Below are 69,904 nucleotides of genomic sequence, written 5' to 3' on the forward strand. Positions count from 1 at the left end.
TCAGAGGCAGCAGGCTGGGCACACTTGGGGTAGGAGATGGCTGAATTTACAGGCAACACAAACAGGCTGTCAAGGTACTTAAATTGCGTACAGTTAGCTGCAGAGTAGGCACAAGTGAATTTTCTACAGCAAATGTTCAATCCCAGCCTGGCTCCCCCCTCCTCCTGTTCTCTCCCTGACCATGAGTCTTCTCTCTCCTTCAAGCCAGTGTATGTGTTCAAACTCCAGAGTATATCAGCTGAGTCAGTGGCATTCTCTGTCCCTCAGTAAAACAACCTAAAGCCAAAAAGGAGTGATTAACTGCTGTTTGGGGGGCTGGACCAGCTAACTGGAAAACAGGAAGGCAGTCTCCTCTGGCTTGGACCTGTGCTCCTTCAGTTCAGAATGGGCAAAGTCAAGGAGAGCAGGAATCATTGTGATCACTCCCTGAGAGCTTCCTGGAGGCAGTGACAATTTCTAGGAATTTTTGAACTGTGGGAAGAAGATAACAATAAAAGAAAATAGTCATCACCATACCCTCGATTGGTGCCATTTCCTTTTTAGAATGGGTGGGGGAGGTAGGTGGGAAGTGGCCTCAAAGCTCTGTAGCCTGGTGGAGCAGAAAATGGATTTTTCTCCTCGAGGTAATGGTTGTGGAGTGGGGAGTAGAAAGGCTGGCTGCACTGAGGGTATCCTGGGTCTGTGGTATCTGGCCTATGATGGGCATCATTCATCCATTTATTTAACAAATCTCCAACTAGCATCTGTTGGGTGCCAGGCACTAAATCGGATCACCTTATTCAGCCTTGAATCCACAGGAAAGGAAGGAGAAAAAGGGGGGAGGGGATGAAGAAGGAGCAATCAGTTGGAGGTGGGCTGGCGAATAAGATTCTTCAGCTGTTTTCGGACTTCCCAGGATGGACCGAAAGGGAACCGAGAAGGTGTCAACGGACGGCACCCCCCCCACCACCACCATGAAGGCCTGGCATTTCTCCCAACACCTCCCACTGCTGCCTGGGAGGAGGCACCGAGCAGGAAATGGGCCTGGGATGGGGTGGGTTTTATTATTTTTTAAAAAAAATTTTCTTTTAATTTACATGTTGAAAATGAAATATTTTTTGGTGTTAAATTCTTTGAGTTTTGGCAAACGCATAGAGTCGTGGAGCCACCATCACAGCCCAGATACTGAACAGTTCCGGGGAGTGGGGGAAGGAGGGTTAATAATCTCGCTTGTTAGCCGCAGCGGTTGCCCGCGATCCCAGGGGCCGCCCTAATACAGTCCTTGCGCACAAGCCGAGATAAATAACAGCGACAGGTGGAGCAGGTGAGATTAGCAGGACCCGGGTGGGGGGACGCGATCCGAGGCGCAGGGGAGGCAGCCCGCCTGGCTTTCCAGCCTACGCCCCCTCCCCGCTGGCCTTTGGGAGGAGCGCCCTCCCAACCCCGCTCCGGGAGCCGGGGTGAGGTAGCGGAGTTCCGGAGTGCCTGACCTCCCGCTGCTGGAACCGGCCGCGGGGCTTGGCTGCCGGAAGAGAGTGCGCCCCTGGGGCGCTTGGGGGCGCCTGAGGTCCTAAGGACAGGCAGGATGGGGGGGCAGAGAGAGGGGCGAGCCGGGGAGAATGTGGGTGGCCTAGGGGGGAGATCCGGCAGCGGGGTCCTGCGGACAAACCTGTTGGCAACCTGTGGGCCGAGGCAAGGGCAGTAGCTGTAAGCGTAAGCGCTGGCTCTCCGCCCCCGGCTCCGCCAGCTGTTGTGGCGGTGGCCCCCACGCCCGGCGCTGGGAGAGGCTGAAGCAGCCTGGAAAGGGGCGGGGGCTCGGCCGGCGGCGGAGGCACTCCGGGGCCGCGCATACAGCCCTGCAGACCGACAGCAGGCGGCCGGCTCACACGCCTGCAGGACCCCAGAAGACGCGGGCCCATGGCCTTTCCCTCCGACCCCCGCTTCAGTTCCGACCACCAAAAGTGCAAAACATTTACAAAGTGTGCAGTGCCCCGCAGGCTTCGGTCCCCGGGGCGAACGGCCGTGCTTGCCCCGCGAGCATACTGGAATCGGTGCACCCGGCTCAGCAGCCAATCTGGGTGTGCAAGGGCGGGCGAAGAGCGAGCGTGCGAGCGCGCGGCTGCAGAGCCCGCGCCGAAACCCACGTCCCTCCGCCACTGTCCTCGGGATAGATGGATCCATTTCTGCTTTCTGACATTTTCCTGCCGGGGGGTTGGTGGAGAGAGGGAGAGAAGGGGGAGGGGCAGAGAGAGAGAGAGAGAGAGAGAGAGAGAGAGAGAGAGAGAGAGAGAAGAAAGCAGGCAGTCTGCTTCCCCCAGCCCTGTTTTGTTTTCTCTAATTGGTCCTGGGGGAGGCGAGGAAATTGGACAGAGGCTGGGCCGGGCGAGCTGGGCTGCCTTTAATTGGCTCCCTTTTTTAACTGGAGGGGAATCAAACAGGAGAGCGAGCGACAAAGGGTGGGAGAGCGAGAGACCGAACGAGGAGACGCGAGGAGGAGGGAGGAGGGAGGGAGGAAGGGAGGGAGGGAGGCGGGGGGAGCGCGGAATGAAAAGCTCGGAGGGGGGAAAAAGCAGCACAGCGAAGCCCAAGTTGCCGAGCAAACGGAGCGCTCCCGCGGCCCCGAGCCCAGCGGCCGCGGCGCCCGGGAGCCCGGCCCGGCCCCGCCCGCTCGGGGCCCCCGCCGGCCGAGGCCACCGGGCGGGGGCGGGGACGACCAACTTGGGGCGCGGCGCAGCCCCGCTCTCGGGAGAGCATCGAGCCCGGGAGCGCCACGGCCGCGGCCAGACGGCGGGAGCTAAGCACGGCGAGCGGAGGCGGCGAGCGGCGCCCGCGCCGCAGCCCCGGCCTCGCGGAGAGCGCGAGTATTTTTCAAACGACTCAAACTTTCCTCCTTTCCCCGCTTTCTGGGGTCTCTCTTGGGTGGAATTTCTCTCCTGATTCCCGCGGGGCGCCGGGGCGCGATTCCTCCCCAGGCTTCCTCGGTGGCTCGGTTAACTTCCCGGACCTGGGGACCCGTGGTTCTCGCCCCTCGGCCGAACCCAGCCAGCGTTGCTCCCCCGCTCAGGAGGGCCGGGTCCGGGTCCGGAGCTCCTTCGCCTCCGGGAGGGCGCCCAACCTGGCCCCCCTGGGTCGGGCTTCTGAGACCCCAGCACCTGCCGCAGGACTGGAGACAGCGGATTAACCCCGAGCGAAGCCCCGGCCTTCCCGTCCCGGCTCAGCGGAGGGGCGTCCCCTGGGCGGGGAAACGACAAGTTTGTCAGTCGTCGGTGGCCTGTTGGATCGAAGAGTCCCCGCTGCCGCAGAGGGGTTCCTGGGGCCCAGCACACGGAGAAGACAGCCCTGGGGACCCGGGGCGGATCGGCCGCCGGGCTCCTCGGGCCGGGGCGCTGGCTGCTGAGCCGGGCGCGCCAAGGCACCCGGGGCCGGGCCAGCGCCCCCTGCGTCCCCACGCGGGCAGAGGCCCCGCGGGAGGAGAAACCCGGGTCGCCGCCGCCGCCACCGCCGCCTCCCCAGTCTCCTGGTCTCCGTCGCCGCCGCCGCCCCCTCCGTCGCCTCTCGGGGGAAGGGGGGACGCAGGGGGCATCGCGGGGCCCCGGCGGATGCGCCCCCCGCCACCTCTCGGGCTGCGCCGCCTCGCGGGGATGAAGCACCGGCCGTGAAGATGGAGGTGACCTGCCTTCTACTTCTGGCGCTGATCCCCTTCCACTGCCGGGGACAAGGAGTCTACGGTAAGAGCCCGCGTCCCTCTCTAAGCGGGCTTAGCACCGCGCGGAAACTTTGCAAGAGGCGCAAAGTGCGCGCTGCCGGGGTTTGGTGGGGACCCTGGCTGGGACTCTGGAGTGGATGCCGGGGTCCCCGCCCTTCTCTGGGCGTGAGATCGAGCTAGCTGTTTCGGAGCACGGAGACGGGTCGTTGGGTCTGGCGTGAAGCGGGGGATGCCAGGGGGAGGTGGCCACTTCCCCAAACCTTGCCAGGGGCAGGAGTGACTCGGAATCCTTGAGAGCACCCAGTCGGCTCGCGAGATCCCAACAGACCCCAGACCCGGGCCTGGAGCAGCGACTTGCACGGAAACCTAGTCCTACCCTGGCTCGGCCTCCGGAGTAGAAGCCAAGCGATGCACGATCCGGAGTTGTGCGCGGCTGGCGGGTGAGCTGGCTGCCGGCACCGCGGCCGGGCGGCGGGCTCGCCTTCCCCGCTCTCGCTGAGGCTTCGCTGCTTTTCACTCGCTTCTTGACGGCAGGAGCGGATGCTAGCATCCCCTGGATTGGGCGCCTAAAACCCCGGCATCCGTTTTCAAATCTAGCCTGAGCCAGTTCTTCCTGTCCCCGGTTCCCAGCTACAAAACCCCAGCCCCACCTTCCTTCTCCCCGAGCGCACACACGGACACATTCAGCCACCGTCCCCGGGAAACGCAAACACGGCACGCACCGATCCGGCTACGTGTTCAAACTCTGCCTCCTGCCATGCAGCTCTGCTCCTACGTCCCTACGCCCCCGTTGTCCGGCGCTTAGGGGACTCCGGCTGGGTGTCCCTTCTCCTGTCCCTCCAGAGAGTGTTCCCTGGGGAAAGGTCCCGAGAGCGGGCATCGTCTGTTCACGATGGCCCAGAGCTCTCCCCTCTCAGGAACCCCTCCCTCTGAGTTCTAGCAGCCTTCAGTACCTTGACCTTATACACAAAAAAAGTCCGCCTCGGGGCTCAGTGGCCCTTACTTTGCCTTCTCCTGACTGCAGGGTGTCCCTGTGGGTCACTTTGTAATCCTGTGTAGCTGGGGTGGGGAGAGGTCCTTGTTCCTCTTCCCCAGGGCCTGATTGTTCATCTTTAGATCAGGGAAGAGTTTGACCTGTTCTGTGGGCTTGGAGGCAGAGGCATTGTCCCCCCCAGCTGCCCCCCACCATGCCCCCCCCAGATGCCAGCCTCAGATGCCGATGCTAAATGCTCCCTTCTGGGGGTGCCTGGCCCTGCTGTGCCTCCCAGAGGCAGGGGTGTCCTGAGGGGTGTCTGGGAGTTGACGTGCTCCCTGCCCTGCACAGTTAGCTGGCTTGGGCTTAATTCCCTGGGGAGGCAGGTCCAGGCATCTGGCCAAATTCTGCTTCTTAATTAGTTTGTGTGTCTCTTACTGCCTGGTCCTTTACAGAGGCCAGAAGAGGGAAGGGGGAGGAAGAGCGGAGTGGGGACTGGGAGGGGGGATTGTAGGGAGGAGGCCACTGAGCTGGCACCAGAGGCCTCCCCAAGGCAAAGGAAGACACCTGGGACTTGGGGGGGGGGGCAGGGGTCCTCTATCTTCTTTCTCCCCAAGGGTTCCTCATAGCCTCATTGCCTCAAGAGCTGGCCTAAGGAGAGATGTCACTGAGGCCTTTGCCTCCTGCTCCCCGTACCCCAGGGGCTCTGAGAGTGACAGAGACCCCTATACCCTGCTTTCTATCCTCTACCCTGCTCCTACCTCCAAGTGCTCTTGGGTGATCAGGCCAACCTATCTCCTGGCCATCCCTCTCCTCCATCCCCTCCAGTGTCCAGCCTTCTCCAGGGCTGCACAGGGCCGGTGTTGAGGAAGCTCCTGTGAGCCTAGCCTGGAAACCCTAGCAATGAGGGTGGGGAGGCGGGAGGGATGGGAGGCATAGGGTTAGTGATGTCTGCGGGCCCTGATTTCAGAGGCCTTGGGGTGAGGATTTAGCCTTTGGTTTATCTGCCCCCTATTTTCTGTAGTTTCTCCTCCCTCATGTGCCTGAGTCTCCCTTTTCGTTGCTGTCCACTGGGAACAAATCAAGGTGAGCTGGGTGTACTGGGGCTAACCCTGGCCCTGGGGTGACAGCGCCTTTGGGGCGTTGGCTCCGGAGAAGCCTGGGGCCTCAGGGGAATTGCAGAGTGGAGCTCTGTCTTCGTTGAGGTCGATGGAGTGAGGTGAGGATCTAGTGTGAGAAGGAAGATGGCAAGAGGCTGCTGAGTTCTTTGTGATGCTAGAAGCTTTGGCCAGACTCAGCAGAAGCGGGAACTATTGTAGGCCTGTAGTTCTTCTGCCCCCCAATTTCCCTCTCTGGCCGAAGCAGATGAAGCAACTCGAGGAAGAGTAGAGTGTCGGGGTGAGGAGTGATCACTTGTGTCCATCATTGTATCCTGGCATCCAACATGGCACCGGGCACGCGGAGAAGCTGGGCAAACATTTGCTGCGGGAATGAGGGGCCGTGGTTGGGGGGAGGTTGAGGAAATGCTTTTTGAAATTCTTTCCCCGCAAGAAGTCAGTCTAGGATGTTTTCCAGCAGGGTAGGGGGACACATTCTGAGGGTCTCTGCTTAGGAACAGTCCCAGAGCCCTAGGCTGACAGCCTAGGGGGCCTCAGGGAGAAGAGAAAAGAAGCCGATAGCCCGGGAGCAAAAGAAAAGGCACAAAAGAACGCAGTGTGTCCTGGGGAGGGCCCATGTGGCTGAAGGAGGGCCAGATTAACAGGGAAGCTGAACAGCTAAACTGAGGAGCCAGAGGAAGAGCAGGAGGACGTGGAAGGCAAAGCCGGCAGGATCTAGCCTGGGCCATGGGTCTCTGTTGAGGCTGGCAGGATGCCAGTACCCAGAGCCCTATACTCCGCTTCCCGCTGAGGGTCCTCTTGCTGGCCCTGAGCTCTGCTGTTGGGCTGGAAAGTGTGCTCAGTCTGGCCAGGTGGCTTCCCTTCTTTGGGGCGCAGATGCTCTAGCAGCCGCATACTGGACCAGATGGTCCATTTGGAGCCGATCCCCTCTTCCCTCCCTGCCTCCCAATCTCCTGGCTCCGTGGTGGAGCCTGTAATTTGTTTTCTGGCTCGTGAGGGGGGTGGGCTGGCCCCAGAGGCCTACTTCTGGGGCAGAGTCAGTCACCAGGTGATGGAGGAGGAGTCCCCTGCATGTGGATAGCATCAGAAATCACCCTCTCCTCCATCCCGGCTTCCTTTCCTCACCTAGCTGCCGGACTTCCAGCCAGGGCAGGTCAGTGGGATTCCTCTCCCTTACAGAAACACAACAAACCCCTGGATTATTTAATATTCAGGAGTAGGAATTGACATTATCCTTAAGACAGGTTGTTTGCAACTTACTGGTGGAAGTCAAAATATTTCACCAAAGGTGTCATCAGAAACTACTATCCTATGCTAATTTTTGTGGGAACATGAAGACAGATGTTGAATAATTTGACAAGAGCAACATAGCTTACAGAATTATCACCAAGTCAGGTTTTTTCCCCCTCTTCTGAGGGGTGCACAGAAGGAATTTCAGGAAGTGGGTCTCCCAGTGCCATCTTCTGGGTGTTGATCTGCGTGTGGGCACTCGGGATTTTTTTTACTAGAGTTTCTGCCACATGCCTTGAGACTGGCTGTCCGTATCTAACTCTCCCCCTGGAGAAGGCATGGCATTGGAAGATTCTGTTAGGGTTAACAGAAGGCTTGGAGTTTTCTAAATGTCCTCAAGAAGGTTCAAACCTCCTTCCTCCTTCTTTCTTCCCAGTTATAGAAATTGCGTGAGGGAAAGACAGGGCCTTGTGACTGCAAAGGGGGCTGGTTTGTTTGCCTTGCTAGCACTGTCTCCCCGCCCCCCTCCACCTCCCCCCTCCCCCAATGAAGTCGTGGCTTCCTGCTGAGCCAGCCTGAGGGCTCCGCAGGAGCAGGCTAGAGGGCCCCACTTCAGGTCAAGATTGGCATGATGTCCCATTCCACCCTGCAGGCTGGAAATCTGTGTTTCCTGGTGTGGTGGGGGCTCTGGTGAGGGGGTGGTTAGAGAGGACGTTATTACCCAGGAAACCACCCCTGAGAGGGTATGCTGGGGCCATGCCAGGGGTCCACCTGTAATTGGCCAGGCTTGGCTGTGAGTTGCTGGGGCAGGGTGGCAAAGCCTCATTTAGAGCCTGGTATGAGCTCTGCTTTGCTAGAACAGGGAGGAACAGGCGGGGTGGGGTGAGGGGGTGCTCCGGAGGGAGAATGGAGGGAGCTAATCACAGCCGCCAAGGCCCAGCAAATGAATGATGCAGGAAATCAATATGTGGGGGAGGGAGTGGAAATCCGGGCAGTGGTAGCAGCCCTGGCTTCTCCAGCTGCCCCGGAGGCATGGGTGGGCCTGGGAGGAGTGGGACAGGCTGAAGTGTGGAGGACCCCTCTTGGCCATCTCCCTGCCCTCCCCCATGACTACTCTAGGTCCTACCCCACCCCCCACCCCAGCCCACCCACCACCTGCTTTCCATCTCCATGTTGGGTCAGTAGATGCCCCTGCAACACAGGGGGCCTGGGAGATAAGACCTCAGGTCTCTCAGTCCCAGCAGAGCCTTGCCCTGCCCCCTACGGTCCTGTGGACATCTGAGCCCGACTCTCCCCAGGTGCAGGGGAGTTTGTGCAGCAGCCTGGGAACGCTGCCCTCTGCGGCTGGCACTGCCACTCCAGATGTGACCAGTAGGGGGAGGGCTTGGCCACCACATTGCCGTTCTGGGGCTCCCTGGGCCTCAAGCCTCCCAGTGGGATGAGAGTCCTCAGCTTGGGGTCCATGGGGGGTCCCTAGGGCCTTCTGAAGATCTGGACCCCCTACACCTCCACCTCCACCCAGTGTCCCACGGCACTTAGCTGTGGCCAAAGCCACACTTTCTGCACCCTCTGCCACAGGAGAGCTCTGTGGAGGGGCTCAGCTCGGTGGGACCCTGCCCAGGTGGGGCTTTGTGCTGAGCAGGGACCGTTGTCCCTGCAGAGCTGCCTCTTTGTGAACCTGGGGTGTGGCCCCCGTTCTTCGTCTTCCTCCCCTTCTCAGAAGATTCTGCTTTGCAGACACACATCTGCCGGTGGCGGGAGCTGGGTATGAAGGGCCCGCCCGATGGCATTTCATTGCTGATATGGGAGGCGAGAGCAATGCTTAACACAGAGGAATCCTTTTTAAACAATGACATCTCTTTTCCCCAAGTCAAAGAGTAACATGTAACAATCAGAGAATATATACAATTATAAGGAAGTAAGTAAAATTCGAAGCCCCGCCATGCATCTGGTGATGGTTTTTCCAGGCAGCCTTTTGTGGTTTTAACAACAATCAGTCCTTTATAGGCGCGTAAATGCCATCTGCCTCCTCACTGTTTCCATGCCGCTGCCTCCTTTGATTCCCGTAAAGTTCTGAGAGGTCAGCACAGCAGGTCCTCTTGTCCCCATTTAAGAGCAGAGGAAATGGAGGCTCCAAGACTTTAAATGACCTGCTCAAGGTTAGCCAGCTGGTAAGAAGTGGCTCTGAGACTCCATCCCAGGGGACCCTCTGATTTGGTGATAGGAAGAAGGGAGGTTCTGCCCTCAAGGAGAAGGGGAGGGAGTTACATACAAGATTGTTCCTGATGATCTTGGCTAAGGGCAGATAAAGAACTGGGAGTTCAAAGGGGAAGGAAGTTGCTCACAAGGCCTCGTGAAGGGGACATTTGAACTGGCTTGGCAAACAGAAGTAAGGACTGAGAAGGGCATTGCAGGCGGAGGGCTCGTTGTGGCAAAGGCATATGGAGGATAAAGACCCTGGTGTGTGTGGGGAGTAGTGAGTCACTCCTTCGGGCTGGAGCAGAGACTGAAAAGGAATGGGCAGTTAGAGCTGGAACAGCGAAGGAATGATAATAACAACCGCTCATGTTTCCTGCCCAGGCTGAGATCACAAATGTGTATTGTCTTTAATCCTCACCACCGAGCCCCCCACCCCCTCCCGCCAGTGAGTGAGTCATCGTCAGCCCCTTTTACCAAAAAGTAAACTGAGGACTCAGGAAGATGAAGTTGCTGGTCTAAGTGACAGAACTGGGCTCAAACCCAGAGCTGAATCAGAACCTGTGCTTGGGTGGAGTAGGCTGGAATCCTGGGTGTGTGGGAGAAGCTACCAGGAAGGTCTTGAGCAGAGAAATGGGCTGACGTGTGCCATCCCTCAGGCCTTTGTGCAGCTAGCTGTGTGTGTTTTAAAGAGGATATGACCAGGAGAAGGGCAACTGGCCAGGAGGCCCTGCCATTGTCCAGGGAAGCCATAGGGAGAACTTGATCCCGGGTGGTGGCAGGGAGGATGGGCAGGAGGGAGTGGGTACAAGAACTGTGGTCATTCAACAATCATGTGATTGAAGGCTCTGGATGGAACATTTGAGATGTCTGGTGGGAGAAGCAAGCTCTTAGTCTCTGAGCGTTTGCATTCAAACCGAGGAGAGACAGGCAGTAAATAAGGAACAAGTCTATAATGCATCGTACGGTGATGGGCTGGGGGAAAAGGGTAAAGGAGTCAAGGGGACAAGGAGTGGTCACCTGCGGTTCAAGTTGAAATACAGTGGCTGGGAGGCCTCCTGAACAGACATCTGAAGAGGCTGAGGGAGGAGGAGGCCCAGTGGGTGTCTGCAGGACGTATATTCCAGGAGGGGAAGAGCCAGGGTGAAGACTGTGGAGTAGAAGCATGCCTGGCCTGTTTAGCAGCAAGGAGGCGTCCTGTATGGCTGGAGCCCAGTGAGCAATGGGGAGACCAGAAGGACAGAGTTAGGGGGTTAGTGGGGCCAGATTGTTGGCAGTCTTGTATTCTGTTGGCTTGTATTCTGATGAGGGGAGCCATGGGAGGGTTTTGAGCAGGAGAGGGACATGAACTGACACCTTTTAGAATCCCTCTGTCTGCCCTGGAGAGAATAGATGTAGGGGGTTGGGCGTGGGGGAAGGGATCCACTTAGAGATTGTTGAAAAAGGCAAGAAATGAAATGATACAATCATTAACTTCCAAAAGTGCTTCTGGAAGAGCATAGGCAAGATCTGGGGCTGAAGATGGCCCTCGCGCCATGGCGGTGAGGTACAGCAAAGGCCGTGGGAGTCAGGCGAGTCTGCGGCAATGGGGTGATGTAGTTAAGAGTTGGGACTTCTGGGTAAGAAACCAGGTGCGAACCCCAGCTCTGCCCTGCACTGGCCACGAGAGCCCGAGAAGTTACCTCAGCTAAGGCATGGCTTTTCTGCTTGTCGGATAGAGACAGCTGAATCCACTGCGTGGGTTTGTGACAAGCAGGCAGTGAGACAGCCTGGGAGGCCCCGAGAGCCACGCTCGGCTCTCAGCCCGGCCCCAGTGCATCGTTTTCTTTTAACGACGATGCCAGTGCAGTTTTGAACTCCATGGGATCCCGGTGTGGGATTTTGGAAGAGATGCTGGCGGGGTAAATAGACCTAAGTGTTCATGCTCAGGTGAGAGGGAGGTTTGCACGTCTGGTTTTCTGTGCACAGGACCATGTGGGCCGAAATCGTGAATGGACTGAAACTGCCAGGGCGGAGAGAGCAGAGTGAGGGGCACTGGGCTGAGACCAGCACCCTGGGGTGTGGGAGGCCTGAGAAGAAACAGAGTGGGTGGCATCAGGGAGGTAGGAGGAGACCCAAGAGGGGTCAGGGACAGGAAAGTGAGAGGGGATGGAGTCGGTGGGAGCCGAGGTGGAGGAGGAGAGAGAGCAAGGGCCGTCTGGGGACTGGGGCTTTGGCAGCTAGGCAGCTGCAGCCGTGAGTAGGGCTCCCTGAGATCCAGCAGGACTCCTCTGGGGACTTTATGAAAACACAGATGCTGGGCGCCTGGGTGGCTCAGTGGGTTAAGCCGCTGCCTTCGGCTCAGGTCATGATCTCAGGGTCCTGGGATCGAGTCCCGCGTCGGGCTCTCTGCTCAGCAGGGAGCCTGCTTCCCTCTCTCTCTCTCTCTCTGCCTGCCTCTCTGTCTACTTGTGATCTCTCTCTGTCAAATAAATAAATAAAATCTTTAAAAAAAAAAAAAAACACAGATGCTGACTCAGTGGATCCGGGACTAGGCGGAGAGTCTGCGTCTAACCAGCTCCCAAGTGCTGCCCATGCCACTGGTCCACGTTGCTCTTTGAATACCAAAGGCACCCAGGACTCAAATGGCTTGGGTTAGAAGGCCAAGTAGGTAACATGTTGCCTGGGTGGGACTCTGGCCCAGGAGCTTCGCCTCTGAGCCTCCAGTTTCCCTCTCTGGCAGGCTGGTTCGGGCCTGCCCGCCTCTTGGGATTACAGAGTAGCCCGACAGTAATAACCTTCTGTAAGCTCTCAGGCGAACTCTGGGGACTCTGTTTCCCGGGAGCAGAGGGGGTGGCAGGCAGATGGTAGGGGAGCCCCAGGAGTGGGTGGCGTGTGGAAACGGGAGGTGCAGGCTGCGCTTTTGAGAAAAGTGGCAGGCTGGGGAGGGCCTGCACAGCAGTGTCTGCTCCCCAGACCCGGCCTTCTGCCTTCGGGAAGCTGGGGCTGCAGGGGCGGGTGAGCCCCATCGGTGGGTAGTGACTTGGGCAAGCAGGAGGGTGCTGCTTGGCCAGCTTTGCAAATTCCACCCCAGGCTCTTGTTGGTTCCAGAAAGTCAGCTGAAATAGACGTTGATTATCTGGAGGGTTGGAAGTTGTGTAGAGAGGTGGTTCTCAACCCCAGGGGCATGTCAGAAACCACCTGGAGAGCTTTTCCAACGACAGATGCATGGCTCCACCCCCAGACCTCCAGAGTCAGAGACTCTGCAGGTGGCGTCAAGGCACCTGCCTTGAAAGAGCTCTCCGTTTAATTCTTGGGCACAGCTGGTGTAGACCAGGCATCCGAATGTGTCAGGCCCAAACAGATGTCTTCTTCCCTTGGGCTTTCTGAGGGCATTTCTGGGTTTTTCAGGTCACCGCCCAAGCTTTGTTTTAGCCAAGCTCATCTGGACCCTGGGGTCTTTAAAAACAACAACAAAAACAACCACCACCACCCATGCTTGTTATTTTGTAAATGATGAGCAGGAAGGCTTTCTAGTTTAACAGTTCTAACTGGCAAGTCCAGGTCGTGGGCTTGGGAGACCGGCCCCTCCCCCTGCTTAAAACCGGGGGATTTCCAGTCCTGAGCCTCGAGAGCCAGAAAGACACTGCCCCAGAAACTGTTTTCATTGATTTTCAGTAGGTAAATTCTGTTACCGTTTTGAAATGTTGCCCTGTTGTTTATCCTCTTCTCTTTTTGGTTTAGAGAAAATGAAAATTTCAAAGCTGGACCACATCACGGCCATTCAGTGTAAACCAAGTAAATATTTAATATTAGAGTATCTGCTAGGTGTCTGGACGGGTGGTGGGTGCTGAGGCTGCAGAGGTGAAGGTCACCTGCCTCCAAGGAGCTCACAGGGAGACGGGAGAATGTAGTCTTTTCCAAGCCCTCATTTTGTAGGTGCAGAAGCTTGAGTGACTTGTCCAAGGCTGTACAGTTAGTAGGTAGTGGAGTAAGGATTTGAACTCAAGCCTGCTTCGTGCCAACCCTAGTGTCAGCCAGCTTTCCCACGTGTGAGGTTCCTGAGGGCAGTATCTGGTCATTTTTTTGTTCCCTAACCTGTGTTGTGGAAGACGGGTTGGCTGATGGGAACAGCGTGAGGACCTTCGGTCCTATATCAGATAAACATCACATTCTGTTGCCAGGAACAAGACCCGACTACAGAGCCTCCAACAAAATAAAGCTGACCTTCTTAAGTCAAGAGGTAGGCTCTCCATGACTGCTATGGTGACTCCTTGGCCACTAGAGATCCAGACTCCTTCCATCTTATTCCTCTGCTCTCCTTCTTAAGAGTGGTACGTCTCAAACTCTGCCACATGTTAGAATTATCCAGTGAGTGTTTAAAAATCCCAATGCCTATGTCATACGTCATACCAATTAAATCAGAATGTCTGGGAATGAGAACCAGGCATCAGCATATAAATATATTTTTAAAGGACTCCAGCCATAGAGTGTTTTTGCCTCATTGTTGCCAAAGGGCTGCTGGGGCTTAGCCATCACGACACATTCCAGGCAGGAGGAAGGGAGAAATATTTAAAAGGGTGGACCTACCTGGTGAGTCAGCTTCTGTTAAATAACTTTTCCAGGAGCCCCCCTCCCAATGACTTCTGCATACATCTCATTGGTTAGTCTCAGCTGCAAGGGAGACTGAGAAATGTAGTCTTTTAGAAGGGCACATTCTCCCCCAAGAAAACATGAGGTTTGGTTAGAAGGGGAGAATGGATATTGGGTAGGTAATGAATAGTCTTTACCACAAATCCCCACCTCAGGGCCAGTTGGCATTTCTTGAAATGAGAAAGGATTTAGACGGATGTGAACGCTGCTCTCACCCCTCCCTGCCAGCCTGGCTCAGGTGGGGTGGGTGGCTCTGGCTGCTCTGAGGTTGCCCAGAAGGATCCTCAGAGAAGACCAAGAGGCACAGGAAAGAGACAGACATTCATGAGGGGTCCTGCTTCCCATCTGCATTTGTTCCCTCCCCCTCCCCCCACCACTCAGGCTTGCCCGAGGTTGTTCATTTCTGCTGCTTGGTACCCCTTTCCACTAGCAAGTGGCTTCTTTGAGTTGTAGCCACGGAAGAGCTCTGAGGATCTTTCTGATTTTTAGACCAGAAACTGGGGATCCATACTGGAAGCTGGGGGACTGTACTATAGAAATGACAATCTAGCTCATCTTCCTGTCAGACCCACACCTACCGCACTGCTGTTTGCTCAGTGTCTTTCTGGTCCTTGTTTCTGGAACTTCTCATTGTCTGACCTTGTTTCAACTTGCCATAACATAGTCTCTAACAGAAAGATTCAGGAGCTGAGGCCTCTGAGCTGACCTTGAACATCTGTTTGGCCCTGAGATTTTTCCCATATGTGATTCTTAAGACATCAGGAGGGTAGAGGTAGGGAGCTGGATTCCGGTGGCCTCATGTACCTGTGTCTGGTTCTAGGGCTTCAGTGAAATGTGGGAAGACCTTGGGGAAGTCAGTTTAACTCCCAGTAAAATACATAGGCTCACAAGGCACGCTGGAGGTGGCAAGGCCTGACTTCCCTGTCCTTTCTGGAATAAGGCCACAGGGTAGATAGTGGGAAGGCCATGAGATGGGGACACAGCAAGGTGTGAACTCCACTTCCAGCCAGTGGCCTTTAGTGACCCAGAAGCATATCTTTGAGATTCAGTGCAGGAAGAAACTGAGACCAGTGAGGGTAAGGGGCTTGTTGAGGTCACACAGCAATTAGGTGCCAAGGCTGAAGTTAAAAGCCATGCCAAGGGACTCTATGGCTAGATCTTTTTTTTTTTAATAAAAGATTTTATTTATTTATTTGACAGAGAGAGATCACGAGTAGGCAGAGAGGCAGGCAGAGAGAGAGAAGGAAGCAGGCTCCCCGCCGAGCAGAGAGCCCAATGTGGGGCTCGATCCCAGGACCCTGGGATCATGACCTGAGCTGAAGGCAGAGGCTTTAACCCACTGAGCCACTCAGGCTCCCCTCTACATGGCATTTATAAGCTCTTCTATAGCCACAGCTTTATAATTCACCCCCCACCCCGCCCCCAGCTCCCTGCACTCCTCTCTGAACACTATTTCTATTCCCAGGCCTTTTTGTATCTGAACTATAGGATCTGGGGCTTAGTCTGGGCTCAGGACTCCGGCTTAGATGTTGGAAGCCCTTAATGGAAATCTCAAGGAGGCCCCCCTTGTGGGTAGAAGAGGCAGCTGGCTTGGCAGTGTGAACTGGAAGTTGCTGCCAGGCCCCACCAGGTCCAACATCTCTGTCATCCTGTCTAAGGCCCACCTTAGAGTTATTAACAAGCAGAAACACGGACACTTTTACCAGAAGGTCACTCTGGGAATACCTGGCAGCACTCAGGCCTTTTGCCAGTGGCCTAGGTCAGTTGATGAGAAGAGTTGGATCTCGAAGTGTTGGTACTCAGGCAAGGAAGTTTCCAAGAAAATAACGGGTCGTGGCTGGGGGCCATGGTCAGTTATGTGATGTTTGTGGGTGTGATTGTTAAGCAACATGAGGGCTCTGGATCATGGCCATGTGAGAGATCTAATAGTGGACATCATGATGATCAGAATGGGCTTGGACTCACAGTCTTCGTTTGGGTTCCCCAGAAGCAGACCTCAGGATGAGAAGCCCAGTGAGGCCGTTTATTTGACAGGTGAGCCTGGAAAACTCTGGTGGGGAAATGGAGATGTAAGACAGGGAAGCAAAGGGAACCCTGAAAAGGTGCGTGGTCAAGCCAGTCACCACCATGTCCCATTGTGGACACCTGGGGCACCATAAACACCCTGGAGTTCTCCCACCATGGTGAGGGAGCTGGGGCATATACACACCAGCTCTTTTCGTCAGCTGAGGGCTATTCTGGGGGTATAAATTTCCTGGTACTTACAGCCCAGTCCACATGCAATATAAGCTCTAGTGGCCAGAGACAGCCTCAGGCAGAGAGAAGCAGCTTCTGGCCAGTGTGCAATCAAGTGGTTGGGGGTGGGGGGTGGCACGGGGGTGGCAGGCACCACAGACAGCCTGTGCTACATCCTGCCTAAGCCATCCACCTTGCTTTTCCAGACCCATCCTGTTTGGCTGAGCTCTTTGTTCTAAGGTCTTGTCTTCTGTATAAACCCTGACTCCAGGCTGCAAAGTCTCCCTGTGGCCATCAGATCTGTGAACTGCTCATTTACTTCCTTGGATTCTGTGACCGGAACCCCAGCACATCAACTTCCCCAAGACCTTCCCGATAGAACCCAGGCTCTCCCTGAAGGATGGAGGGGGCCTCAGCCTTGGGAAGGGCAGGGTTGGGGGATCACTGAGGACAGACTTGGAGTCTATGGGTCTTTCAGGCATTGCTATGAGAGACCTGATCTTTAGCTCCCCACCTGCTGAATTCAAAGCTAAGAAAGAGGTGGGGACAACCTCTGAGACTGGCTCTCTGCAGGCAGAATGCCACGTGGTTGTAATAGGGTTGATGGCATTCTGTTCACTTCCTTCTCCAGGAACCAAACCTCCTTCCATGGGCAATGACCGGACTAGCCTGCACCCTTGAATGTCCCTGGGCCGTATGGATCCACATCAAAGCACCTTAGTCTGTTGTGAATTTTTGTGTCGGTTCGTTACTCACCTGAGATGAATTAATCCATCAAATATTTATTGAGTGCCTCCTATGTGCCAGACACTGTTCTAGGTGCTGAAGATACAGCAGAGAGCAAGACAAAGAGATGATATAGAATTACCGACTCCTAGAGTCAGAGCCAGCAGGCGTCTTAGGGCAGATCTAATCATTTGTTGGGAGAGAAACCTGAGGCCGAGAAGGGGCAAGAGAAGTCCTCAGGCCACATGGCAAATAGGGAGCCCTGCTTAGAATCATGGAAGGTCAGAGATAATGAGCTAAGAAGTCAGCCGTCCCTAACTGGTCAGTTTTCAGAGGCAGAAACCAGTGGCCAGAGGCAGGGACACACCAAGCTACTAGCATTACTCTTGTTTGCCAGTGAATGCATCCTTCTTTACTACGTCTCTCCCAAGCGAGATCCGGGCTCTGATTTACTGAGGGGAGTGTTTGCACGTGTGTGTGTATGTGTGTGGCTTCATGTGGGCTAGGGCAGCCAGCCCGAAACATGAGTGGCTTTCTCGTGATCAAGCCATCCCACCTCCTTCTGGGGCATTCAGAGGCTGCAGTGGGCTCTCCCCTCCCCTCTTGCCTCCCCTAGTTCCCCCAGACGGACATGGCCCCCTGGCGCTGCCTGCTGTCACAGTGGCCTCAGGCAGTGCCAGGAGGGTTCTGTCCTGAGTGTACCCAAAGCCTCCACACTCCTGTCTGACTCACTTCCTTACTTTCTCAGGGGCTGAAGGAGCAGGGGCTGTGAGGCTGTCCAGGGCCTGGGTGGGCTGCCTCCCTCCCAGTCTCCTCCCCCTCCTTCTGGGGGAGCTGGGGCAGGTGTCAGGAGTGGCTCTAGAGAGCCAGACTGAGAGGCAAAAGGAGGTGATGGGGTGGGAGTTCTGGTGATCAGAGTGTGTGTGTGTGTGTAGGACCATTGACAACGTGATAAGCTGCTCCCACTGGGTACCTTGATAGGAGCTGGAACACACACCCCCATTCTCTCTATCCTGTGCATGTGTACTCCATTTGTATTTTTTTGCATACCCGTAAATATACGAGGGTTGTACCCATGCTGAAGGTGTGTGAATGCATGGTTATGTATCCAAGAACCTGTCCCCCTCTGCACAGGGGGCCAAGTGTGTTACCTGTGGGGAGACTGCAGACCTCTTTGTGGGACCTTCTCTGGGTCCAGCTTTATCCCCCTGCCGCTCCGGGCAGCCCTTGGTTCCCAGGAGGGGGACAGAAATGGGTATCCGGCACCCTGGGCTGTCAGCCCAGTGCTTATGTCCAGCCTGGGTTATGGCTGCGTCCCCCAACCCCCACTTCTAGGAGACCTAAAGTGGGGGGCCAGGGGCAGGCTGAGGCTGGCCTGGAGCTCCTGGCTAATTTTCCCTGGCCTCCATCGATCCAGCAGCTTCTCCTGAGTCTATTAGCAGTCGGCGAGTGAAAATATCCCCCATTGCGAGCCCTGACCTGAGACAGGGAGGAATCCATAGCAATTTGTTCAAACAGAGGAAAGCGTTTCCCTCTGATTTGTATTCCAATTTATTCTAGGCAGGAAGGGGGTCAGGGTGGGGGGGATGAACCCTCGCTCACCAGAGCTGGGCCCAGGCCCGTCTCCCTCGGCCCCCTATGTCAGCCAGGGTGGCAGCTGGCGCTCCCCACGGTTCCTGGGGTGGGGGCTGAGGAGGGGAGGGTGGGCCCCAGCAGGGGGACGGGAAGAGAGGCCCGCCAGCCTTCCCAGCAGGCCCGGCTTGGCTGGAGAGCTCAGTTGTGGATTTGGTTTTCACAAAATACAAAGCCGCCTGCTCGGAGCCTCTCTCCCGGGCACTGGGGCCTGTGCCAGGCGTGCGCTCACCCACTGCGCCCGTGCCAGGATGGGGGCTGGGCTGGGCCCACGGACAGTGGCCCCAGCTGGGCTGAGTGGCAGGAGGGTCTATTCTTCCCTGAAGCCCTCCCCAGCCGGCCTTGCAGAAGCAGAGCTGCTCAGGCTCAGAGGGGAGCTGACACTTTGGAAAAGCTGCTGTGCTGGGTTGGTGAGCCCCCCATCCCAGGAGCTCCAAGTGCATCTTCCTGGTACTGTGTTCGGTCTCCGTTCCTGGTCTGAGCAAACGGGGGGCTCACCGTTCTTTGATCCACCGTGCTCCGAACTCTCTGAGCACTTACAATAACGACAGCTCTGACTGACCTTCATTAAGGACTTACTATTTGCTGGGCACTGGGCTAGTGCTATAAAGTACCCAGTCCTTGCAGGGTCCAGGCTTCCTTGGGTGCCTTGGTTTCCCCACACTTCCAGATCCTTCTGCCACCTCCCTCACACCCCTCTGCTCTATCTTTCTCACTTCCTCCTGAGAATCACTTCTCCCTTCCACCTGAGGGTGGCCCTGGTGACAGAGGGTCTCAGGACTGACACCTCTGCATCTTTCCAGAGGGACCCCGTGAACAGGCTAGCTCCCTTTTTCCCAGGTAGCTCCCTTTGGTCCCACCTCACCCTCACCTCCAGGGTGCAGGCCTCTGAAGAGGTGACGCCATGGCAACGGGAGAGGAGGATTCTGGGAAGGGTCAGCCAATGGTCCTACAGCCACCCACCCCCCTCCTGTTTCCTTCTTTTTTGCACTGGTGCCCGCAGGGAGGGGAGTAACCAGAGACGCTCTTCACACCCAGGTGTCAGTGACTAGCAGCTCTGAGGTCAGCTGTTGCACATGATTTGCTGGGCTCCATGACACCACCAAGGTCTAATTTCAGAAACCAGCAACTAAATATATCAAAGTGGATGAATAATCATCTCTCCCAGGTGGGAGTATATGGCGTGAAGGAGCAGAGGCTTCTGACACAGGTCTGGGTTCAGGTTCTGCCTCAGCCACTCCCTGGCTGTGTGATCTCAGACAGGTTAGGCTCTGTGCCTCACACACTAGCTTCCCCCGGGCACAAGATGGAGGTCTCAGCGTCTTCCTGAGGGGGCTGTGGTGAAGAGGCAGTGGGAGTGCATGGAAAGCCATTCTTAGCACGGGGCCTGGCACACAGAGTCAGTGTTCAGAGGCTAAGTGAGTGATACCTGGGCCTGGGCCTGGCTGGGGGAGCTAGTGAGTCACAGAGGCTGCCGCCACCAAGGAAGCAGCATGTGGGGCTCTAGGTACCGGCATGTGACACATTATTAGGGGAAAGAGGGAACAAGACCAAGACCCTGGCCCAGGAGAAAGGATGGCAGAATTCCAGACCTCCTGCCATCTTCCTCTTGGGGAAATTTATAGCCAGAACATTCCCTGTGAGCCACTTTGCTGGTTGGGAGACAGGTGTGTTTTGCACCCAGGCCTTTGCTGCACCACTGCCTCTCCGAGACCTCATTTTCGTCCTAAGAGGCAGCCCCCCACCCACACCTCCTCAGCCCCCAGGAGCTTCCTAAGGGCAATGACTTTTCTGTCTCTGACTGTGATTGAACTCTGGTCCTATTGGCTTCCTCCCTCCCCAAGTCCTTCACCTTTCTCCCTGACCTACTGGGTTCCAAATCATTTACAAGTTGTTCGGGGGAGGCTCAGCTTATAATCAGGTCCTACAGTGCATGCTGCTTATGTGATTTCTAAAGTTTTAGCCAAAAAAGGAGTGAAACCCTTCGGTGATAGAGAAAAAAAAAATAATGAGGATACTTAACAGGAGGGCAGGTATTGCATTTCTTGATTTATAAATGTACCCAGTGCTAAAGAAAAGATGTTCCCTGACTTGATGCTTCCTGCACTGACTCTTGGAAAGAAAAGACTGACCATCTTTTTCAGGGATTTAACATGCTTTCCCTCCCGGAGGTATTTGCCTTTTGAAAGAGACACAGAAAAAGAATGAATAAGTGACTGTTTAATATGCAGGGTGTTGATGAGTGTTATGAAGAACCCACAAAGCAGGGAAAGGGATTGAAAGTGGTGGAAGTGGGGCAGGCGTGCTGTCTGAAATAGGGTGGTCCAGGAAGGCCTCCCTCAAAACACAGCTGAAGGAAGTGAGGGAGTGAGTTCTGGAAATCTGGGGCAGGATAATGTGGCAGCAGGGGCTGCAAGTGCAAAGGCCCTGAGGTAGGAGTGGGCTTGGTCTGCTTGAAGAACAACAGAGAGAGCAGTGTGACCACAGTGCTGGGGACAGTAGAACAGAACATAAGGTGGGGATGGGAGCAAATGACAGGGGGTGTGACAGCCTATTAAAAAAGTGTTGGCTTTGGTTCTACTTGAGATGGGAGACACCGAAGGGTTTTGAGCAGAGGAAGGACAGGGCCTGATTAAGTGTTGTAAAGGGATTTATCTGGTTTCTGGTGGAGAAAAGACTGTACTGGGCAAGGGAGGAAGCAGGGTGGTCCTCTCAGGAGGCTGCTGTAGAAATCCAGGCAGAAGATGGTGATGGCTAAAAGTGGGGTTGTATCACAGGGGTCGGATTGGGGATCAGTTTTGAAGGCAGCTGAGAGGGCTTGCTGGTGGCTTGGGTGTGGGGTGTGGGAGAAGGAGAGAAGCCAGGGAGGGCTGTTTCCGGCTGATGGCAGGGGATAGTGTGTCTTCACTAATGAAGGTGGGGGTGAGGAATGGCTCTTGGACCGTGGGGTGCTGCAGGGGTGGGTTGTGTGGTGACTGCTGTCCTCCTGAGGTCACTGGATGTGGAGAGCAGCAGAGAGCGAATCAGGCCCTTACACCTCAGCTCCCTGATTTTTTTAAACCTCAGAGCTAATCCACCTGCTGCCTCCTGAGCTGAGTGGGGGTGAAAGCCGGTCTGGGGGAACTGTGGGAAGGTAGCTTCGAGACGTTTCATGCAGTCAGGTTGTGGTACCTCTAATTCCACCCCACAGCTGGGTGGGATGAGGCCCCAAAACCCACACATGCCTTGGGGGTGGGGCCCTTGGGGGCTCTCTAGAAACTCTGTCCTCCCCTCCCCGCTCTTCAGTCCGGGGGTGTCTAACGCCCCACCTGCTCTCAAGCCACAGGATTGATTTTGCTTTCAGGGTTGTTATTATTACCCACTTAAACAACCTCATAAGAAAAAAAAAAAAAACAGGAACCCAATGAGCATCAAACATTAACTGTTCATTCTAAATTCGCTGCTCATACCTGTCAATACATTTTTACATAGCGGTAAACAGTCGTCAGTTCTGCGCTGTCAGCCGACTTTATCTCCTGCACACGTCTCGAGGTATTGACTGAGCCCTCAGCCCTGTCACTTTAATGGCTGCAGGGTACCCCCTGCGTCGACCCGCTGGGGTTTGGTCACCATTTCTCTGATGCGGACAGTCTGGGCAGACGCCAGTTTCTCCGGCTTCTAAATAGCTCGGCTGTGAATATCCTTATGTGGATTCCCTTTTCCTTTTAAATTATTTCCTTGGGGCCTATTCCCCAAAGTGAGATTGCCTAATAGGTCATAGGATAGGAACAGTTTTATGGTCTCATTTCGCCCTGCCGGGTCGTGTTACAAAAAGTTGGAGCTGGCTTTGCACACAGCCCAGCCACAGTGGATTTTATCCTCTGAATTTATTTCCCTGGGTTTAATAGGTGTGTTATGGCTTGTTTCTTAAATTCTAGTTTGCCTCCTGAAACCACGTTTGGGTCTCTCGGCACCTAATAAGCATCTGATCTGGGCAGAACTTTACAGTTTTACTTGGAGCTTTCTGATATGTCCTCTCAGTGAGGCACTATGAGCGTCATATTGTTGGCCTCTCTTTTATAGGGCAGAATGGGAGTTTGGTCACGTTAAGTGCTGGAGTGAGGCCTCCAACCAGTTCTTACAGGTTTGGTTAGAAAGGATTCCTGCCCACCTGCCACTGTCCCATTCTGTCTCTGGGCCCAGGGTCCCCACAGAGGGACCCACAAAGAGCCCCCAAAGCCCCACCTGAATCCCAGTTCAGTGTCCTTAGTCCTGTCGTCTCTCCTCAGCGCCCACAGCCAGCTGGGGCCAGGCCCCCGCCAGTGGCCTCTGCTTCCAGGTTGGGTCTCTTCTGTATGGGGCTTGGAGGAAGCCACTGGGTTTGGGGGTCAGGTGGGGCTTTGGGAGCTCTTTGCTTCAGCAAAGCCATGATGTTTTCCATTCCCCGGCCTAGGACTGGCCCAAGCTCTACGTTCTGGGTGGGGGGCCTAGACCTAGCTGGTTTTATTCTGCTCCCTTTGAACCATACTTCATGACTATCTCCTAGGCAGTGGGCACTTGTGCTTGGTGGATTCCGTTCATACTGTGTTTAACTTTCACAACAGGGAGCGCATTTATGCCCATTTTATAGTCAGGAAACTGAGGCTCTAGACCAGAGAGTTAAAAGACTTGCCCCAGGCCACAGAGCAATTGCTGCAACTTCCTGGATGAGAACCCCATGCCCAGGCTGTGTCTACACCAGACCTGTGCCTCCCATGGCTTTGGGTCCATAGTTACACTTTAGTGTGGGCAGGTTTGATCATATCAGTGTCTGGGGCTGCTGCCAGGGTGCAGGGCCAAGGGAATGGCAATGATGGGGTCCCCAGGACCGGCAGAGCTTGGTGGGGCTGGGTAGATGGGACCCAAGCAGGAAAATCTACATGAGCGACCCCATATCCGTGGGCCTCATATGCCTCATATCCCTTAGCCAGGCAGACTCAGGTCCTGCCTTCTAGAAGCCATTCTCTGCCATGATGGTGATAGCCTCTCTCTCCCACCATCATCCTGTATGTTCCCTTGGGAAGACCTTTCCTTCCTGCGATTATTCTTCTGTTCTGGTCTCTCAAGATTACAGCTCGTGGTGTTCCCCCCCAAAGTAGACCTCCGCATCCAGTGTTACCTTTTCTACTTGCAGGCTCTTTGAACAGGTTCCCACAGGGTCCCGGGCTATATTATCAAATGGAAAAGGGACTCGAATTTACGAAGTACCTACTGAGATACCAGTCCTTGTGTTATGTACCTGATGTGAGCTATCTCATTTAATTATCATAACCCAGAAGTTATTTCCACTACTGCCCGAGATGTCTTTTTTCTCCATTTGCCGATTGAGGAAACTGAGGCTTCAGGAGGCTGAATGACTAGCCCAACAGTAGGGAAATGAGCAGTAGAGTCCCATCCCCTGTGCCTCGTCCCACACCATCTGCGCTGCCCATCAGGCTTACACATACAGCTTCGGGTCAAGCAGTGCCAGATTTAGGGCGTGTGCCTCTCCTCGGTCTTCCCTGAGTGTCCCACCTGCACTGGTTAGAGCTGTCCTCACCGTTGAGAGTTTTGATCCTGGTCTTCTGTGACCGAGGGAGAAAGCCCCTTATAGCTTCTCCCAGGGTACCTCAGAGTCCCCATGTAGGGGACTTTCCTGGTGGTCTGTCCCAACATCCAGAGTTCCATTAGTGGGGTGCCCATTAGATTTCTACTAATCCATAGACAAGGAAGAGTCTGAGTATTACCTGGCACTCTCAAACACTGTGTGCCTTCTGATGAGGTCAGATGTGGGTGCAAGGGTGCTGGGCATTCCCTGGGCCTGGGCAATGGACCGGCCACCACTGCTGGCAAAGAAAGCAAAGAAAGTCAAGAGGGTCAGGCTCTGCCCAAAATGTTGGGCTCTGCAAACTGTACTAGGCTCTGCAAATAGTACTCGGCTCTGAAAACAGTATCTGCTCCTGCAAATAGGAGCAGGCTCTGCAGACAGTAGCAGGCCCTGCCTGTTTTTATGTTCAGTCGTGGTGATAGGGTGGCAGCCCAAGCACTCAACCCTTCTGCTGTGGCTGCTCTCATATTCAGGGATAGTACCTTGTACTTGGAGGTCAGAAATATCCGTGCTGAGGTTGGGGAGATTTCTGTGGCCAAAGAGGAGGTTGGCTGAATACAGGTTTGGTTGTGATGAGCAAGAAAAGGACTCCGGCGTAGAGAGCAAACACTAGTGGGATCTGCAGCAAAGTGAGGACAGAGGTTCTTCACTGAGGGTGGCTCTGCGTTATTTTGTCTTGCGTCCCAGTGCTGAGGGCAGAACAGGTCACACAATAGGTGCTTAGGAAATACTGCAGAACAAATCAAAGATTCAGTGGCAAATAAACAGGCAATTGTGTGTGTCCTTTGAAAGGCTGGAAGGCCAGGAGCGAGAGGGAAGATGGAGAGGTAATCAGTGTGCACTGAGGTCTAATGACCTAAGAGAATGTCCAGAGGTGTGTAGGGTAGAGTGTGATGGGGCTTCCCTTCAAGATGACTGGCATTTTTTTTTTTTAAAGATATATTTATTTGAGAGAGAATGAGAGAGAGCGAGAGCACAAGGGGCGGGGGAGAGAGATAGATAGAGAATCCCAAACAGATTCCCCGCTGAGCAGAGCCCCAGTGCAGGGCTCCATCCTGTGACCCTGAGATCATGACCTGAGCCAAAACCAAGAGTTGGATGCTTCAACTGACTAAGCCAGGCCAGGTGTCCCTCAAGATGACCAGCATTAAGGTGAGGTCAGAGGAGATGGCGTGGTTTGAGGGAGATTGTTTCAGACTGGTTTTCCCCAGTATTGAATTGGAGCCTCCCCTAGGTTTGGAGAAGTCCCATGGTCCATCCTGGGTGGTGAACAGAGGACAGGTGTTAGCCAGCGCCACAGACAGCCAGGTCCAAGGGGGAGGCAGAGCAAAGCCCTGCTGCGGAGAGCACAGAAGGGTTAATTTTCCCAAGAGGTCAATGTTTGACGGCCTGTGGTTTGTTGGAGAGGTATGCCCTAACATCATCCCCAGAAGAAAGGTGCCCAGGCGGAGCTGGCCAGGGGCCTGCCCCACAAGCTTCCTCCCAGACCCTGGCCGCCATTCTCTGAGCAGCTAATTAAAAGAGAAAAGCCTGTTAATATTTCAGCACTGTTAACTCTGCTAAATTATTAAGTGTCCATTTGCATTACGTGCATAAAAGGATTGATAAACATGTACGAACCAGGAGCTGGGAGGAGCACGGAAAGATGGCTTCTAAGGATGCTGCCTGGGATTGGCCCAACTAGCGGCTTGGAGACTACGTCCTGCATCCTGAGCCCCCAGCACTGTGCCAGGCCCTCGGGAGCTGGAAACGCACAGGGCTTAGCATAAAAGTCAGAGAGTCAGACTAAATCAGCAGGGTGTCCTTGGACAACGTACTTAACCTTGCTGAGCCTCAGCTTCCTGATCTGACAAATGGGAGCAAAAGGCTTGTTATGAGCAATGCATGAGATAATAGACATGAAATACTCGACACAAGGCTGCACATTACTCTGTGCACAGAGTAACGGGCTATTCGTGAACCGATGCCAGGTGGAAAAGTCTGCAGCTCCCTTCTCCTCTCTTCCCCCACCCCCCGCCTCCTCTGAAAGTTTCCGGAGCCTGCAGCCACACACCTTTCCAGAAAGAGTCAGGAGCAGGAAGCAGGACCACAGCCCCCATCTGATGATGATTAACCTTTTGAAGTGCTGCGGGGGAGGAGACCTGAAGCAAAGCCGCTGGAGCTTTAAATGAAGGGTTTCCATTCATTTCGCTGCCTGCCTGCCTTCTTTGGCTCTACATCTTACTGGCAGCTCCTTGCATGGTTAACAGCACCTCCCACACCTTGACTAGTGCCAGGGAGGAGATTCTCTCATGAGGGATGGGGGTCTTTGAGGAAAAGTCCCCCCCAGGTTCCAGTGAGAATTCTCTTCCGAAGCCCAGTGGGCAAGTTGAACTTGTCTTAACATGAATCCTTGAGAGTTTGAGGCTTCCTCACTGGGCTGCTAGGTGCTCGCTGTCCTGACCCCCACCTATAATTTGGGGTGTATGCTTTCTGGAGGAAAAAGGAGTGAGCCAATAGGCCAGAAGCCTTCTACTAGGGACCCACTATTTCTGCCTCAGCTGTCCTCCTTATTATGCTGCCCTGTGCGTGACATCTCTCATGCTGTTTGGTCGTGCTCAGCCACAGGGCTGGGGGGGAGGGCCATCGTACTTGACTTGACAGACATTCGTTTTATATTGAGCTTGGGATCAGCATTTCTCCACTTGTTTTCCACAGCACTTCTCTCTCTCAAGATGCTAGGAGATCCTCTGTGAAGAAGGATCAAATACATTTGGAAAGCACTGGCTTAAACTAAGTTACATAGGTATGTTTACTAAGGGACTTTTCAGAGCCTTTAAAAATCTACACTTGGGTGCAGAGGCACTCTGGGAAGGAGAGAGAAGGTGCAGCATCAGCATCCTGGTTTGGCAGAGAACTATTCATTGATGGTCTTTATGGCATGCAGGTTAGGAGATCCCATTTTCCTTTTCCGTGGGGCTTCGTTGAGAGATCTCAGGAGAGTGAAATCGGAAAAGTCTCATAGACCAGAGGCAGGGAAACATACGTGGTTCTAAACTCCTGTCCTATCTTCTATCCACCAATGTGGTGTCAAACAGAGATGATCAAATCCAGCCTCCAAAATTCCCAAGGAGCTTGTTACAAATACAAACTCTGACAGCCTTGGAGTCGGCATGGCAGCAGGCTCCCCAGTGACACAGGAGGGGTAGGGGGGGTCTGTGGAGGACTGGGACAGTGAACGGAGTTCCAAGCTAGCAGGTGAAAGACCTGGGTTCAAGTCCCCACTCTTCTCCTGTCCTGTGTCCGTGAGTGATGAGGAGAGGGCATTTCCTTTTCTGGACCTCTGCTGTCTTCTCTGCCAAAAGAGGCTAAATAAAACTTAATATTTCTCCCCCTCAGAATGAGGCAGGGGAGCTTGGAAATATATACAGTGGACCCCAGGAAGGTATCACTTGTCACTATCTGTAACATTAAGGCTGGTCCTTTCATGGAAAGGGCTTGCAGTGCCCCCCCACCCCCGCCCCGGGAGGTGGATTCTTGAGAGGATTGTGGGATCATTTCTAGAATAATGATGCTAGGTACTATGTCTAGATGGCTTACTGTACCAAGCCCTGTTTTCGGCCCTTGATGTGAGTTTACTTATGTATCCCTCATAACAAGCCCGTTTTACAAGTGAGAAAATGAAGGCTTAAGTAACTTGCTAAAGTCACAAAGTAACTTGTTAAGAGCTGAGTGTGCTGGGAAGCTGAGAGGGGTGCTCAGAAGGGGCCTCATCCCTCCGCCGTTCCCAGCTCCTCCGAGGCCTTGCACCACCCTCAACATGAATTTTAACATATCAGGGAAACATCCCCACTGGCTTCATGACTGCTTTGAGCGTCTCTACTCTGGGATTTTGAGGGTTTGCCCTCCTGCCTCCAGAGGGCGCTCTCCTGCCCCAATCTCTTGCTCCTCCTACATCATCTCAGGATCCGTCATTTATTGAGAGAGCACATACTGTTTGGCCAGATGTTTTACAGACGTTGTCTTAAACCCTCACGCCAGCCCCGGGAGAAGGTATTATTATTCCCATTTTACGAAGGGAGAGGCTTAGGCTCAGAGAGGTTAAGTAACTTACCTAACGTCACCCAGTGGGGGGGGAGGGGTAGCAGAGGCAGGCATTAGTCCCAGATTGTCTTCTTTTCCCATTTCTCTAAAGGATATCTCTCCTCTGCTTGCTGTTCCTTGACGCATCCTCTGCTTGAGAGTAGTCCTAGCACTTACAGAACTCTGAAGCCATCCTGTTCATTTCTGTTCCCTTGTTTGCTATCCATCTCCCCAACACTGCTCTGTCATTGTTTGCTTTTCCTGATAGTCTCTCCCACACCCATGCAGCAGCTGCCCGCTTGAAGCATTTGTTGTTTGACAGACTGAATGAAGGGATTATGATGTCATGGTGCCTCTTGACACCGGTCCTGGCCTGGTTGCCTTTGGAGTAGAAGCTGTTGCCACTAGCATTGCCTTCCTAGGGCGTGTGGAGCAGGAGGCTGAGGTTAAGTGGGGCAGAGCCTTTGGGGGCCTGGGACTTGGTGGGGACTCTGTTGGTTCGGGGTCCAAAACACAGTTCTAGCCATTCCAGGGGTAAGCAGAGTGGGGGAGACTGTTAACAAGAGGCTCGTTAACAAGAGGCCACGGGCAAATTGAAATGCCAAGGCCAAGGGGTTCCAGGCACCCCTTGCTCCAGAGGGAAAATCTACACCTCGAACAAGTCAACCATGGGAAGCAGCTCATCAAATAGGAATCAGAGTAAAGGGAGTGAGTAGTTGTAATGGTTTGTGTCAACAAGGAAACTAGATAACCTCAACTGGCAATTTTTAAAAATTGAAGTGTACTTAGGAACAGCCAAATCTTAAGCAAATAACCTGATGCATTTTTACATAAATGTCTGCTCGTATAACCACCACTCAAAATCAGATGTAGACAACTCCATCAGACCCGATGGGATCCCACCTTCTCCCCAGAAACTTCTGGTGTGCCCTTCCCAGCAAATAACCCCCATCCCCACCTAAGGGCAACCACTGTTACTTTAAAATCGGTTTTTCCAGTTTTGGATTTCAGACACATGAAGTCATATACTATTTACTCCTTTGTGTCTGAGTTCTTCCACCCAGATTGTCCAGGTGAGATCAACAGTGCTGTTGTGTCTATCAGGCGTTATTTTATTTTGTTTTATTTTTTTTTTAATTTTATTTTTGTGTAATATTCCAGTGTATGATTGTACCAGAACATATTTACCCATGCTAGTCTTGATGGACCTATGGGTGGTTTCTCATTTTTAGCTCTAATGAATACAGCTGCTGTGGATATTCTTGGACCTATTGTTTGGTTGTTGTAAACATTCATTTGCACTGGGCACTACCCAGGAGTGGAGTTGCTGTGTCATGGGATACCCTTGTCTAGCTTGAGGAGGTACTGCCAAAATCTCTTCCACAATGGTTCTATCATTTTAGAGTTTGATCCTCTTAAGAGTTAATGTCATCAAAGGGAGTTAGGTCATCTTAGTGGTGTTACCATCCATGATGCCCCTTCTCCAGTGAGGAAATGTGGCCGGTGGCCAGAGGCCTTGTGTCTGCGGGCCGGACCTTGTGCTGGCCAGACCCTGAGAAAGTCCAGCTCTCCAGCTCCTTTTCAGTATTCCTTATCAGTCACTGAACCTTCTGTTGTTACAACACTGCTTGGCTACGGGCAAGCCACAGTGTCCAAGATTACAACTTATCTTCCACTGGAACCTGTTAAATCAATGTCTTCCTTGTTCAGAGGCACCCCAGGCCTCTTGTAGACATCCCCGCAACCTTCTGGTCTTATCAGCAACTGGCATGCTCATCATGCGGGGTGGGGGGGTTGTTTCCTGATGAGATTTCCTGGGGACCTTGGCACAGATGGCCCTCTCTTCCATGGAATGGTGATGTTCATGCATTTTCGTCACACAGGGTGACAGTTTCAGACCCATTCCCTGGATTCCAGGGTGCATCTTATATAGGGACTCTGCACCGATTACAAAATTTATAGAAAGTATGAGTTGAGAAGGATCTCAGAGGTCATCTAATCTGCTCCTCTGCCATAGGAGAGGAAACTGAGGCCCATGAGGTCTGACTGGCCCAAGGTTGCAGAGCTTGTCTCCTGACAGCTAGCCTCGATTCCTTCCTCTGTGGCAGCCAGGCAGCAGGATGGTGGTGTGGATGCTCAGACTCTTGGCTGCCGGCAGCTGCTACTGTTTGCAGAACCTGTTACTGTTTGCAGAGCCTCTAATGGTTCAATATGGCCTGTGTTGTCCCCAGTTGCTACCCCACAAGCTTTTTGACCTACAGCTGGGCTGCTCTGTGCACCCACCTCTGTAACAGTTCATGACTGTCCCATCCGTGTTGGTTGGAGAGACTCTGGTAAGGCGCTACTTGGGGTAACTACAGGACACATCAGAGTTTACTAAGCACGTCTCATCCAGTCTGTTACTGTCACACCCACCCTCATGAGTTGTCAGGGCTGGCAGCATTCTCTCTATTTTAGAGATGAGAAAATAAAGGTTTGGAGATCACTCATGGTTTACTCCAGGTAATATATATATTATATAGGACTCTGCCCTGTCATCCAGCACAAAGATTCCCTGAGACCTGGTGAGAAAGTTGCTTCCTCCTAGAGCCTTTTGGGATTCTACCTCTAACAGAGCGCGCTCTCTCTCTCCTCTGACCTCTGAGGGCCTTCTGTACCTCTTTTATGATGCTTAGCAACATCACCATGGGGTATTCTTGTAAATTCACCCATTCAGTGTTCATTGAGTGCCCACTATATTCAAGGCCTTGTGCTGTGAATAATAAGGTAGAACTCATGGTTTGGTAGACGGAAAAGCTAGAACCCTGGATCTGGCAGACAGGCAGATCGATGCTCTTTTGTCACACTGGGAGAGTGATGGGTACAGAAGGAGGGTGGGCACCGGTCAGTCAGGGGAGGCTTCCTGGAGGAAGTTACACATTTTATGTACAGGCTTTACCTCACCCTTGTGCCCCTCTTTAGGGCAAGGACTCTGTTTTCACCCCCTTGTGCCCCTGGTGCCCACCTCCACTTCCTTCATCCCACAGCTGTGAGCAGACAGGTATGAACTCGGGGGCCTTGCCCTCCTTTTCAGAGCCCAAACATTGCTGGGCTGGGGGCTAGATACTTAGGGAGGGGCTGCGTACTTCTCCCAGTCAGTCATCTTCCCTTTGGGTGTTGTAACTGTGGTCCCCTGGCCCTGGTCCCTGTGAGAAAGGCCAGGGAGGAGCCACTCTTTTGAGAGCTTCCAGGCCCCCAGAGAGAGCTTCCGTCCCTTGAGGAGGTTGACCCAGGCTCAGGGAGCAATGAGGGAAGAGTAACAGGCCTTTGGGTAAGGGGAATGGGCAGTCTGTGGGACCGGGAGATATGTTGATCAAGCTCTCTAAAAGTAAAGCCTGGGATGGTTGAGGGGGTGCAGGTCAGGCATATGGTTTACTGAGAAAGTGCTCTCAGCAGACACTGGAAGGGGGAGCAGCCAGGCAAGAATGTGGTTCAGTTGCTTTAGCCTCAACCTATTCCCAGGGGACTGTGGAGTGTAAGTGGCACATAGTCATCCCACCAGCAGATAGCAGATGGTGAGGAAGCTATCAGTCCTTGGACGCTGTGTGTGTGTATTTGGGAAAGGGGTGATCTCCTGGGCATTTCTGGTGAAGGACAATTCCCAGGGGAAGGTGAGCTCTGTGCACCTAGCAGCTAATACTTCCAGAAGCTGGGGCATGGATGCCCCCACCAGGTGTAGAAGAAGCCAGCATCTTCTATGACAGGGGCTGCTAAGACGTCGATGCTCATCGAGTGACAACCAATTTTATACAGATACTGAGCCCCTCATACTCATCAGCTCACTGACAGCCCAGATCTCTTGCAAGGAGAGAGAGCTGAGGAGGAACTGGCCTCTTCCTGAGTCCTTGACCTTTCTGGTTCTGGCCTGGGGCCCTGGGAGTGTCCTTTCTACAGCTCAACAAGTCAGGCCTCTAAGGAATGGCCTGGGGAAGTCTGGACTGCCGCCTCCCGCTAACATACTCAGAGGATGGAGCCTTAGACCCCCCCTCTGGCCTTGGCGCCTCTTGCCTAAACCTGTCCCCTCTCCCCACCTCCAGCTCCTGCCCAGGCTCAAATTGTCCACGCAGGCCAGGCGTGTGTGGTGAAGGAGGACAACATCAGTGAGCGTGTCTACACCATCCGGGAGGGGGACACCCTCGTGCTGCAGTGCCTCGTCACCGGGCACCCTCGGCCCCAGGTAAGCGCCCCCCTGGCCTCGCCTCCTCAGTCCCCGGTCCACCCTGGGATCAGAGCCACGGAAGAGGTGATGGGAGCTGGGGACAAGAGGCAGACGAAGTTGGCAAGCCAACACAAGACAAAAGACTGGGTCTGGGAAAGAGCTAGAAAATGAACCCTGTGGGGAAGGGCTGGAGGCCATGAGCTTATTCACCTGAAAACATTGAAGACTGAGGGGAAAAATTAAATGGCAATTGTTCAATTCCACTTCATTCCTGTTGTATCTGTGGGGCAGACACTTCCTCAGAGGCATATTCCGCCTCCATGGGAGGGCAGCCCTCACGTGCTGACACTGTGTTAGGTGCTTCCCCAACGTCTTCTCTTCGGGACCTCACGACCAGGCTGTGGGGGAGACATGAGGGCTTCCGTTACACAGCTGAGGAAATCAAAGCCTGGGGAGGCTGAGTGAACTCCCAAGATCACACGGCTCCTGGAAGGGTGGAAGCAGAACCCTGAATCCAGTACCCGTGTTCTCTGTAGCTTAGCACACTTCCCCATAGTGTGTCTGTCTTTGGGTTGGGGGCTCTGGATGTTACCAACCACATAGGATGCACTCTCCTCTTTGGGAAGCTTCAGGTAGGCAAGCCCCACACTCTTGAGGTTAAAAGACTGAAAGCAATAGAAAGCAATGGAAGAGGAGTATCTGGTAATGCCAGGTATATTTTGTCACAGACCAACTATGTGGTTTAGTCAGAACAGTTGGCCAGTTATCACTAAAGCTGATGGGAAGAGGCAGGAGGTGGGCTGGAGGGATGGTTGGAATTTGCGGGTGAACAGCTGTGGTATTTAAGAGCAGCAGAAGATTCTTCATTGGGTCCTGGAGAGGACAGTGAAATGCAGAAGCATTTTTTGGGTAATTTGGGGGCACAGGGATGACTTTGATAGGTTTGGCCTGGAGACTAATAAAAGGACAAGGAAACTGCGAAGGACTCAACCTGAAACCATCAACACCTCTTGCTTCTTCTCTAAGTTTTGTTTTGAAGTGATAGCGATGCTGCCATTCTTCAGTTGCTGTTTGCGTCAGGCGCGATATCAGTATGGTCCCCCAGAACGCCAGGGAGGCCACTGGGCCATCTCTCCCTAAAACTGCACTGGCCACCTGCGTGTGTTCCCTTGTGCATTGCCTTTATGAGTGGTTTGTGGCTGGGGCTCACTGTGTGTGCCCACACATTCTTTTTTCTACTTCCATCCATGATGTCATTCTTCTTCCTGCTACCTAGGCTCAAACGCTTAGGCTACAATATGGTTGTGTGCCATCTCATTCCCCACATCTAGCCAGCCTCTGAGGCCTCTGTTTTTATATCTCTTGCATGGACCTTCTGTTTCTATTCCTCATTACCTCTAAAGCTCAGACCTGCAATCCTAGCCCTTGGACCATTGCAGTAGGCTAACTGCCCCCCACCCCCGCCATGTTCCCACATCTCCCCCTCCAATTCACTTCTGTACCCTGCTCCCAGAATTGTCATCCTCAAAGCTGCTGTAATATGATGGAATATTACTCCCCTGCTCAGAGACCTTCCATGGTTTACCTATTACCTACCAGACCCAGTTCAGGCTGCTAGGGATGGAAATGAAGAAACCCCGCCACACACACACAGTTTGGCCCCACTGCCATCCTCCTCATACTCATACTGTGCTCCAGTCACACTTGCCCAAGGAAACCCTGTTTGTTCCTGCATTAGCCACTGCTGTTCACCTCTCCTGAAATGCTATCTACCTCCTTGTTTGCTCATTTCATTAAACACGTATTTACTGAGCATCTGCTATGTGCCCAGTGCTGTGATAGGCCCTGAAGATGCAGTTACAGTTCCCGTTGTCATGGAGCATCCAGTATATTAGGGGAACAGGGAAGGAGTATCTCATAGCCCGCTCTGAGGTCAGGCTGGGGGAAGGAGTGGATATGGAATTCCCCACTCCAAACAAATAACAAGAGAGTAGGAATTTCAAGGGCCAAAATGAAGAAAGAATCTGTAGCAATGGCAGTGAGCAGAATGTGAAGAACATATCCTTGGAGGGGCTTACTATGCACCCACCTCATGGATAGTAGCATGAATAGATGCACAGGGAGTATGAGTTGAGGCCACAGGTTCATCTGTGGTTGGAAGCTACACATAGACTCTCTGCCTAAAGCAGGAAGCTTGACAAGGGCACCCCCTGTGAATGGGGCCCAGAAGTTCTCTGTCCCATAGTCCAGAGTCACAGCAGAGAGCAGAGTCTGCTTCTGGGCGTGTGTACAAAATGTCATCTGTATAGGAGCACACCCCTTGGGCTGTCTGTGTCCACTGTCCAAGTGGTGAGGACACCAAAGCTAAGAAACTAATATAAAAACTAGCTGGAACCTGTGAACCCATGGTTTTGGGCATAGGCAACCATAGAGCAACACCACACACAGGCCTGTGAAGGCCCACATGGAACTTCTGTGGAAGAAAACTCCCATGGAATACAAGCCCGTGGAGTAATATTTTAAAACAATATTTAGAAATACAGCGCCAGGAGGGCCAGTCCAGAAACTAAAAAAATTGAACAATTCACATCTGAGGAAACAGACAAAACAGAGCCATCTGAAAGGATCTTGAAAATAAACATGTTTGAAGTGTTTAAAGAGATAATGAAAGATTATACAACCTGATTAGTTAGATATGAGGGGAAGAACCAAGTAGAAATCCTAGAAATAAAAACAATATGGTCTTTTGAAAAATTCGGCCTCAACACCGTAGAGATAGCTAAAGAGAAAATTAGTGAATTGGATGAATAGATCTGAGGAAATCAACTACAGTGCAGTCTGGAGAAGACAAAGAGATGGAAAATATGAAAAGGAAGTTGGGAGACACGGAGGCTAGAATGACAAGGTACAACATAAACTTAGGACAGACTAGAGAAAACTGTGAGAAGGCAACATCTAAAGAGATAAAGGCTGAGAATTTTGTAGAATTGAAGAAAAGTACAAACCCTGCAGTGGCCATATCCTGCATGAGAAAGTTGCCCTTCACCTGCTTCTCCCCAGCCTTATTGTTTTTATGGCCTAAGGCCTGCCCTCTTCACTGAGATCAGGGGCTTTGCCCTGTCTCAGTAATAAGCAATCCTCCCCAACTTTAAGTTGGAAGCTTCCTTACACTACTCTCCAATTCTTAAGATTTAATGACCTGGAATTGATCAATTTTTCTTAAACCCTGCTACTCTGAGTAGTTGCTCCAGTGTCTTGTGTGATCCTTGCTAGTTCCCCACAATCTACAGCAATGTTGATAAAAGGGAAATTCATTAAGTGACAAATATATACCAGGGGCTACACTTAGGTGCTTTACACTTGTTTCTAAACCTCTGCAAAGTGTAAATTATGCTATGTAATAGTTACAGTTATCTATTGCTGTGTAACAAATGCTCTCAAACTCAGGGGCTCAGAACAACAAATGCTTGTTGCCTCACCATTCCTATGGGACCAGAATCCAGGAGCGGCTTAGCTGGCTGGTTCTGGCTCATGGTCTCTGAGGAAGTTGCAGCCATTTGAGAACTGACTGGGGTGAGAGGACCCTCTTGTAGTCTACGTCCTGTGGTTGTTGACCTGATGTTTCCCTTCTTCCCCGGTGGACCCCTCCCTCCAGAGGGCTGCTCATGACAAGCCAGATGGCTGCTCATGACAAGCCAGATGGCTTTCCTCAAGATGGAAATCACAGTCCTTCATAACCTGATCTTGGCAGTGACATACCATCAGGCCAACTGTGTTATATGGGTCACACAGCCCATCCCTGGTACAAAGTGGGAGATCACCCCAGAAAAAAGAACTAGAGACTGGGATCACTGGCCACCATCTTGGAGGCTGTCTACCCCATAGGCCTCTCCTGCAGATGAAAAATCTGAAGTTGAGAGAGGAGTAACCTACCCAGGGCCACTAAAAATTTTAGAAAATTCTTAGTCTTACAGACACTAAGGCACATTTAATCCTTTCAGGAACCCTAGGTGGGGGTATTATTCTCCATTTTCCCAATGAGGAAAGGAGGGCAGGGAAGGTGGGGGGGGTAATTTGGCTGATCCAACTTGCCTCTTAACCACTGAGGTATACTTCCTTCTTTAAAGCTCCCTCCCTCTGACCCTAGATTCCCCAGATTCCTTCCCAAGGCATCCTACCCCATCCGTGTATTCCCCTGGAGGGGATTAGTTTTGGGGGCTGGGGGTGCTCCATGGGTACTCAGGAAAAACAATGGGGTAGGAGGGGAGATGCTCCATTCTCCCTGCCCAGCCCCTCACTGCCGTGGCTACTCTGCCCTTCCCCGTGGACCCAGGTGCGATGGACCAAGACGGCTGGCAGTGCCTCGGACAAGTTCCAGGAGACATCGGTGTTCAACGAGACGCTGCGCATTGAGCGCATTGCGCGCACGCAGGGCGGCCGCTACTACTGCAAGGCCGAGAATGGCGTGGGCGTGCCTGCCATCAAATCTATCCGCGTGGATGTGCAGTGTGAGTTGGGGCTGGCGGCGCCCCCAGGATGCTCAGGCTGGGCTGGAGGAGGCGGGTGGAAAGGAGGCTGGCGAAGCGACCCCTCGTGGAAGAGCACAGTAGAGACTTCGTCTCTCTCGGCCTAAAGGGGCATTACCTGCTGTTCCTGTGGTGTGTCTCACCCTATACCCTTAACAGGCGTCCCCCCATAATCCATACAAACCCTGCAGCAGCCCTCTCAAGTGTTCAGGGAGGATGGGACAGGTTAGATTAGACGATTTTCACAGGTTATAAGGTTATGGCGGGGGGCGGGGGGTTGTGACTTGTTTACCCGCAAAGGTTCTCTTGACTGCTCTGGTGCCCTTCCCACAGTACCTCATGTTTCTGCTTTGGCCCCAGGGGCAGCTCTGAAACTTCCCTACCCCCACCACTTACAGGACCAAGCACCCCTTAGTCCTGACTGCTGGTTGAAAGGGAAGCCCCTAGTCCCTACCTGCCTGGCATAGAGATACCTCCTTAACCCCAAGAGGCTATTTCACTGCTTGTCACCTGCCTCTGTGCTGGCCTAGGCTGACGCTAGTTACCCAGAAGCCCCAGGGGCAAGCCAAGGGACCTGTCTTGTGCCATCTTAATGTCTACAGTGAACCTACCCATTAGATATGCCCTGTGCCCCTCCCCTCCAAAGTGAGATCCCCAAGTGGTGAGCAATGGAATCTTGGACCCTTCTGTCCCCCATCAGTCACCCAAATTCCTGCCAAACCCTGGGGGGAAGGGTCATTTCTTGATTTATTGGTGCTGGAAGGAGCTGGCAGGCATGGCCTGGATGTCATCAGTGCCCTACCTCCACCCCTGGCCTTTGTTATGACTTCTGTCCAAGTGGGCTGTGTGAGGACAGAATGACGGGACACTTGTCATAGGATGTTAGGCTGTGTAATGTGGGTACCTTTGGTTCACAATGCTGGCTGTCCATTAGGATGTCTGGGGGTCTTTATAAGAAACTACTGATGCCTTGGTTCCACTTCCAGAGATTCTGATGTAATTGGGTGTGGGGCCCAGACATTGGGACCTTTTCTTAAATTCTTTTTTTTTTTTTTAAATTGAGGATTAACCTACATCCAATAGAGTACACTAACCTTAAATGTACAGTTCAATGAGTTTTTATGTCTATGCATGTGTAAACACCATCTAGTTTAAGAGCATTTCCAGGACCCCAGAAAATTCCCTCATGCTCCCTCCCAGTCAATAATTTCCTTAGAGGCAATCATTCTTCTGACTTCTGACACCATCAATGAGCTATGCCAGGCAGTGGTATTGAAAAGAAAAGTATCCATGTGATTCTGTCATGCAAACAAAGGTGAGAACCACCAACCTAGTCCAATTTACCAGTGAGGAAACAAGCCCAGAGAGAGAAGGGACGTAGGCAGGTCACACTGCAAATTAGCAGCTAACCCGGGATCTGAACCAGTGTCCTGATTTCCAGTCTGCAGCTGCTTCCTCCATCCCATGACAGGAAGGTGAAGAAAGACACCCCCATGCAGGGCCGGGGGCAGGGACAGCTGGGAAGCTGTTAAGTCTATTCCCCTGCCTCTAATGGGTTGGTCTATCTTGCGGGTTGGGAGACCATCTGGCTCTCTGGAAGCTTCCCTTGAGAGTAGCTTAGCTTTCCTGTGGGGCTGCCAGAAAACCCAGCCCCCTACCTTCGGGTCAGCCAGCTCTGACTCCCCCCGGCATGGTATCCTTGCAGACCTGGATGAGCCCGTGCTGACGGTGCACCAGACAGTGAGCGATGTTCGAGGCAACTTCTACCAGGAGAAGACGGTGTTCCTGCGCTGTACTGTCAACTCCAACCCACCTGCCCGCTTCATCTGGAAGCGGGGCTCTGACACCCTGTCTCACAGCCAGGACAATGGGGTCGACATCTATGAGCCCCTCTACACCCAGGTCAGGATGGACAGCAGCCGGCCTGGTCTCCTCATGGCTCGCCCCACACTCTTCCTTCTGCACCCCACAGGGGAGGGGGATGTGAAGACTGAGGTCTCATGATCCCGAGTTCCTGGGACTGCCCTCACTCCAGTTATTCTGTTGTGATGTCAGAGGCATGCATTCTGATTGGGCTTGAGACATCCTGAGCCAAATGAAATCAGGGCAGAAAGGTCAGGGAGGACAGGAGAATCCCCCAGGCAACATGTCCTCCAGGGTCATGGCTAGTTAGGAAAGGCACCCCCCCCCCCAGGAGCAGGCACGTGATGCCTCCGTCTTCTGGCTGGCAGAGTATTGGGAACTCGGGCAGGTGTAGTGGTAGCTGGGGGCAGAGAGATGACTGCACTTCCCACAGGACCCCTGCAGTCCCGGGAGGTGGTGAGGAAGCTGTCCTACCAGGGGAGGCTTTCCGAGGTAGCTATCCCAGGTGGCAAGGCTCCATGTGTGGACATGGCCTGGGGGCCAGCCCCATGTTTGCATAGGTTGTAAGACAGAACAGGAGTCCTTCTTTACCCCCCATTTCCCAGAGGGGGAGAACTGAGGCCTTGGTCCTGGCCAGCGTGTCCCAGGACGGCATCAGATGCAGAAAAGCTCAAGGTACGGAGAGGGCAGCATCCACCCCAGGCTGCGCTCCCCAAGGATAAACTGTGGAGGTTGGAAAGACGGGAATTAAAGGAGGAATTTGCTTCTGCCTGTGGTGCTGGGTGAATGTGTGTGGGATCCATGGGACCCAAGCAGACCCCTCACCCCAGTGCACTGCTGCTACCTAGGGGGAGACCAAGGTCCTGAAGCTGAAGAACCTGCGGCCCCAGGACTACGCCAGCTACACCTGCCAGGTGTCTGTACGCAACGTGTGTGGCATCCCGGACAAGGCCATCACCTTCCGGCTCACCAACATCACGGGTACAGGACTTCCCTGCCCGACCCCTTCACCCACCTGGGCTGACTCCCCAGCTAGGAGATGGTGCTCCGCCCCACACAGGACTCTAGGCACTGCACCATGAGCACCTCCCTTCCTCCCCTCTGCCTGCTCCCTGCCTCCTCCCCAGTCTTCCTTCAGGCCTTCCCCAAGCCCATGGCTTCTCCTCCCCCTCAGCTCCCTCAGCGCTGCCTCACAGTCCCCTAAGACCCCACCTCCTTGTCCTCATAGCACCACCAGCCCTGAAGCTGTCTGTGAATGAAACTCTGGTGGTAAACCCGGGGGAGAATGTGACCGTACAGTGTCTGCTGACAGGCGGTGATCCCTTACCCCAGCTGCAGTGGTCCCATGGGCCGGGCCCGCTGCCCCTGGGCGCTCTGGCCCAGAGTGGCACCCTCAGCATCCCTTCAGTGCAGGCCCGGGACTCCGGCTACTACAACTGCACAGCCACCAACAATGTGGGCAACCCTGCCAAGAAGACGGTCAACCTGCTGGTGCGATGTACGTGGGTCTGGAGGGGCGGGAGGGGACTTGGGAGGCAGATGGGGGTGGGGGGGCTGCCCTCCAGAAACCACTGGGGAACTGGGAAAGGGCTTGTCTGCTTCCTTTTGGTAGATGAGATTTGCTGAGGGGCCATGTTCCAGGCACTTTGATTTCCCTTCAATTCTGATGTCTGTCTGCTGGCAGCAGGACTACAATTTGTATAAAGTTTTATTTGTGATGTACATTTCCAAATGTCATCTCAACAATGGAAGAAGTGGGAAGGGCTGGCATTGATTATTTACTTTTTTTAAAAAAGACTTTTTATTTATTCATGAGAGGGAGAGAGGCAGAGGAAGAAGAAGCAGTCTCCCCACGCAGCAGGGAGTCCAGTGCAGGACTTGATCCCAGGACCCTGGGATCATGACCTGAGCCAAAGGCAGATGCTTAACTGACTGAGCCACCCAGGCATCCTGATTGCCTACATTTTTCTTAGATTGGGAAATGGAGGCTGCCAAAAGCTAAATGTGGACATTCCAGTCTTTAAATTTCCCGACTCTTCCCATACAATGGTTTCTACATTTTTCACAGAATTAAAATGAAAATAACATAATTTGCACATACCCCATATGCAAATCTTTATTGGCAAAGCGTGTCAGTGAGTCTGAAGGTAATTACTAAATGTAAAAATGATGCAAAACTTGGGGCACAATTAAAGAAGTATAAACACCCTCCTTATTAAACCTCAGCCTCATTTGCTTCTCAGTATGATCTTGATTTTGCTACTGGGCTTGAAGGAGAAAGCTTTTTTTTTTTTTTTTTTAAGTTTTATTTATTTAAGTAATTTTTGCACCCAACTTGGGGCTCGAACTCACGACCCTGAGACCAAGAGTCACATACTCTACTGACTGAGCCAGCCAGGCGCCCCTAAAGAGAAAACTTTAAATTTTTCGGACTTAGAAGTAACTTTAGGTTGTTGTTTGTTTGTTGCTTATTTATTTGAAAAATTTAAAGATCCAGGCTTGTTTGCAGCTCTTTAACCCTTGAAAAATAAAGTATAGCTTCTGTCAAATCCAGTGGAGAGTCTTCTGCTGAAATGGTCTCTCCTTTTTGTTCTTCCCCCTCCCGCTATTCTCTTTTCTGACTCTTCTCACAGGAAGAAGCTAGCTCTGGGTGGCTTTTTACTTAATCAGAGCAAGAAAGACAGTAGCCAGATTGTTGCTGATAGCTATTTTTTTCTTTGATCGTTTTTTTCCTGTCAGATATTCTTTACCACCTAATTCCATTTGGCCTTTAAAACCTGGAGATTGAAGTTTATATCACATACTTATGGTCCCCTCTTAGGGTGACACACAGCCTTCTTTGCCCAGCCCAGTCCTAGTTCATGGCTATTGTACCAGGGACCTGTCGAATTAGCACCCACTACTGAGAATTCTGTCTAGGGCCGCCTGGGGAGACTCAGTCAATTCAGTGCCCAACTCTTGATCTCAGCTCAGGTCTTGATCTCAGGGTCAGGAGTTCAAGCCCTGCTTTGGACTCCACGTTGGATGTGGAGCCTACTTAAAAAGAAGGAGAAGAATTCTAACTCTTGGCTACGTCTGACAGTATTCAGATTTTTCAAAGAGGCTAGACCCTTTTCCCCTAAACTCTGTGTTTTATGTAATTTCATGTAAAGTGATTGTATTAGGCTTTTATTATAAAAATTGCACACACTTGTGGCTGCAGAAGCAAACAGTACAAAAGGATAAAATGTGCAAATTAAAATTTCCCCTCAGCCCCACTCTCTAGATAGAAATGCTATTACATTCTGGTACCTCTTTTCAAAATTTGTACTTTGCATATTCACGGTTTAAAACAAGAATAAAAATAAAGCAGTGCAGGTTTTAAGAGTGCAGGCCGAGTCTGAATTCAAGGTTGGCTATTTCTTTGGGCAAGTGACTTAAACCGTCTGAGTCTCAGTTCTCTCCTTTGTAAAATGGGGACAGCAAAGTGCCTCACCGCAAGACTGTGGGATGGGTGAGATGAGTAAACCCACGTCAAGGGCTTGGAACGGTGTCTCTCATGTTCAGTCAAGAGCACCTATGACAATTAATAAACCCACTTTTCTACAGCCAGCTGTTTTGAATTTTTAAAAAATGCATCTGAGCAAGCAGGACCATTTCCAAGCAAAGCGGTGATTTCTCTTGGGGGTGGTGGTGGTTGTGTGGGGTTGGAGCCTCCAAACTCTGGCAGTTTAAGGAGAGAAGCCGGGTCTGAATGGGGGTGGGACATAGACCCTTGGCTCTGGGCCAGCCCCAGCCACCTGTCCTTCCCCTTCTGCTCATAGCCATGAAGAACGCTACATTCCAGATTACCCCAGATGTGATCAAAGAGAGTGAGAACATACAGCTGGGCCAGGACCTGAAGCTGTCATGCCACGTGGATGCGGTACCCCAGGAGAAGGTGACCTACCAGTGGTTCAAGAACGGCAAGCCGGCACGCATGTCCAAGAGGCTGCTGGTGACCCGAAATGACCCTGAGTTGCCTGCGGTCACGAGCAGCCTAGAGCTCATTGACCTGCACTTCAGCGACTATGGCACCTACCTGTGCGTGGCTTCCTTCCCAGGGGCACCCGTGCCTGACCTTAGCGTCGAGGTCAACATCTCCTCTGAGACAGGTGGGCAGCTGAGATGGCATGGGTGTGTGTGGGGGTGGGGGAGGGAGCTGGAGAGGCCCACAGAGGGAAGGTGGGCACAGTAGTTTGGAGAAAGGAGATCAGAGTGAGGGGAACATGATTGTGTTGACTCTGTGTTCTGCACACATTTATTAAGTACCTGTTGTGTGCCAGGCATTGTCCTAGACTCTGGGGTAGAATGGTGGGCAAAATGAGTTCTGCTGGCATTGAATGAAGCAGGAAGGCAAACATTTTTCCGATAGTCTCACAAATAAATATATCACTGCAAACTGTGATACACAAGTCAGGAAAGAGTTTCCTAAGATAGAATGTTTGATCTGAGATCTGAGGGAGGGGTAGGACTTTGCTAGGCAAAAGAGAACAAGGGAGGGTGAAAGAAAAAGGGAGGCCACAGAAGCAGCATGTGCAAAGGCCCTGAGGGAGGTAAGTGTGGGGACCAAAGTGCAGCTGGGAGAATGGCATGAGATGGAAGAGAGTGGACGGGTCAGCAGGTACCACATAATGCAGAGATTTGGGTCTTTATTCCAAAAATAATAAATAACAACAATGAAATAATGACTAACATTTATTGAGTGTTTACTCTGTGTTCTGATGATTTCATATTTATCTCATTCACCTCTTCATGGTTTACCTTATGGGGATAGTTCATCATCAGTTTTTAGAGATGAAGAAACAGGTTCAGGGAGTTTAAGAAACTCACCTAAGTTAACAGACACTAAGTAGTGTAGCTGGGATTTGAACCCAGACAGTTTGACTTTAGAGCCACCCCTGAAGGGTTTACAGAATGACAGGAGTTTGGAGCGGATGATTTTGGAGAGAGTCTCTAGAATCTCATTTCCAGTCCCTAGCCCTTTACACCAAGATGCTGGCTGACTTTGGCTAAGCCTCTTTAACTCTCTGAGCCTCAGTTTCCCCTCTGTGAGATAGTGAACCTGATGGCCTCGGAGGCCCCTTCCATCCTGACTCTTGCACAGGGAAAAGACCTCACATCCAGGGAACGTGTCCCTTACAAGTGGATCCCATAGCTGGGATACAGGATGGGAGAGGGAAGATGAGGCTGGGGAGCGGCAGAGGCTGGAGCACGAGGGTCTTGTTTACAGAGCCAAGGATCTGGAGTTTTAAGGTGAGGGCAGTGCAGCCTCAAAGGAAGGAGACAGCCCTTTAGCCTGTGGGGGCACAGAAGGGTTGGGAGCTGGGACATTTTAGAAAAAGGGAAATCCACGGGCGCAGGGCCATTTCCTCCATTTGGCTCATTAGCCTGATGCCTGGGGCATGGAAGCTATTTAAGGGCCTGTGGAAATAATTTAGACCTGGAAAAACAAATTAATTGGCTCCAAAATATAAAGAGAAAACTGTACAGTTAAAGCCAATACACATATAAATGTTTACAAGAGTATGAATGATCCTAACTAGAGAGCCGGACCTCAGCTTGCCTTGTAGAGTTATTTACAACTTATATTTGGTGTAGGACATTTTAATTTGTTTGACGGGATGTAGGATGGGACCCATGGAAGTCTTTAAAAGACCCTCCAGTTGGACAATGTGTTGGGTTGGATTGGGTTTGGCTGTGTGTAGCAGAAAATCCTGAAATTCTACTAGCGGCTTAAATGAGCTAGATATGTATTTCGTTTTCTCATAAAAGTGAGCAGTCCAGGCTGGAATAATGGCTCGGCTGCTCTGAGTCCTCAGGACCCCGAGCTCCATCTTGTCTCGCTATTCCATTATCCCTAGTGTGGGCCCCCTTGTCCACAATGGCAGGTCCAGCTGCAGCCATCAATCTGCATTCCAGCCCATAGGTAGGAGGAGAAGAGGTGCACAGTCTGTCCTTTTGAGGACCCTCATTTTCTGTCACATCCCATTGGCCAGAATTTAGTCATGTGGCCACAGCTAGACCTAAGACAGGCTAGGAGACTTAATGGTTATTCTGGCTGAGCGCTCTGCCAAACTCCAGATATTCTCTGACTTTGGAAGAAAGGGTAAGCATATTGGGGGACAGACTAGGCATCTGTGATAACACGCCAGAAGACAAATGGAAGCTCTAACTAGATTGGGGCCAGTGGGCAGGAGAGAGGGGGTTGAAGGAAGAGGTCAGTGGGTAGAACTGTTTAAAAGGTGGAACCCCCTTTTGCTGGGCTAAAGAGAAAGAAGGAATAGGTTTCAGAATCTCTTTCCGAGTTGGGAGACCCTGAGGTGGAGAGAACTGGGGGAGGTGAGTTGTGTTTTGGAGATACTGAGGGATCTTTGGGACATCTGGGATGGGGAAGAGAGGCTCAGACCTAGGGGGAGGAAAGCAGAAGCCCCAAAGCAGAGGCTAGCGGGAGCTCTAACCCAGCTCCTGCCGGCCTCCCCACCGCAGTGCCTCCCACCATCAGCGTGCCCAAGGGAAGGGCCGTGGTCACAGTGCGGGAGGGCTCGCCCGCTGAGCTGCAGTGCGAGGTTCGAGGCAAGCCGCGGCCGCCGGTGCTCTGGTCCCGCGTGGACAAGGAGGCTGCGCTGCTGCCCTCGGGGCTGCCACTGGAGGAAACCCCGGACGGGAAGCTGCGGCTGGAGCACGTGAGCCGCGACATGAGTGGGACCTACCGCTGCCAGACGGCTCGGTATAATGGTTTCAACGTGCGCCCCCGCGAGGCCCAGGTGCAGCTGAACGTGCAGTGTGAGTCTCATCGCCCCACCTGGACTACCTTCTGAGCTGTCCCTCCCGGTTCACGGCCTGACCTGCCCCTTCTTCACCCCTTTATACCCTCCAGTCCAACCAATCCCCTCCACGTACTGCTGATATGCCTAAAACCCTGCCACCCCCCCCCACCCCGTGTTCTAATATGGGAGGTCTGTGGCCCTTGTCACTTTTCCACTTTCAAATGCCCCGCCCCCATCTTCGTTCCTAGGGACCCAGTGAACAAAGAAATAACTGATTTTGACAGGTAGAAATGGGAGTTTAAAAGACCTTCAAGGGAGCACATTGTGTCTGATAGTGTAAGGATGAGAGTTAACGAACCTCATTCAGCTCTTGCCAAGCACTGTTCTAAGAGCATTTTAAGAGCATTCTAAGAGCATGAACTCATTTAACCCTTCACAGCCCTATAAATAGACTCTATTATTCCCTTATTTTTACAAATAGAGAAATCGAGTCACAGGATAAGTAACTTGCCTAAGGCCCTAGCGGCTAGTTTGAAGCTGGGCTGGGATTTGAACCTAAGGCAACTATCTAGCTCTGGGGATCTTGCTCTAAACCCCGATGTTATGCAGCTTTTCACTACGTGGGGGAGGGGCGGGGAGAGGAGTGTGAGGGAAGGATTCGAGGCCCAGTCTGGGAAGCATGGCTGGAGGAACTGGCCGGGAGGGGGTGGGTATGGGCAGGTCAGGGAGGCAGGAGCACGGCTACTGTCTATGTTACGAATGTGTATCGCTCTGAGATCCCTCCAGGCTGGGGGTGCGGGAGCAGGGTCGAGTGCGTTGCCTCCGATCGGGCCGCTCCTCAAGCCCCACCCGGCCCCGCTGACCGCCGCCCCCGCCCCCAGTCCCGCCGGAGGTGGAGCCCAGCTCCCAGGATGTGCGCCAAGCGCTGGGCCGGCCGGTGCTGCTGCGCTGCTCGCTGCTGCGGGGCAGCCCCCAGCGTATCGCCTCGGCCGTGTGGCGCTTCAAAGGGCAGCTGCTGCCTCCGCCGCCTGCTGTCCCCGTCGCCGCCGAGGCCCCCGACCACTCTGAACTGCGCCTCGACGCCGTCACCCGCGACAGCAGCGGCAGCTACGAATGCAGCATCTCGAACGACGTGGGCTCTGCTACCTGCCTCTTTCAGGTCTCGGGTGAGCGTCCCGTGCGTCCCGCCCCACCCAAACGCGTCCATCTGGGCCTAGGCTCCGCCCCAACTCCAGCCCCGCCCACGCCCGGCCTGGGCCCCGCCCCTTTCCAGCCTCTGCCTTTCCAAGACCCGCCCACGCCAGGTCTAAACCCCGCCCATGCCGCCCGCACCAAACTGTGACGTCTTTTAGGTCCCCTCTAGACAGGCTGTAGCAATTCACTCACAGCCCCTCCAGGTGTAGGACCTTTTCTTCTCAAGGGCCGCTTATACGTGCCCTAAACCCCGCCTGTTTTAGCTCAGCCTCCTTCCCCTTGGCCTCGGACGGCTCTGCCTCTTTCAAGCCCCTACTTCCCCGGGGTTAGGCTTCGCTTCTCTAGACCCGCGAGCACCAGCTATGGGCCCTTCCCTTTAAAGACCCATCCACGCCGCGCCTGGGTCCCAGCTGCGAGGCATAGGCTCCCTTCGAGCCTCGTCCAATCCCAGCTTTCCGTTTCCTTCTTTCTTGGGGGCAGGTGCGGTCCAGCCCCGCCCACGCGAGGGTTAAATCTGCCCACTCAAGCCCGGGGCAACGCCCCATCCCAGACCTCACATTTCAAGCCCCTCCTACTTAGTCCTTGGCCGCAGGGGCTGCGGATGGAGGACCCCATCTTTTCCTAACTGCAGGCCCAATGTGAGGGGCCTGAGCTGTAGCTAAGAGGAGAGAAGACGACTCAACAGCTTCTCTGGAACGTCGCGGGTGGTTCTGGGCCAGCCAGCACACATTTCCTGAGCTGTCACCCTCGAGGTTCAGGCCCCTTGGTGCCCAGAAATCCCTGTCAGCCCATATCTCAAGTCATTCCTGGGTGGGCTGTTTGGGGCTGCAGGCAGGCATAGGTGAGTCAGAAAGGGTCGGAGGTCATGGTGAGGGCTGAGGGGAATGCATAGAGGCCAAAGGAGTTTCTGACCCCCTTTCTCTTCATTGAGGGAGAACTGGTTCCTTCTCAGAGCTGGTGGCAGCGCCCCTGGAGGAGAACCCCAGGTGTGCCTGTCCCCTTCTGCATCCCCAGCTCTCCCAGCAGCCCCCAACTAACTGGGTGCCCCTTTAGGTCTTGTTTGGATCTCTTCAGTCAAAAACAGGGGGCCAGGACCACAGGTCATTCCCCAGCCCCCCCCCCCACCCCCTAGCCCTGCCAGCCAGAGGCCCCTATGACATTTCCCACCTCCTTCCCCTCTCCCCTGTTCTCCCACACTTCCCCTGTCTCCCCATCTTTTTTCTCTCTCTGTCCTTCTCCTCTCTTCCTTCCACCTCAATATCCTTGACCCTTCTTTGCGTCTTTTCCCCCATCCTCTTTCCCTCCCTAATATCCCTCCTCTGTGTCTTCCCAAATTTCTCTTTTCTCTGGTTTTTCCTTGGCCTTTCCCTCTCTGTTCTCACCAATACCACATCTTGGAATTCCCAATCCCCCTTTTCTCCACTTCACACTTTCCCTCCTACTCCACCCTCACTCCCCCAATATCCTCCTCTCCCACCATCTCCTCTCTTCACTATGTTCCCTTTCTCTTTGTCTCCATATACCCTTGTCCCTGTTTCTTGCCATCTTTCTCTGTCTCCCTCTCCCGCACCTCCTCTCTCTGTGTCTCTCCCCATCCCCCACCCTTCACGGCCCCATGCCCCCTCCCCGCCCTCTCAGCCAAAGCCTACAGCCCGGAGTTTTACTTCGACACCCCCAACCCCACCCGCAGCCACAAGCTGTCCAAGAACTACTCCTATGTGCTGCAGTGGACCCAGAGGGAGCCCGATGCTGTGGACCCCCTGCTCAACTACAGACTCAGTGTCCGCCAGGTGGGCCAAGGGGGACAGGGCCAGGGCGGGGTGGGGGGGCATGAGGAGGGGCAGGCTGACCCTGGGAATGTCCATCAAACCATGAGAAGTGGTTGGAGGCAGGGCTTGGACACATCTGACCCCCTTGCAGACCACACTTCAGAGCCAGAGAGAAAGTTTTCTGGACACAGCAGCAGAAGCTGGAAGGTTTTAGGGACCCTCTCTGGCCCCATGCTCTGGGCCCTGCCCTGAAAACTGAGCTGGGTCTGCTGGGTTTGTACAGGAGAAAGGGGGCAGAGCTAGCTCTGCTTACAAAACACAGAATCTACTCGTGAGTCAGGAGCTTAGGGTGGGGGAGGGAGGCAGTTTTCTCCACAGGGTCTCTAGAATGCAAGGCTGGGGCTATGCTATTCTTGTGTCAGGTTTAATTCCATGTGGTTCTTCTGCCCAAGGGGCAGTAGGTGTGGAGGGTGAAAGTGTGGCTCTGGGGCAGACTGCCTAGGCTAGAATCCAGCTCTGTGTGAGCTAGGGCAAACCACATATGTTTGGCCTCAGTTTCTTTATCTGTAAAATGGGAGTCATTATAACATTCTGGCTCAGAAGACTAGATTTTGAGGATTAAGTGGGTTACTAATGGCAAATCACCTTGAACAGCACCCAGCACACATTTTTTGTTCAATACGAGTTGCTATCCCATGTTATTCAGATGGGCTGAGGAGGGAGGCATGGTATGAGTGATTGCCCTCTCTCACAGACGGGGAAACTGAGGGTCTGGTTTCCTTGTCCTTTATTCTTTCTGCTCCCTGCCCCTGCCCCCCACCCCACCCCCCAAGTCACACCAGGGCCTGGGCCGGTGCTCTGGTGGAGGGTGTGGCCGTCTGGGCATCTGGGAACACCCTGTATCTGCAGCTGAATCAGCACAATGCCATGGTGAAGGCCATCCCAGTGAGGCGCGTGGAGAAGGGGCAGCTGCTGGAGTACATCCTGACTGACCTCCGTGTGCCCCACAGCTACGAGGTCCGCCTCACGCCCTATACCACCTTCGGGGCTGGGGACATGGCCTCCCGCATCATTCACTACACAGAGCGTAGGTGGTAGTGGTGGTGGTGGGGTGGGAATGGTGGGCTCCTCTCCTCCCCAGGGGAACCGCTTCCAGCCTCCCCACATGGTTCCAGAGCTTGGAGCTCCCCGCTGTGCAGTGTCCTACTTTGTAACTGCAGGGTAGGCCCCTCTGGCCTCCAGTCCTGGTTTCGGGAACACTGTCCCCTGGTCCCAAGCCTGGGCACCCTCTATACAGTCCCATACCTCAGTTCTGACTTGGTTTTCCTGCTTGCTTTCCCAGCCATCAACTCTCCCAACCTGTCAGGTGAGAAACCTCCCTCCCACTTCCCCTTCCCTTTGGGGATACAAACCCCTCCCTTTGGAGGACCCTGGCAAATACCCAGAGAGAAAATGGGAGTGGAGGCCAGCAGCTGGAAGGAGAAGCCAAAGGGAACAGGGCTGGGCTTGGAGACAAGTGCATCCAGGATTCATTCTGGGGCTTAAAAGTGGGGGGCAGAGGTGGGGGACATCTATAACTCAAGGCCTCTCCTCCTCAATCAGCATCCTGATCCTATCCCTAGAATCACTGCCCCTAGAAGGAAAACAGAGAGACCAGACTAATCCATATCCCTCGTTCTCTGCAGCAGGGGTCCTCAATCTGAGATCCATGAAGCCCCCCACCCCACCCACAGGATCTGTGTATAGAATTCAGGGCGTCCATGAACCTGGAATGAGGAAGGGCGTACAGTCACTTCTTTATCTTCCCTTAAATTCTGGCAGAAGTTTAACATCTTTAGTGATGAATGCGGACAACAAACCAGGATAGTGTGATCACTACCTGTGACCCTGTCATCAGGACAAAGCCGAGGTTTACACGGCACCTTAAAGTTGTTACGGCTGTTTCTGAATATCATATCCATCAGGACTTTGAAACCACCGCAGTTATTAGAGCTAACACTAGATCTTGTTATTTAATTAGATAAAAAAGAAGCCCACTTATTATCATATCACAAACGTGTTTTTTTAAAATATTTTGACAGCTGTATCTCAATAGAAGTGATTTCCTTTGTGACCCTCTGTATTTCATTGTGTGCATCTAAAATTATTATTCTGAGATGGAGTCCTTAGACATCACTAGATAGCAGAGGTCTGTGGTATACAAAGGTTAGGAAGTCCTGTTCTGGGAACAAATTTGTCAGGGGCCCCGTTGCCTGGTTTCTCAAGCCCTGAGATCCTAGGCCCATGGCTTGGGTGCACGACACCTGCCTCAGGGTGGCCAGGGAGGGCGAAGCTGGGCCAGGTGGCCTGAGGAGCCTGACCTTCTTTGTCTCCTCCCCACCCTTGGCCCAATGCAGACAACACCTGCCACTTTGAAGATGAGAAGATCTGTGGCTACACCCAGGACCTGACAGACAACTTTGACTGGACACGGCAGAATGCCCTCACCCAGAATCCCAAGCGCTCCCCCAACACTGGTCCCCCCACTGACATCAGTGGCACCCCTGAGGGTGAGGACATGGACTGCTGCAGGACAGTTTTTGAGGGTGTGTGTATGTGTGTAGCACCAGGGAATCCCAGTCCAAAGGCGGGGACACAACCCTGTCCTCAGGGAGCCCCAGTCTGAGGGGGAGACACAGCCTTGCCCTCAGGGAGCCCCATTCTGAGGGGGAAGTCACAACCCTGCCTCAGCAAGCCCCAGTCTGAGGGAGGAGACACAGCCCTGCCCTCAGAGAGCCCCAGTCTGAGAGAGGAGACACAGCCCTGCCCTCAGGGAGCTCCAGTCTGAAGGGAGCCACAGCCCTGCTCTTAGAGAGCTCTAATTTGACGGGGAGACACAACTCTGTCTTCATGGGGACCCAGAAGAAGAGAAACTGCAATAAGGTTCTGAACTCCTGGCCTAGACTCCTATGCTGTGCGGTGAGGCAGGGAGAATGCGGTGGATGGGTGAGGCACCTGGGGTCAGAGGAAGTTCAGGCAGTGAAAGGATCAGATGGGAAGTGGCTGTGTGGGGTGAGGAGGAGGCTGTTGGTGCATCCCCCGCCTCCCCAACAGGCTACTATATGTTCATCGAGACATCAAGGCCCCGGGAGCTGGGGGACCGAGCCCGTTTGGTGAGTCCCTTGTACAATGCCAGTGCTAAGTTCTACTGCGTCTCCTTTTTCTACCACATGTACGGGAAGCACATCGGTGAGTCGGGGGACCAGGTCGTCTGCCCAAGGGTTGTTGGGGCAGGGAGGAGAGACGGAATCCACGGGAGGCTGGCGTTGGCCCATATGAAGCCTGGGCTTCCTCAGCTCGGCTGAGTCACAAATCCTTGGAGGGGGTGTAGGCAGAATCCGGGCAAGGGAGGAGGCCAGAGCCCACTCATTCGAGGTTTTCCTGAGTCTGCAAACAAAATGGTTCCAGCAGGACAAGATGGAAGCCTTGGAGGAGATGGTGAAAACAGCTGTGAGGGTGCTGGTATTGAGTGCCTGTCAGGTGCCCGGTGATATCCTGGGGGCTCTGCATCTGTAGTCCCATTACCTCTCACAAACACCAGGTGAGGGAGGTGTTACTATGTAAATCAGAGAGGTTCAGCATTTTCCCTGGGATCACACAGCAACCTGAGTTGTCTGACTCCCCCGAGCCCTAAGCTCAAGGTTGGGAGGGTGCCACTCTGTAACCGGTGAGGGGCAGTCCCTCTTCCTAAGGCTGGGTGGGCATTTGCATTCTGGGAAGTCACGTCAATCAATGAAGTCATCATTCAGCCGTCACTTCTTGAGCTCCTGTTCTACGCCAGGCATCAGGTGATGCAACAAACAGGGCGAGGAAGTTCCCATGCTCCTGGCACCTACAGTCAAGTGGGAGACAGATGTCTAATTAAACCAGATAAGATTGAGTGGCCGTTGTGACACCTGCCCACAGCAGGACAGGGGCCAAACAGCTGGTAACAGAGACCAATGCTGGAGGCTTGGTTATGGACGACTCTGCTGAGGAAGTGACAACCTTAAAATTTTCATTTATTTGTTTGTTTACTTCTTTACGGGACAGGCCATGTATTCTGTATGGGTCAAAATGTCCAAAGGGCTTATAATGAGAGTCCCCTTCCATCCCAGTCCTCCTGCTACCTAGAGCCCTTCCCCAAAGGCCATCAATGCGCTAGATTTGGGGACAGGATTCCAGAAACTTTTTATGTATATAGAAGCCAGCGGAAGATTTGAATTCAACCCAAGGAAGACCCCGTAAGCATCAGATCTGGACAGGAGGGCTTTCTAGTAGGGATGCTGTGGAGGGGGTCCCTATCCCATGTCACATGACTCTTCTGCTCTGCCCCTTTCATCACCATCTCCTCTAGGCCTCCCAGATCTGATCTGGCCCCTGCCTCCTTCTCTGACCTCATCTTCTGCCACCTTTCCCTTGGCTCGCACTCAGCTCTAGAGAACACTGGTCTCCTTGCTTTCCTTGAAATACTTGAGGCAGATTCGTGCCAAAGAGGACTTTGCTCATGATGTTCCTTGGCCTGGAACATTCTTCCCCTCCCCTCATTCAAGGGACCTCTCTGAAGTCCCTTGACATCCCCCATCTCAATACCTCTTTATTCCTTTCCCTGCATTATTGGCTTTATAATGCTTATCACCAGTAGAAGGTAAGCTCCAGGAAGGCGGGGGTCCTCACCTTATTCACTGACATATCTCTTATGTCTAGAACAGTGCCTGGCACATAGTGGGGCTCAGCTAGTTGAACAAATGAATGATAGGGAGGTCTAAGGTTCTAACCATGAGGTTCTCTGAAAGTCCTCTTTCAGTTGTGAGGACCATCGTAAACAGTTCTTTATTCAGCATTTAATTATTGAGAACCTGTAGCAACTGCAGACCTTCCCTCAAAGAGCCCAATGGGAGGAGAAGATGTGGATGGCTCTGTCACACTACAGAGCAGACAGTGGTCTGGGCCTGGAGCACTGATGTAGAAGGACTCAGGGTTCCCAGGGAACACAGAGGACTCCCAACTCAAGCCTAGGAAGACTTCTTGGGGGGAAATGGCATTTCAGAGAGGCCTCGAGTCACAGGAGGGATTTGGCCAGGGCAATGTGGTAGGGGAGGGAGTCTCCAGCAGTGGGAAGAGGCTGAGCAAAAGCCCAGAGGTGGGAGAGCTGGAGTCTCTGTCCAGACTCCAGCATGGAGTTTACTTTGGCTTTGTAGATGGCAAGGGAGGCAGGGAAGACCGTAGTGAGCAGGCCCACCCTTAAGGGAGGCTGCATGTCTTGGGCCCTGGCTGATGCTGTGAAAGGCAGTCAGGAATCCCCTGAGCAGGAGAGACCCTAGAGCTGATGGGCTCCTCAGGAAAGGGGATGGAAATTCAATTTTTGTTCAAGCAGTGAAAAGAGAGGTTCCCCATTAGTGGCCTTGGGGCAGGGTGGTGGAGGAGGCAGAAAAGATATGGGAATTGAGGGGGATAGGAAGGGGGAAGAGCTCCAGGAGGGGGAAGAGAGAAGGGTCTCTCTGTGAGGAGCCTGAAAGGTATTGGGGCTTGGTCCTGTTGAAGTCTCTGTGGCACGTCCTGGCCCACTCTGGCTGGCTGCAGTCCTCTGATGGGCCCATCTGCTGACGAGGGTCCCCACCCAGACCTACTCTGCCTCTGGGGAAGTCTGTGTTTCTTGCTGTCCCGTTCCCTCCTCCTCCCTCCCCTCCTAGCTCACCTGGCAGCTGGACAGCACCAGCTGTCCCCAGACCTTGTGTCTTTCTGGCCAACTCCTTTCATCTCAGGCACGTAACATTTGGTGGCTCTTCCCCAGCGGGGGTCTGTCTATCTGGTGTCACAGATGGTGTGGCTTTGTCTCTGGGCAGTGCCATGGAAATGCCAGCCACCGGGCGCTAAGATTGATTCCCCTTCCCTCTGAGCCAGATCCTTCCCATCACTGGGGACTGGAGGTAGGCTGGAAGAGCTGGGAAGGGGCATGACATTGCCTGGGTGCTCTTTGCCAAGTCACGATCCCCTCCCCCTTTTCCAAGGTCCCCAGCACCTCCAGAATTCCAGGCCCCTGTGGCTGTGGGCACACGAGCTTAGCACCCACAGGCAAATGCCCTCAATGTTTCACTTCCTCTGTTTTTACTGTGGCTGTGTAGCATAGATACAAATATCTCTCTTTAAAGCAACTCCCTCTCATTTTCTTGGCTTTGTCCAAAGTGTGAATATTAGAGAAATCGTGAGTTTGAAGGACTTGCTTTATTCATTTCTCAAAACATGCCTCTAAGTATCAAAAATTTTAAAGTCCATTCCTGTGCCTCTAGAAAAAATCATCCCATGCCTGGGGTGTGCCTTGTGTGCTTTGGGAATCCTGCTCTGTGCTCAGTCATGGGCCCCACCGCATGGGACAACTCCACTCCAGAGGAAGAAGGATTGTGTGTGTGTGTGTGTGTGTGTGTGTTTGGGGTTGGGGGATTGGCTGAATAGAAAGGAAAGGAAGGAATGAAGGAAAATTTGCAAGGCGTCCTGATGAATTGAAGCCCGCTGCCATCCTCTCTGTCCTGTGTTGTGAGCCGTGGCATAATGGGATGTGAACCACTCTGGGCTAGTGTTGCGGGCAGTGGCAGGGGAGGGAGTCGTCCAGATCCTCACTGCTCCCCTCTCTTCATCCCCACCACAGGCTCCCTCAACCTCTTGGTGCGGTCCCGGAACAAAGGGGCCCTGGACACACACGCCTGGTCTCTCAGTGGCAATAAGGGCAACGTGTGGCAGCAGGCGCATGTGCCCATCAACCCCAGCGGGCCCTTCCAGGTGAGGCTCTCCCAGCCCTCAGGCTGGTGGTCTGGCCAGGGAACACTGAGGAAGATTCGGGCTTCCTCCCAGGAGCTGGGGAGAAACTCAGGGGTTATGGGGGCTTCCAGTGGACTGAGGGGAAGGGGTTGGGAGTTCTCTCTGGCAGAACCCCCTAATCCCTGCTCTCTGCTCTCTGACCCCACCCCAGATTATTTTTGAGGGGGTTCGAGGCTCTGGCTACCTGGGGGATATTGCCATAGATGACGTCACACTGAAGAAGGGAGAGTGTCCCCGGAAGCAGATGGATCCCAATAAAGGTGCAAGATGGGGAGGGAGGGAGGAGCCAAATCTGGGAGGGTGGGCTCTGTGGGTAGGCACCTGTTGGTGTCAGGGCTGAATGGCAATTCAGAGCGACTGGGTGATGGGACGCATGTGTCCGTGACTGCATGAACAGATGCTGGTGTGTTTAGGTGGGACATTTGGCTCAGGTTATGGGACATTTGTAGGGCAATGAGAAGACTAAACTGTGCCCTCCTGTGAACTTACCGAGTTATCACAGTACCTAGATGCCTCCTGTGCCTGCGTCAGGGTATGTCTGTGTATGTGTGTGTGTGTGGGGGGGTCCAGATGTAAATGTGTGCCCCACCCCCCAGTGCCAGGTGTTTGCCGTCATAACAGCTGGGATTTATTGAGTGATTACCACGCACCAGGCAGGGTGCAAAACCCCATATATGTGTAATCTCAGGTCATAAGGACAAGAGCCCCTGGGGTGGCACTGATGGTTAGACTCATTTTATAGAGGAGGAAACAGGCCCACGGAGGTCAGGTGAATTGCTCCATGACTTAGTGAGCTGCAGAGCAAGGATTTAGGTCCTGGAAGGCTTAAGTTAACCCCCACACTACCCAACCTCACATCTGCACTTGTGAGCATGTCTGTGTGCAGTGAGGGCAGTGTTCCCCTTTAGGTGTTCCAGAGGGAGGGGGCAGCTTGCTAGTCCCTGGCCTGCCAAGCTGACCGGAGCCCTGGCCTGTGTCCCTTCTTTCTCTTGTCACAGTGGTGGTGATGCCGGGCAGTGGAGCCCCCCGCCAGCCCCACCCACAGCTCTGGGGGCCCATGGTCATCTTCCTCTTGGCATTGCAGAGATGATGAGAGCTGCGTGGCCCCCCCACCCCGCCCCCGGCACACCAAAGTGTCCGCATCGTACCAAAGACTGACCCCCGCCAGCCGGGGTGCCCAGGGGCAGGGCTGGCCCGCCAGGGAGGGGGCCTGCACTGGCTGCGAGGATGAGCAGAGAACAAGGACAGAGGCCCAGAGCTGAGGCCCTGGAGACAGTCGTTTGACACACGCATACACTCACTCACACACACACAGAGATATATTAAAGCACAAGTTTCTATCTGACCTGCCAGCACCTTCTTTTCTGCGGAGACAAGGGACTCGCCAGAATGGCGTCCACCACCCCAGGGACCTCGGCGCCACGTGGGCCTTGTCCTGGCTGCACCTGTGGTGTGTTTCTGACCTTCCCTCGTTCCTCAGACCATTGGCTTTACCAGAAGGGAGCCAGAAGGGGAGCCGACTCAGGAGCCCACCCTTGGCTGGACTCTGGGACTCCCCGGGATGGGGGAGGCCAGGGTCACAGGAGGCCGGGGGGTACCTGGTGAGCTCTGTGAATGTCCCCCTGCGGGCATTGCGAGGGAGGCCAGATACCTGCTGCATGCCCTCTGTTTTCAGGGCAAGGGCTGGAAGGTGGAGACCCCAGGTCACCTTGATCCCTTGACCTGTTCTTGGATGTCATATCCTCCCCGCACTGCGCCCCCTTTGAAGGGACCCAGCACAGGGTCTTGGGCCTGGGCAGTCTGAAGACTGACACCTTCCTTCTGCTCCATCTAACCCCACCCCACCCATAAGGAGCTGGATTCCCGAGAGCACAATCCCCACCTTGGTCAGCAGGCCTAACCTTAGTACCCACTGCCTCTCAAAGGAGTGGGGGTGGGGGTGTGGTGGTGGCCAGCCATTCCCCGGGTGAGGCTTGACTTTGAGAGTAGAGAAGAAGGCCTGTTTTTGCAAATTCATGCTCTCATGGCATTTGGGAGTAGAGTGGAGACTTCATTTCTTCTATACTTGGCATAAAGGGGTGTGCTGGATAGGAGGATGTGTATAAAGGGGGTACCCTCCTCCCCTTCCACTGCAAAGCACTGGCCCTTCCCTGCCCAGGGGCAGTGAAGGAGGGGTTTGCAGAACTGGGGCAGGGAGCGGGGCAGTGGCTGGCCTCCGTGCTGCCTGGAGTTAAGCTCATGCCCGGAACTGTGAAAAGGCTCTCTGTCCACGGGTTCTGGGTTGGGAGCCTAGATGGGCACGGTGGAATCTAGCCCTCTCCTTCTCAATGTCATCCCTGAGATCCCACCCTGCCATCCGTGGGAGAGAGGAGGCCCAGCCCCTTCCAGGATGAGTCTTCATGCACGTGTCCATGGGGCTGTGTGCGTGTGTGCGCGCGCGTGTGTGTGTGTTTGCGCGCGCGTGAGTGTGCCTGCCTGTCTGTGTCTGTGTAGCTCTGTGGGTACATCTCTGGGCAGGAGTGGGTGCCAATGTGAGTCTGCACGTGCAATTACACATATTTGTTTGTGAGGCTGGGCCTAACCCCTGGCTCAGTGCGCGCCTGTGGATGTCAGCATGCATGTCCCCCTTCACAAGTGACACAAATGTCTGTGAGTGCTGTAGCACTCTGTAGCCTACTCTGTAGCCTACTGCAGAGTAGTACTAGCCTACTCTGTAGCCTCAAGCTGCCTGCCACTGCCCCACCTTTCATCCCCTAAGGATGACAAAGAGCTTACAGATGACCCTACTGAAATTCAAGCACCTTTGGTGGCCCATGCCTGGAGCATTCGGAGGGGACAGCTGCCAAGCAGAGGGAGCCAGGCAGTGACAAGAGGCAGGCAGGGAACCAGTGCAAAGGCTGCCCATCTCACTGCCCTGCCAGGCCTGTGCTATCATCATCACCAACAGCTGGGGGGGGGGGGGTGGCTGGGCCAGGCCTGGAGCAGGGCCTTCTGATCCCGGACCAACCTGGCTGTCTTGCTGGCCCATCTGAGGCCTCTCTCCAAAATGAGTGGCTCCAGGTTCCCAGAACATGCTTGCATCCCGTCTGCTGAGTATTGTTCCTTAATTGTCCCATCTGTGCAGGGTCTGTTGCCCCAACTAGACTGTGAGCTCCTCCTCTGAGCCTTCCAACCCTCTCACCCAGCCCATCCCAACCTCATGCCCAGCACAAGTGGGCCTGTTAGGGAAATCAGAGCAGGCTTTGCCCAGTGGAATGGATTCTATAAATCAGTGATTTCCAGCCCCAGCTGTAGAATCAAACCTCCAGAGGGTCTTTTAGAAAGCACGGATGCTTGGTCCTACCCCCAGAGGTTTTAATTTAATTGGACTGGTATGCAGCGTGGTATCAGAAACGTTTAAAAGCTCCTCGGAAGAAGCCAGGAATGTGAACCACTGGCCCATCACCTGCCAGGGGCTTCCTCTGTGCCCTTGCTGGGGGGGGTATGGAGATCCAGAGAGGAATGGCACCGGGCACCTCCTCCTTGGGGCACCAAGGTCCTTGGTCCTCGTGTGTGGACCAGCAAGTTTGGTGCCTGTTTGTTTTTGTGTGTGTGTGCGCAGGTCTGAAGGGACTGTGGGTGTCCATGTGTATACTAACACTTCCAGTGTGTGATGGGAACTCCTAGGATGTGCCGGTCTGTGTGTGGGAGGATGGGGTCTGCAAGGAAAGAGAGTCTTCTTGTGTCCCAGTGTTGGTGTGTCTGTGTCTGCCTGTGAGTCAGCACCTCTGTGTCCATGTCGGCTGTGCCGTGGGTGGCGGCATCTGTGTGCCGGTAGGTGGCCCGTGAAGACCCTCAGCCCAGGGGAGACCAGGCTGGCTGGATCCAGCACATCTCCCCCGAGGCAGTCTCGCCCTCAGGGTCAGGGTGGCTGAGGCATTTTGTGGCCTTAAAACAGGGAGTCCGGGGTCAGCTCTCAAGGCGTTAGGGGTTATTCACCCCTGTTGCCCCCTGTTTGATGTCTGGGGAGACCCCTGGGGCCAGGTGCCTTACAGGCAGAAATGCGGGAGTCTCAGCTGGGCTTTGCTGCTCCTGGGACCACAGGCAGGTGCCCGGGGTGCCCAGCTAAGTCTTCAAACCACGCCCCCACCTCCCGGGATGCTCCCCCCACCTAGCCTTCTCTGGGATACTCTGCACTCTCTTTCCCATTCATTTTCCTTTCTCCCTGTGCTTGGTGGAAGCCTGGGGCTCAGGCTCTCACTGCCTGAGGCCAAACCCCTCCTTGTGTAAATGAGAAAGGTGCAGGGGTGGGGGTTAGCCCAAGGTCACACACAGCCCCTTGGGGTGGAGCCAGCTTTGCAAGCCAGGTGCTCCCACCCTGGGGCGGTCACACTGTGGGCCAATGCCTCCAGCCTGGCACCAGGGGAGTTTGGCCCAGCTGCCCTGTCTCTGGGCACTGGTACAGATGTTACAGATGTTTCTGGGAGGGCTCTAGGAGCCCTTTCTGGCCTCTCAGCCCAGGCCACTGCTCCTCCCACCCCAGATCTGACCTGAGTGCCATGTGGACTCTGCCGCCCTGTGCCTCCACTGGCTTTAGCTACTGCCTAGGCTCCCAGATAGAAGGGACTGTTTCCCCTCCCCAGCCCTCTGTACAGAGGGTACAAAGTCTTGTGTTTTCCTCTTCCTGAACTCAGGGGGCTTGATGGCATTTCCAAGATCTGTTCCAAGGATGAACCTTCTCCAGGGAGTCCCTGTAGGGCCACGGGTTGAGGTTCTGGGCTCTGGGGAGTCCTCCATACTTCCAAAGGCAAGATAGCATGACCCTCTCTGTTAATCAGTGCTGTGTGAGAGTGTGTGTCTGTGAGGGTGTGGTGTGTGTGTGTGTGTGTGTGTGTGTGTGTGTGTGTATGTGTTATGTATATGTGTGAGGGTGTGTACTGGGGCAGAAGGACCACTCCTTCCTAGGGAGCCTTTGACCATGAGAGCTGGAAGGGACCTTAGAGACCATCTAAACCAGTGCCCCCACGGTACAGGTGAGAAAGCTGAGGTCAGAGACATGTCACTTGTCCACCATCACCGCTCCCTCCTGTCACCTGCATCCATTACCCAGAGGCCCCACTAGAAGTGCCCTCCCTCCTGGCACCTCCCCACCACCTCCTGGCTGCCCCCATAATCATCTTTGCAGCTCAACTCTGCTGGTCCCTCTGACCCAGAGGTCTCCAAGCATCGTTCCTGCCCCAGGTGGGAGCTCACCAAGGCCACTCTCCCCAACCCAGGAGAAGGGGCAGGGGAAGGAGGGGACTGCTTCAGCCCTGAGGCCTCCCAGACTTGAGAGAAAAGCCAACCCCTCCATGCCCAGGCCCACCCCACCACCAAGGTAAAAGCACAACAGGAGACCCTCATTTATGGGTGAAAGGTATTGGGGTTGTTTTAGTCACACAACCCCGTCCTCACCCCTTTGCCTTGCTCTCTGTCTCCACCCCAGCCTCTGTCCCCCTTTGTCCCTCTTTCACCCCCAAACCCCCCAAATGTAACCTCTAGTTGCGGACGCGGTTGTTTCAATCAATAAAGCTGCAGTGTTCTAGTGCTTGGGGTTCATCTGTGTGTGTGGGTGGCAGATGGGCCAGGAGGGGGCACCAGTGAATGGCTGGGGGGCTCTTTTCAGTCCTCTCGGGAGAGCCCTTCTCTTTGGCACCTGCCATCATGGGTCCTGCTCTGCCTCCTGGACAGTGAGGACCTACGTTCTGGTGTCCAGCCCAATGAACCCAGTGTCTTCATTCACTTATTCCTTCAAGAAATACTAGCCAAATCCTGCCTTCGTGGAGGCTCCTGCCTTAGTGGGGAAGGTGGACACAAAGCTCATAATTACACCAGGAAACACATCATTACGAATACAATTAGGACTGTAAGAGCAGGTTCTTATTTGGGTTAGAGATTCAGGGATAACTTCTCCAAGGAAGAGGCATTTAGGATGAAAAGACCACAGTGTAAGGCAGGAATCCATCAAAATTCTAGAGAACATAGGCAGTAACCTCTTCAACATTGGCCACAGAAACTTCTTTCAAGACATGTCTCCAAAGGCAAAGGAAACAATAGCAAAAATGAACTTTTGGGACTTCATCAAGATCAAAAGCTTCTGCACAGCAAAGCAAACAGTCAACAAAACTAAGAGACAAACTATGGAATGGGAAAAGATATTTGCAAATGACATTATGGATAAAGGGCTGGCATCCAAGATCTATAAAGAACTTTTCAAAATCAGCACCCAAAAAACAAATATTGCAAATAATCAAGTAAAAAAATGGGCAGAAGACATGAACAGACACTTCTCCAAAGAAGACATACAAAGGGCTAACAGACACATGAAAAAATGTTCAACATCACTAGCCATCAGGGAAATACAAATCAAAACCACAGTGAGATACCAGCGTACACCAGTTAGAATGGCAAAAATTAACAAGGCAGGAAACAACAGTGTTGGTGAGGATGTGGAGAAAAGGGAACCCTCTCACACTGTTGGTGGGAATGCAAGCTGGTACAGCCACTCTGGAAGACAATATGGAGGTTCTCAAGAAGTTAAAAATAGAGCTACCCTATGACCCAGCAATTGTACCACTAGGTATTTACCCCAACGATACAGAAGTAGTGAAAAGAAGAGGCACATGCACCCCAGAGTTCATAGCAGCAATGTCCACAATAGCCAAACTGTGGAAGGAGCTGAGATGTCCTTCAACAGACGAATGGATAAAGACGATGTGGTCCATATATAACAATGGAGTATTACACAGCCATCAGAAAGGATGAATACCCACCATTTGCATCGACATGGATGGAACTGGAGGGAATTATGCTGAGTTAAATAAGTCAAGCAGAGAAAGACAATTATTATATGGTTTCACTCAGATGTGTAACATAAAGAATAGCACAGAGGATAAAAGGGAAAGGAAGGGAAAACTGAAGGGGAGAAAGGGTAGAAATCAGAGATGGAGAAAAACCATGAAAGACTCTGGAATCCAGGAAACAAACTGAGGGTTTCAGAGGGGAGGGGCATGGGGGTATAGGGAAGGTGGGTGATGGGTATTAAGGAGGGCACGTGTTGTGATGAGTGCTGGGTGTTATATGCAACTAATGAATCACTGAACACTACATCAAAAACTAATGATATACTATATGGTGGCTAACTTAACATAGTAAAAAAAAAAGAAGAAGCATTTAAGAAAGACCTAAAGAATGATTGGGGTTAGCCTACCAGGGCAGAGGGAGTCTTCCAACACAGAATAGAACATAAAAAGGCCCAGAGAGATGAAAAACCACAGAAGGCTCAAGGAAGGGGGAGAAAGATGAAGAAGGAGGAATCAGGCTGGTCAACCACTGTACCAACTTGGCTTTCCATTCTCAGCCCCCCAGTCCCCCATGCCTCCTCCACTCCCCTGACTCCCCTCACAGGGTCTGGGTTCCTTCCTGGCCCCATAAACTGCACTATGCACTCCAACTTGAGCTGCCTCCATCATTCACCACCAATGAGCTGCCCTCGTGCCCCCAAATCTTTTTGTACCATTTTCCTTTTTCCCAGACCCTCCCAGAGTCCTAGAATTTTGGAGCTGCGAGGTCCTTAAACATCACCTATTTCATCCATCTACTACTGTATTCCTTAGGAGAAACAGCTTGCCAAGGTCACGGAGGCAGGCAGTAATGGGGAAAGTTCACTCCCCTGTGCACATTTGTTCCATGACCCCAGACCAAGGGCATGGGTTTCATAATATGAACTAGGATGAGATCAAACAAATGACAAGAAGAGTCTCACATTACTTGGTTACAATGACTCATATTAAGTTCAGCAGACAATTTCATTTTCGTGGTCCCAATGGATAAACTGAGGCTCTAAAAGGTGACAAGACTAGGGGTTCCCACCCTCAGCTTAATCAGTTCACAGCTTGGGTAACTTTTTGCTACCACACTTGGGATTCCTCTTCCAAGAGCTTAGGATCACCACTTCTCTAGGTTGGCTCATTGTGTACAAGGAAGAGAGATCCACTCAAGCTCACTCATTCAAGTACAGGAGCATCATCGCAAGGATATCGTAGTGAGGGGACAGCCACTCTCAGAAACCCCAAAACGAGAGGTGTAACAGGGATGGGATTCTCCAGCCAGATGGCATTTTGGATTTAAGGTAGCTCTAGGAGATTATGCCTCACCTGTAACAATGGCTGCAAATCCTTTGTTATCCTGCCTATAGAGAAGAAGTCTAATTCCTTTCTCCCCATATCTAGATTAACCTTAGTGACTTATTTGGCCGGTAGAAGATGACATTCTGACATGAAAATGCCGTGAAGCTTCAGCTAAGTTCCCTTGGGACATTCTCTCTGGGAGCTCTGAACGGCTGCGTAGGATATCCAACTCCCCTGAGACTGTCATTCTGGAGAGGCCATGGGAAGGGTTCCAGTGGACTGCCCCAGCTGAGCCCAGACTTCCAACCCCTTCCCCAAAGCTCTAGATATGGGAGTAGAGCTGCCTTGGGCCATCCAGATCAGCCATCCACTGACTGAATACCTTTGCCAAATGCCACATGGAATAGAAGAATTGCCCAGTCAAGCTTTGCCCAAATTCCTTACTCACAAAATCAAGGGATATAATAAAATAATTATTATTTAAAGCCCCTGAGGTTGGGGATAGTTTGCTACAACAACAGTAGGTAAGCCCCTGGAGTGATTAAGCCACTTTCCCTTTTTCACATCTCTCTTCTCCCACAGAGTTCCTCTCCTGACTTATGGTGTCTGCTCCTTTCCTGGCTTTAACTCTCCCTCATGACCATCCAATGGTGGCTCCCATTCACTCCCATTCACTGACTCAGCCTCTCTAGAGAAAGGGCCCTTTGGACTGGCCTGCCTTTTTGTGCCCAATCATATACGCATCATTGGACAACCTGTTGACAGGCCACTGTTGGGTCAGGAATCACTCTGATCCTGCTGGGGAGGAGGATGAGGTCAGGCCTAGAAAACATGGCTGCCTGTGGCCTGCTGCTTCTCGAAAGTCTGTGAGTGGGCCCACTTTGGAGGGGCAGTGGTTGGCAGGCACCTTGAACGTAACTCCTTCGTTCCCCCCCTCTTTCATCCAGTGTTTACACCATGAAAGGGACCCCCATCCAAGGGCAAGTCCCAGTGTAAACTATACAAGTAGGTCGGCTAACTTACAGGAACAGTGTCTAGTATTAAACTTACAATCATGCAGACATTTTTATTTTCACGTTTATAGATAAGGAAGCTAAGGCCCAGAAAGGTGCTGTGATTACTCAAGTTCATAAAATTAGGAAGGAGAAGAACCTGGAGATGAATCAAGACTCTGCCCATTTACGTCAACCAGATCCCCTCCTCTCCTTCTCCCCTTTGGGGCCATTCTGCTTTTCTCACCAGCTCATCCCCAGGGGCTGGGAGAAGTGGGCTGGGAGAAGCGGGGCCCTTTCCATGCAGCCCTCCACTTCAGATGGAAATTGTTCCTGGTCCCGATTTTCTATTTCTAGCTGCCTAACCTTTTTGCATATGTCCTTTGTGGAAAGCTACTATAACACCTTTTTAGAAAGAGGTTGGTTGGGTATAAATAAATCCAAGAAAAAAGTCGAAACTCTTCTCCTTGAAGTCACCCCAACCCCGAGTGGAAGCCTCTCCATATCGCTTCCCAATCCTGCTGCTCCTAAATTCATCTCTCCCGAGCATGCGACCCTGTCAGCACCCAGCACGTCTCCCTGCTCTGAGGTCAGCTTGGCAGGCCCCCCCAAATGCAAATCCTACCACTGAATCCATCACCCTGTCTCTTTAGCCATTTTGGTCTTTAAAAATGTTTTGAGCCTTCCATTTCCCTCAGGCCCCATGAGACCAGCCAAAGCTCAGCCGAGTGGACTCAGCACTTTGCAAGGCCTCATTCCATCTCCGGGCACTGCCCTAAGAAGCATCCTGCTCTCAGGAGGGGCCCCCACCCCCCAGAACCACCCACCAATCAACTCTCTTCTGCGAGGCAGTGAGAAGTAGAGTGAAACATGAGTCAGAGAGGCCGAGAGTGCCAAATGTCCACGCAGTGGGTGTCTCTGCTGCCATTTAGAGAGGTCCGTAATATATTGCTGAGACAGAAGAGCAGATAAGAAAAAAGGATGCCTGGCACCATTTCACTTCTTTATACAAAAATATCTGCGTGTATAAGTGCGCACATTTAAGACCAGAAGAATGGTCAGTGGATTATCTGTAGTTACCTGAGTGATGAAATTGCATATGTTCTTGACTCACATTTTTAGACTTTTCTGTATTGTCTGATTGTTTTTGCATGGACATGTATGATTTTTAATAACCAGGAAATAAATATTTTCTTGAGAAAAGAAAAGCCAGAAGCCATCAAGGACTATGGATTAGAAATAAAGGTCATTTTCTGTTCTTGGCCTTATTTGTACAACCATATATCACAGAGATGGGGAAAGGGCTTTGAACTTAGGCCTTGAAATCTTTGCCTGCTGATTTATTCAAATAAAAATACTCGGACAATTGGGAGGAGAAGGAGAAGGAGAACAATTGGTTTGCATTGACCAAGGATGAAGAGGTGGAGCTGGAAAGCCAAACTGTGAAGAAAAAAGAGCCTGGGGAGAATAACACTACCCGGCCACAAATACTAGCATTGGAAATATGGCTGACCCCTGACCCTGATGCACATGTGAGCGACACCTGTCCCCTGCGTGGGGGCTTGACTGTGTGTATGTCTGTGCATGCTTTCTTTGGGACACCTGTGTCACTGGCAACCCTGTGCAGTGCTGCTGTCTCTCTCCCTCTCACAATTTTAAGGGGGCCTCCCTCCAGCTAAGGTGAGTGTGTGGACAATCACAACCCCCCCTCCCCCAGCCCCAGTGGGAAGCTGATGGGCTGTCTTCTGCAGCCAGGGGAGGACCTGAAAGGAGGGGGAAGATCTCTCCTCTTTTCAGGCTCCTCTGTGCCTGCCACTCCCCAAGCCCCATCTCCCAACAGGTAGAAAACCCCCTTGGAAACTCAGACTTTTTTTTTTTTTTTTTAATTAACATACAATGTATTATTAGCCCCAGGGGCACAGGTCTGTGAATCGTCAGGCTTACATACTTCACAGCACTCACCATAGTACAAACCCTCCCCCCAAATCCATAACCCAACCACCCTCTCCTTCCCCGCCCCCGCCCTCCAGCAACCCTCAGTTTGTTTGGTGAGATTAAGAGTCTCTTACGGTTTATCTCCTTCCCCATCCCATCTTGGGAAACTCAGACTCTTGACTAGATGTACCCAGGCCTCTGCTGATCTCTGCCTCAAAGAAGGGGTCCTGCTTCCACTGGTGAGGGGCAGAGTGAGGGGCTGAAGAGAAGTGGAAAGACACAGATGGAGTCCGCTAGAAAGAGCCCTCTAAGGAGAGGCAGGGACGCCTGGACCCAAAATCTGGCTTGTGGCCTCGAATAAGCAGCCCCATCTGGGTCTCAGTTTCCCTGTAGGTTGGGGGAGGAGTGGGACGTTTGAACTCCTGACGGTTCTTCCAGCTCCGGGATTCAATGAAATGAGTGGGGTGGAGTGTTCCTAAGCAATGCAGAGAAAGGGGGCCCCCACAAAAGAAATGAACACCTCCGTGTCATAGCCCTGTTTCTGTGTGTGTGGGACTGAGCATCTGTCTGTCTCTGTCCTCCTCCCCAGCACTGTTCCCCTCACCCGCCCCGCCCCCTCACTCAGGCCTAGGGAAAGCTGGTCAGTCTGCGTCCCCTCCACACCCAGGTCCCTGAACTGGGCCCCCCAACCCGGCAAGAGGCGGGCAGGTGGCAGAAAGGAGCCCAGCCCAGAGTTCGGAGAGTCCTGGCCCCGGGCCTGGCAGGTGTAGACGGGGAGCTGGGAGGGGCTGTGCGGGCGCGGCGGAGGGAGGGCGGCGGCGGAGGGAGCGCCGGGCTCCAGGCTCTGCGCCCGCATCGCGGGTCGGGAGGTAGCCGGGACTGCCGGGGCAGAGAGGGGTCTTGGCAGGGTTGGGTGGATGTCAGGATCCCCTGAAGCTGAGCCAAAGACCAAGGAGGAGAGACCCACAATCTGCAGGGCGGATGGCCCGGAAGGTGGGGGGAGGGGGCGGCGGTGGCAGTTACTAGGATGGGCTGGGGAGTCCTGCTCCCTGTGGCTCCCAGAGGCATCAGAAAAGTCCTGTTCAATCTGGCCCAGGTGGGGGGTGGGGGAGCAGCCCAGTAAATCCAGAAGATTCCCAGAAGGTCATGGCCAGCCCCAGACATCCTCTCCTGGAGTGAAGGGTAGAGGCAGCGGGAAGTGGCATCTCAGAGACCCCAGCGTAAGGGATCCCCAGAGATGGGGACGAGATGAGGTGCAGTGGAGATGGAAGATCCCCATTTCCTCTCTCTCTACATTGGGAATTTGAAGCCCTTTTCTTTGTACAAAATTGGAAGAGCAGAGTGGTTTCTGCAGGCTAGTCCCCTGGGGACTTGGGCAGGAGGAGTCTGCCGCATTCTAGTGACTTCTGGCCTGTTGAACAGTGATGGCAGGGTGGAGGCTGGGGGCCCAGGACTCTCCTCTCAGTTCAGATCCCCAACTTCTGGTGAGCAGGTTTGGCTCTGAGGACTTGCCTCCCCGGCAGGCTTTTACTGGCCCTTGCCCCAGGGGCCTGCTTGGCCCCGGGCCACCCTTTAGAGGTCTCCGTGTACATCTGTCATCTTGCCTCTCTCTTACTGACCTCTCACCATGGGAACAGCCTCCAGGCCCAGCTAAGGTGTCTGTTACTTCCAGCCCTGGGCAGTGCCCGGCCCCATCTGGCTAGCGAGAACTGCCAAGGGTTTCAAGATCGAACGTGACCTCTGGCCACCCTCTCCAGTGGGCAGCCAGAGTCATCCCTACAATAGCCCCCAGTGTGCTTGAAGGGGACCAATGACCAGGAACTCGGAACCATGCAGGCAGGTCATTCCCCATTGGCCAGGCAACCCCCTGCATCCTGTGTGATTGCAGGGGGGAAGGTGGTGGCAGAATGGGGGGTAGGGTGGGGGAGCTCTGTTCTGCACCCCCAGCATTCCAGAATGGACTAGACAACTCTAGGCTGAAGGGTTGAGTCACTCCATGGAGGCCTGGCTCTATCCTGAGAAATAGCGTAAAGTCCCAAAGGAAGGGCGGACACTGGTGTTCAGAGTCTGGGTTCTGGTCCAGACTCTGCCATGGACTCTCTTTTGTTCCCATGTGTGGGCTTGGATCTTCTCATCTGCAAAACGGAAGGAGTTTGGATTGAATGATTTCCTTTGAGCCCTTAGGCTCCAACTTTCAGTATTCTGTGTTTTACGTGCTATTTCGGTAGAGTATGGGTCATAAAGCACCACCACGAATGGCCAAAATCGCTTTTTGGTTGTATCTCTGGTTTAGGCAAGGATGGAGTCCTGTAATGCATATTTCATCTGAGGGCTTCTGCCCACAAGCGGGATGCAGCTCCCTTGCCCGTCCCCACAGGCTCTGTCTAGGTGCTTAGGCTTGACTGAACCCTGTGCCCTTTTCCAAAAATCACATCCTCTGTAGGCCAGGGTGGGTTTCTTTTTCTCTGCTATTGCCCTGTCAGTCACCCCTGCCTAGCTTCCGGGTACCCTTTCCATCTTGGACCCATCCTCTCTTACCACCCACCCTGACCCCAGCAACTCTGATCTCCTTGCCTCTAAACCCCAGGAGAATCGCCATCCCTTTCCCTTCATTGTCTGCCTCTCCTTTCTTGGATCATCACCCTGGGAGTTCTCCTAACTACCAGGGCTGGAGAGGATACAGTTGTATTTTTTACCACATAGTGTTTGATTCTTCATCGATTCGTTTACCCACTTAGTCACTGTGGTAGACACTGCTGGTTACTAATGTCATAGGCACTCCCTTCTTTTTTGCCCCTCTCCCACTATAGAGCTTGGAAAACTGAAACACTCATTTTTTTTTTAAGATTTTATTTATTTATTTGACAGACAGAGATCACAAGTAGGCAGAGAGGCAGGCAGAAAGAGAGGAGGAAGGAGGCTCCCCACCGAGCGGAGAGCCCAATACGGGGCTCCATGCGGGGCTCGATCCCAGGACCCTGGGATCATGACCTGAGCCGAAGGCAGAGGCTTTACCGTAACCACTGAGCCACCCAGGCGGCCTGAAGCACCCATTTCTTAGCCTCTCTTGCAGCTAGAGTTCATCCCTGTGAGTCCGTTTTGACCAATAAGATGTACGAAGAAGTCTGCGGGGGGCTTTGGGGAAAATTTTTCCTCCCCATTGAAAGAAAGAAACTGAGGAGGATAATCCTACCTCGCCATTCTGTCCTTTGCCCTGCTTCCTGCCCATGGACATGATTACATGAAGTTGTGATGCCTGGAATGGCGGTAGTCATCTTGTGACCGCGAGGCACCAAGCCCAAAGATAAAACTAGCACGCTGAAGATGGTGAAGCAAAACTGGCGGAACGAGCCTGGGGTCCTTGATGAGTGTTGGGTTGTTGAATCAAGCCTGAAACCACACTCTGCACACTTCTCATAGAGTTAATAAATTTCATAGAAACAGTTCAAGCTTTGTTGGTGAGGTATTATGAGGTGTTTTTACTGTCACCATAACAACAACAATTTTGATATTCACTCAACTGATCATTCACTTTCTCATGAATTTACTCATGCATGTATATAT

At 53.1% G+C, this 69,904-nt stretch overlaps 1 protein-coding gene across 2 annotated transcripts; it reads left to right on the forward strand.

The window, feature by feature from the left end:
* The first annotated feature begins 3,537 nt into the window (after positions 1–3,537).
* On the forward strand, positions 3,538–56,605 carry LOC111147610 (MAM domain containing glycosylphosphatidylinositol anchor 1). Of its 2 annotated transcripts, XM_022503765.1 has the most exons (17): positions 3,538–3,707; positions 32,171–32,310; positions 36,626–36,800; positions 38,524–38,720; positions 39,530–39,662; positions 39,910–40,179; positions 42,485–42,814; positions 45,189–45,485; positions 46,351–46,635; positions 48,302–48,453; positions 49,342–49,519; positions 49,775–49,798; positions 50,829–50,981; positions 51,526–51,660; positions 55,097–55,227; positions 55,418–55,526; positions 56,265–56,605. In XM_022503765.1, exons 1-17 carry the CDS (start codon positions 3,641–3,643, stop codon positions 56,354–56,356), a joined length of 2,868 nt encoding a protein of 955 aa, XP_022359473.1. In that variant the 5' UTR covers positions 3,538–3,640; the 3' UTR covers positions 56,357–56,605. The 2 variants fall into 2 exon arrangements, 1 of the variants encoding a protein (XP_022359473.1); XR_002640643.1 differs by lacking the exons at positions 55,418–55,526; positions 56,265–56,605 and adding an exon at positions 51,883–52,012 and having other exon boundaries at positions 55,097–55,140.
* The last annotated feature ends 13,299 nt before the right edge of the window (positions 56,606–69,904 follow it).

The sequence above is a fragment of the Enhydra lutris genome, unplaced genomic scaffold (genome assembly GCF_002288905.1).
Source record: "Enhydra lutris kenyoni isolate GAN:26980312 unplaced genomic scaffold, ASM228890v2 scaffoldscaffold17, whole genome shotgun sequence".
In the NCBI taxonomy this organism is placed as follows: domain Eukaryota; kingdom Metazoa; phylum Chordata; class Mammalia; order Carnivora; family Mustelidae; genus Enhydra; species Enhydra lutris.

Excerpts from the sequence above, each read along its gene's own strand:
- LOC111147610 (XM_022503765.1), top strand. The coding sequence starts at position 3,641 with ATGGAGGTGACCTGCCTTCTACTTCTGGCGCTGATCCCCTTCCACTGC. Across the intron at positions 51,661-55,096 it reads CATGTACGGGAAGCACATCG|GCTCCCTCAACCTCTTGGTG; the intron begins GTGAGTCGGGGG and ends TCCCCACCACAG. Across the intron at positions 55,527-56,264 it reads GCAGATGGATCCCAATAAAG|TGGTGGTGATGCCGGGCAGT; the intron begins GTGCAAGATGGG and ends CTCTTGTCACAG.